The sequence below is a fragment of the Athene noctua genome, chromosome 13 (genome assembly GCF_965140245.1).
Source record: "Athene noctua chromosome 13, bAthNoc1.hap1.1, whole genome shotgun sequence".
Lineage (NCBI taxonomy): Eukaryota > Metazoa > Chordata > Aves > Strigiformes > Strigidae > Athene > Athene noctua.
In genome coordinates, this window is record NC_134049.1 from 15,529,396 (window position 1) to 15,589,054 (window position 59,659).

Here is a 59,659-nt window from a genome sequence, read left to right on the forward strand (position 1 = left end):
GTAGGATTAGTGAGGGAGCAGCAAAAAGAAACAGGACAATGGGAACCAGAGGAACAAAGGGCTGTGGGATCCTCCCACCTTCCACATCACGAGTAAGTCAGAAGAAAAAGTATCAAACTGGCAAGATCTTGTCCACAGGAAAACCTTACTCTCAGCGTAATTATAAAGCAAAGCCTCCAGAATCAGAAACCATCTACTTAACAGGGAAAAAAAGCACAAATATTTAGCAGGAATAGTGTCCCAGTAAAAAAAAAAAAAAAAAAAAAAATTAAAAAAATCTACCTTGTTCTAGTCCAATCCCTTGGTTCTGAATTAATTTCAGCTTTGATGTGATTATCACAACAAAGAAGTTGAATGAACTGTTTCCTTCTCTAAAGAAATTTAAAACTAAGTTTAAAGGAGAAAAAAAAGAGAAAATTTATGAACTCAGAAAGCAGCATTTCAGTACAAGAATCTGTTTTATTTTTACAGTGCAGTGATTGAAACAATGTAGAAATTTAACTTGCAAAACTGAATTCATATCACAATGTCTATCAGAAGGCAATATGTATGTGTTGTTTTGATTTTAATCATAAAATATTTCTCTGGACACCAGAAATTACAAACTCTTAACACTATACACCTCACTTTATTTTAGAGACTAATTAATCATAATTTAAATCTATTTTATAAACAATTTCCTTTAAAAAACATGTGGAAGATAAAAAGAACTCAAGTATTAAACTCAAGGCCTTTATTATTTTTTTTAAACAAAGATATTTTAAGAAATGTATCAAAATGATAACTCTGTGGGTATTATAGCTACTAGTCAGGCTCTGTAACACACTGCTCCACAATTTCACGCAAGTTTGGATTCTCCATCGCAGCTGCTACTCTCTCTTTGTCATTGATTTGCTTGTTGACTGCAAAACATCACATGAAAAGTAAAGTCAGAAGGAGTTTTCAGCGGTACTTCACACATAATGCATCAGTAACAGGACAAATGCAAGTTATCACAGTGCAGCAAAGGTTTTCCAAACTTCACGAATGGCCAGCTCAAAGACTGAGAAAACCTACAGTAACAGCACATTGTGCCAACTTTTCAATTTTCTCTTTAGGTGGAAGACATTATTTGCATAATATCCAAAACTGCCATCCGTACAATAGCTGATAAAGCACTGTACAGGCAGACATTTAGGCTGCATGGCCTGGAATAAGGAGGTTGTGCCAGACACAATAGAAGGATGAGACAAGAAGAATATGAGGGTCCTCCAGAGCCAGCCGTCAAAGGGCAGAGGATTAATAGAAAATTGGGAAGAGAGCAAATGAAAGCTCAGTCATAAAAGCCAACCATCAGAAACCAAACATTTTTGTTACTTTTCTAGTTTAGGAAAATAATGTAAGGTGCTCTAATAACATGTCTTAAAAATCAAGTGTGAGATTTGTGACAAATTTGTAGTCCAAGCTCTCCAGGTTCAACTTCTAGTCATTTAATCAAAAGAACTGATTTTCCCCATACAAAGGAATCTGATGCTTAAGAACAAAAAAGCCTGGGACAGTGCCTGGACAAAGGCTTTAACAACTGTTTAAGAGAGTGACTGGCAGTAGCTCTGAAAGAATTTCCATGTCCTGCAAGTTTTATTTTAAACATTGACTGAGAAACATATATTTTTGTTATGATGATGTTAAGATAGTGAGATCAACCAGTCACAAACATCTTCATGTTAATTATTCAGCAGCACAGTAGCAACTTCTTTTGTTATAAACACAAAACCTCAAGAACCGTGGGGTTTTTTGTTGTTTGAAAAACCAAACCAACAAGCAGCAGCATATTTTCATGGTACCAATTCAGCTTTTGAAAGAGTCTCAACTGCATGTTTCATTTTAAAGTTTGAACGGTGTATTCATTTCTGAAAACGGACAGTAAGGCAGGGGAAGGAAATGACTTCTCAAAAGAACACAAGCACACAGTCGGAAGCAGCACTCGTTCATAAGCTCTACTTACTGTCTTCTTCAGTGGAATGTGTGCCTTCAGATATGTAGATTTCCAGCTAGAGGAGAGATCATTAATGTTAAATGCATACATCATCAGTTGAATATATTCATTACTGGAAATAAAACATTGTACAATTGAAATGCTGGGGTTTCAACCCCAAGCCCCAAATGAAGGTTGACATATGGGTGATTCCCACAGCCCTTCACAAAGGGGGGCGAGTTTGCCTTTAGGCTTCCCCCCAGGGTGGGCCGGCCTTGCAGACAGAGCCATTGGGTAAAGGAGCCCCGGGTGTCTGCATTCAGTAACCCAAGGTCAGGTGTCCCACTGAGGGATAAAGCTGGGACCCCTTGCAGGAGGGGCAGTGTCTGTCTGTGAGGTGGATGCCCTGTGCAGAGTTCCCTGTTGGGGAAGGACCTCCCGCCTCCCTGGGACTGGGCTCCAGTCAGGTCTGGCTTTTGTAAACGTGGGCTGTGTAGATTCACTATGTGGCTTCCTTGGTCTTATGTGTTTGGCTTGTTGACTCGGTTGTCTCCTGTCCCTTCTATGGGAGACTGCATTTCACCATTTATTCCACCCATTGTTGGTTGTGCGGTGTCGTTGTTGGGGTCAGTGAGATTGATGTCAATTACGTATAATCTGACTGACTTGTTTGTACTGCCAGTGCTCACCCATGTACTGACCCTTTTGTATCAAATACAATTTGGTTATTGGTTCACCTTTATGCTGGCTGTGTCCTTTATGCTAGGCCTAGTAACTGGCAAAACAACAGTACACATATGATGTGTGTAATTCATATTTCTACAAATGTTCAGTGACAGGAGCTGATCTTAGACTTCACTGCAACACCATCACAAGACAATCTCCTCCTCCATTTCAGAGAGGACCCAGTAATCTCTCTTCAGAATTGTGGAGGCATTCATTCCCCACAAATATCAACTGCTCTTGTGAAAAACTAATTGCAGTTAGGCTACTGACTGGTACTGGGGAACTGGCACTACTTTCTCAACAAGTTCTCTGCAGGCCACAATTCAGGAACGATTTGTTTAAAAGCCACCAGAATTGCAAGTGTCACTTTCAAAACCTAATCACTCTTGAAAAGACATCCTTAGGAAGAGATTCCTAATAAGATATTCCTAACAAGTTTTGCTCAGTTATGAGAATTACATACATTCTCTTTGAAAATGGTAGTGTAATGCTGTACCTATTTCCTGCATAGGAACAGGAATAGGACTAGAACCTAAACAGACCTAAACCACCTTCATGCATTTAACAGGCCTGGGAAAAACAACAACAAAACCCTCACACCCACGGAACTGCAAGGAGATCTCATAAAACTGATGTACCAAAGGAAAACCAAGTAAACAAATCCTATGCCTTTTACCTTATCTTGCTGAAGCTAAACCTGTATGTTACCATGTGTCCAGCATAACAAATCACTGCCTACCTAATTTTCTAGAAAAACAAGTCTCACTTTACACTGTTTTACTGCAAAGATGAAGCTAGCAACTATAAAAACAAAACAACAAAATCAACACCAGAAATCCAGTTAATTAATTCATACTTTAAATTATTTTGGGCAAGTTTCTACAGGTCTACAAAAGACTGTATTTGTCATTAAAGGTCTACTCTTAGTTCCTGATAAGACCCAAACACCTTACATTCAGGATATATTAACCTCCTGTTTCCTATGTAGTTTCTTACACTCCAGCAGCACAGCCAGGGCTGACCCCTGTCAGGGACAGTATACTGACCAAGGCCAGGCCTGTATGCCATCTGTACCACAGCCCCTTAGGCACAGGTCATAAAGAGATTCCCTCAATGCAGTTCCAGTTTTGGATTCTGCAGTTCTTCTAAACTCTAATGAACTTCTGAAGCTTTTACTTCCTAGATGATGCCTGCATAAAGCAGTGGAACTTCCCTTAATCGGCTTCTAACGGACAGCAGAGAAGTTCTGTTGCTTGCAGGGCTGCTCGCTCACAGAGGGTGACAACTCTCAGATATTCCAAATGGTACAGAGTCAGTAACTATTAGTATTTTCTGTTTATGATGCTTGGATATATTGAAATATTGCAGAAGGCCAAATTCACTTTCCCTGAGGCAAGAGTATGACCTCAATTCTTTGTAACACCAGATTTGAGAACACCCTCTCTTCCACCAAGCCAGAACCCAAATGACAGCTAGTGAGGAAATCCCTTGAAACAGTATTTGGAAGTGTTGCAATATATGGTCTTTTGTAAAGGAAAGGAAGACCCACAGTTATTCACAGATCCCTTCGGGTGCTACGTTGTACTGCAACATTCACTCCCTCCATAGGCAAAGCTTTAAAAAGATTCCATCCTTAATCAGAGCTTGCAAGTTACATGATCCTGCAGCACAGATTCTTAGAGAGAACAGGACATACACTCATGTAGTTTAGAGCAAGTTCCAGAACAGATACTTTACCTTATGTCTAAAAGGCAAACACCTCTGAAGTTTTATTCTTAAACAAAGGCCTGTTTAGAGAAAACAGAGAAGAGATTTCCTTGTAAAATTCAAGGTTTGAGGTGTGTTTTCCAGAGAATCCATATTTAACAAACAAAAACCACCAGTATAACTGACAAGCTTCTCCTTTTGCATTCTGAGCAGCACAAGCCACAGAGGAGACTAAATAATGTGTGGCTTGACCCTTTGGACGTAGCTTCTCACTTAAGCTCATACCTGCCTTATGAGTTTAGGAGGTCTCTGGTCTCTAAACACCTCCTAGAAACATTAAATACAGACAAATTCCTCCATTTCCAACTTTCTTCTATATTTTTTATAGCGCTTCCCAGCTGTCGCTGTGGCTGCATCTGCACTGAGAAGAATCCTTGGTTTGTTTTCTAACATCTGTTAAAAAAACCCAACACAAATTGCTTGAAGAGCACAAGCCTGCAATGACCTGGGGGCAATTCAAGCTCATAACTTCACTATTTAATGCCTAACATACAGCCTGAGTAGCTGAGAGTAGTGGTTGATCTCTGGGAGTGAGATCCAAGTTTGGGGACACCCCCACCACTAGCCCATCATGGTTTCCCCACAAGGCCTGGCTTTGCGATGAGCTACGTGTGGACAAAGCCACAGGTCATCCTCAGGCTGAGCCAGCGGCCGTAGGAAGAGCCAGCAACAGAAAATACTCCCCAGAAGAACTACCAGCTTGGAGTACTCTGTACAGACAACAGAAGTCTGGAAAAAACCGACCTGTTTATTATATTCTTACATATACTACCGAACTACTTAGAACAGTTACCATAACCCTTTCTGTAAGAGCCTGAGGACCTGTGCTTCGGGGTCACAGAATACTGATAACGACCCCACAATCAGAGATCAAAGACCTGGCTGACATTTAAGTGCTGAGAACATGACTAGCAGGAAGTTTAAGATTTGACCTGTAAATCACTGATCCTCAGGTCTGAGCCTTAACCCACTGACGTTCCTAACAGGGTCAAACTACAGATCATTACTGTTTGACATGCTAATGCTTTGCTACCTATACTTTACTTTCTACATAAAGCTGCAATGCATACATGTACTTCTTCATTAAATTCAATTAGAGACTTATTTTCCCTTAAATCTTTAAAACAGACTGAGAAATGTTAGTATGGATACATAAGAGTTGCTAACCTTGGTAGATTTAAACAAATCATTTCAGAGATCTCAGATGTGATTTTTCAGATGGAATCTCACCACAAATAATGAAAAAAAAAAGCAAAATAAGCCAGTGCAGATTCTCATTCAACTTAATTGCTTTCAAACTCCTAACAGTTCAGAACTTTTTTTGGTATTCTTAGATTGCATGTGGGGTTTTTTGAACATGTGTGGGAAAGAAGAACAGCCCATACGGTAAGGGAAAGATAAGGGAAACAATCATAGTTTTAACTTTTTTTTTTTTTAAGACCTGACAAATTTTCAATTTAACATTAGTAAAATAAGATGGAGAGTATAAAGAAGGAATTCTGTATCACTTCCCAGTAGATTTTCCAGAGCTTCTCTTTGAAGAGTTTCCCTATCTTTATAAAAACAGATGTATGTCCCCACATTTCTTCTGGGTTTTGTTTGTTTGCATTGCTAGTAGGGTTCTCAAGATTAAACTCCTGGTCAAACTGCTATTAAAGCCATACTGAATTTTAACTAAGACTGGTGTGACTCAGACAACCTAAACCTAACTTTACACTCATTGTTACAGACAAAATAGAAATCTTACCAATGAGAGTAGCCAAAGAGCAATGAGGTACTGTTGGTGTAAACCTGATGATGACCAGATATTCATCTTCACCTATCTCTTGCACTTCAACACAGCTTTCCGTTACCACTTCCAGTTCTTCTAAAGTATTAGGTTTCTCTGGGTCCCGGATAGTACGGATTATATCTAAAGCAGAAAACAAGTGGTCAACAATAAAGTAGCTTTACTGAATTTAATAAAAGGTACTTTTATTACAATCCATCTTCCCAGTATTGTTTATTTTGCCCCTCTTCAGAAAAGACAGAGCTGTAAATATTAGTGATACATTATCTCATGAGTTGCTTCAGAACTAGGCAAGCTGAGGCATTTGTTGTTCACTGTGCACATATTTTTCACATTCCAGTTCTAAACTTGCTATTATCTTTACAATCTCATCATAATAAATAGAAATCAAAACATGCTTATTAAAGGATATGTATTACCTTCAGAACTACAGGTCATGTAATATTAACCTATCCAAAAGATATACATTGATGTAGTATTTTGGATAGGTTTGCTCGCTTTTCGGGTTTTTCAAAATCTAACTTATTAACAAGACAAGACAGATTTCCTTCTCATCTTCTCTCCACTTCCCAGCCTGGGCCTCACAGATAAGATTCTGAAGCCACCTTAAGGAAAGCCAATACAAAAATAACACACTAGTCCATATTTATCTGTATCAATGGTCACCTCCTTCGCTTGTAAAATGTGGGGACCAACCAGCTTTAATATAGCTGTACAGAAAATGATAAGGAGCATTGCCTTTTATAGCAGCACTGTGTTCTGGATTAGTTTAAGGAGCTTCCATCATACAATGAAACAGAATTAAGTTATCGTTGCTTTTTCATAGAGCAAAAGGTTTTAAAATAGTTTTCAAAAGCTACAATATTTGATTACAGGACACCCAAAAATCATGTAGAAGAGAGTATCTGAATTTGGTAAATTTCTTAAGAGCCTGAAAAAAATAAGTCTTTGCATTTCAGTGTGTTTGCTGAGTAATGCAGCACAGAAGGAAAGGCAATGAGGCAAATGAGGGGGGTGAGGCCCTGGCACAGGTTGCCCAGAGCAGCTGTGGCTGCCCCCTCCCTGGCAGGGTTCAAGGCCAGGTCGGACAGGGCTTTGGGCAACCTGGGCTAGTGGAAGGTGTCCCTGCCTGGGGCAGGGGGGTGGGACTGGATGGGCTTCAAGGTCCCTTCCAATCCAACCCACTCTGTGACTCTCTGCAATGAGATCTCTAGCCCATTCATATTGGTGCCATGTATGCAGCATAACTTAAGGAAACACTAATTTTGACAGCAAAGGTCAAACCTAGGAAGTTCCCAGCTGTCACCTTGCACTCACTTCTGCCTCGTACGCAGTTGTTTGCCCCTTAGAAATGCAAGTACAAGCTTTTCTGGTATAAATGAGGTAACTAAAGGGATACAGGTTAAGATCGGTTTTAAAAAAAAAACAGGTTAAAATAAAGAACAGCTAGGTATTTTTAGCTAGTTTCAGCAATTTTATTTTTAGTGTAGCCCTACCAGTAGCTCTACTACAATAGCTAACTGTATTGCTAAAGCAAATGTGACACCAGCCTTCACCACGGCAAACTACTTCAGTCTATCTTCAGGTACAGACAGACCCACCCAGCTCTTGGGAGCTGCAAAGCCGCTTTCAGGGCATTCCTGCCACTATGTTGATAGGCCCGGCCTCCGCGGGGATCACAGGCATGGCACTACGGGGCGCTCCCATGGCCACATTACTCCAGGCAGGAAGGAAGCAGACAGCCAGTGGGTAGGAACGGCTGTTCGTGTCTGTCTGGACTCCATCCGTCCGAGAAAGGTATGCCTGAAGTCACAGACGTTCCCTAAAGCCTCTGACCCATGAGCAAGGATAAGACTTATATTTGTACAGTTGTATAAGCTTTCACTCCAGGTACTCACCTCACCTTCGCAGAACCTGTCCCCCTCCTGCAAGGGCTACTCACATTGCTCTCAAGACCTAGGTAATCCTTTCGGCAGGGCTGGGAAACGCTTTCCAAAGCAAGTTGTCATCACTCAGACCATAACACAAAACTGGGGATGAATGAGAGAACTGAGCCCCATTCCCTGACTTCCAGGGAAGCAGACAACTGTTTGCATCAGCTTCTCTTTTTCCATCTACATCATAAGGATGTGATGCTGCTGAGTTACAAACCTACAAGACACAGTAGATGTCACAAGGCTGTTTGTTCTGTGTTCCCAAAGAACTGACAACTGTCCCCTCAATTACATTGAAGATCATTATCACAGAATCATGGGTTGGAAAAGACCCTTGGGATTATTGAGTCCAACCATGATGGTAACAAGCAAATTGTCTAGCTTTAATAGACTGTTTACCAGCAAACAGATTGTCTCATCAGACCAGTAAAAACTATTTTCACCTTTTTTCCATTGTTCTGGCTCTAGTATCACTTTTTGCTTAAAGTCTTAGCCACCTGAAGTCTAGCCAAACAAGAAGCTACTTCACATATACATACAACATAAGTATCTTCACATACACATTTTCTTGTAATTTCTGATACATTTCTTCCTCTATTTTTAAATTTTATCCTCTGTGAAAAGGCCCTCAAGGAAATCAATCACTTCACCAAGCAGTGAGAGGAACACTGAAGTTGATTTAGTTCAGCAGTTCTTCATGGATGCCTCTGGTCTTTTAAAATCTAAATTTTACAGAGACAGATGCTTTTGTTCAGCAAAGATCACACATGAGCATAATTTACGAACTGAAATCAGCAAGACTACCAAGACTACTTACATACTTAAGGTTCATAACCTAAATGATTACTTAGAACCACTGATGTTTTGAATTACCTATATTTAAACATCACTCAAGTTTTAAAATTGAGTTTGTTTGACACTGTTTCCTCTTTTATTCTTTTTAGATAAAACGGTGTGCAGTCCTGCATAAAATCCTCACACTACTCCTAACTGCCCACAAAACAACAGTGCCTTGAAGCTTGACAATGTTTTTGGAATCCTCTAAGATGCTACATGCAGCACGTGCAGAGGTGAAACCTCTGCACATCCTACAAAAAACTCATTCAGTAACAGAAATCTCCATTTTGCTGGACTAACTGGCTGGCCTTTCTGGAATTACTTGCCTTTCCAGGTGTCCAGCTTCTCTTCTAAAGTGATGAAACACTAAGGGAACTCCCCCAAGGCAGGGACTGAGCAAGCCCAGCAGCAGCCCAGCCTCTTTCCCACACTTGGGAGCCAGGAAGCAGCAGCATCCCCCAATCAAGGGAGTGTGTTAAGACAGTTATCTCAGCACACTCCTTGCTCAGGATCCTAACAGTGCCCATGGTACATGCCCCATCCCAAGGTCACATCATCCAATCCACCTCCAGACACAGCCTGGGGCTGGCGGTGGGGTCGGGGGAAGCTAGAAGGCACCCAGGACAGGCCCTCACCCTTCCCTCAACATTTCCTCGACTCTCCGGCAGCCCAAGGTAACCCCTCCCCGCCCCATACCCCTGGCAGCGACTGCACTTCTCAGGGAAGCCAAATATATTTCCTTCCTGCCCCACACCGAGAGCAGCCAGCCTCACTGCAGGCCCTCAGGGAGGGATGTTCCACACACTCAACCCCAGGACATGCTCTCACCCCCCACAAGGGCTGGGCAGGGCCTGGCTTCCCCCACCTCACAACCCCCCAAAGGGCACAGCACCAAGGGCCCCCAGGCCCGCTTACAGAGCGCCGCGACCCCGGCCCCACAGCCCCTCTCGTAGGCCCCTCGCCGCCCTCGCCGCCCGGCCCCCCGAGCCCAGGCCTCCCCGAGGGATGACCCTTGAACCCCCAACCAGCCCCAGCCAGTCACCGTAAACCTCGAGCGCCCTGTCCTGCTCCATGGCCTGGCTCCGGGGGGCATGGCAGCCCCTACGCAGCCCGGAGTACCACAGCACCCTGCTCAGCGTGTGCGACAGCAGCCCCAGCACCACCGACATCCTCCCGCTCCGCCATGGGAGAGCGCGGACCAGACCCTCGCGGCCACCGTCCGCCGCCGCCGCCAGCGGGAACTTCCTCGCGGGGCGGGGCCAAGGCCGCCGAGGCTCCGCCCAGAGGCGGGGCAGGCTTCGGGCGGTTTGTGGGCGGGGCCGTGCTGCGGATGCTCCGCCCAGGGGCGGGGCGGGGCGGGGCGTGTGGGTGGTTAATTGATCCCTCAGCCCCGGCGCAATTTCGCTGCTGCCGCGCGGGGTCTGTGCGGAGCTGCCATGGCGCCGGTGGTCCCGGCCGCACACACGCAGACACCCCTGCTCTGCCGGGCTTTGCCCCCCAAACCCCCACATTTTCTAAATAACGGTAGGAACCAAGCGTCTAAAGGAGCGTCAGGGAGGGAGCTATGACGCTTCACTTTCCAAGCTAGAGCTGCAGCGTTTAATAGGCTGAGGCGCGGGTTGGATGATGGGAATGAGGGGCAGGTTTGCTGTAGGTCTTGGTCTTCTTCAAAAGAAGAAGCGTCTCTTGAGCGCAGAACCATGTTCCCGGGGGCTCTGATGAACAGAACAGCACCCCCGAGGCTGCCGCCTACCCCGGTCTCATCGGCCGCGGGGAGCGGAGGTGCCGTGGGCCCGATCCCCGCCCGCCTCCGCCGCTCACGGAGACATCAGTTCCCGGCGTGCATTGCGCCTGGCCGCGGAGCCTGCTGGGAGCTGTAGTTGCGCCACGGCACTGGTCAGCGCTGTCAGCTGACCGGAAGGAAGGGCTGCCCCACCCAAGATGGCGGCGGGCCGGGTTGCGGGCGGCTGCTAGGCCGGGGGTGGTGGCCCTACCTGAGGAGGATGGCGGGGACGAAGCGGGAGCTGCGCGTACTGCTGGCGGCCCTCTCGGGGGAGGCGCAGGGCTCCCTGCGGGACGCAGCCTGGGTCCGGCTGAGCAGGGGCCAGGACGCTCTGGGCAGCCTCCTGGCCCCTGGTGGGATCTACCTGGAGTCCCTGGTGCCAGGCGGAGGCGGCCGGGCCCGGGGCAGCGTCCTCCCGGGAGCCTGGGCTGAGTAAGTGGCGGGGGCGAGCAAGGGAAGGGGAGGCCGGGACGGGACTCCCGGCGTCGCTCTGCTTTGGTGAGAGGCGCCGGGCGGGCCCCAGGGGCTGAGGGCGCTCCCCGAAAGGCAGCAGTCCTGCACAGGTGAGGGCAGACCCTGAAAGCTGCAGGAGACTGAGAGTGACTTTCAAACCCTGAATTGAAATGGGATGCTCTCCACTTAAAATCCCATTGCCGGAGGGAACGTTGATTTATATCTGCTTATTTGTGTAGTTGTGGGTGCATTCAGTACAGTAGATCAAAAAACAAACAAAAAACCCCAGAAAATTTGCCTAGTTTTATCGAGTTGCTGGCTTAAAATCTCATAGTGCTCTGACTGCTTGACTTCCTTGTCTGCTGGTCAGGGGTGAGCCTTTGTACATGATGTTCAGTGATCACAAGACGTTTTTCGTCTCCTTTAGTAACTTTTAATACTGAGTCAAAACCAGTCATGCTGCAGTTCTGAATGTCTGCAGTGTCAAGCAGAACAATGCTGTTATGGTGCTCTGGTCTCATGTTTCACTCTGCACCGTCCCAAGTGGCCTTCTAGCTGTCTCCTCTGTCTGCTCCCCCTCCGTGCCAGAGCATGTGTGGGCACAGACACCTGAAGAGTTTCTCAGCCTGAGCAACAGGGAGGCAAAAATAAAGTGGGCAATATGTTTTGCTTCTCTGTAGCTCACAGTGCGGATGTTCCTCATCTGAAAATAAGTGCTGACGCAGAGGATCACTGACATGACACATGTCACGGATGATTAAAGGGAAGAAACACAAGGCTAGAAAACCCCAGTATTGAGAGGAAGAGAAGTAGGGATTCCTTAAGTGCTGTCTTGTGTTGCAGTCTGTTAGGGATGAAATATGTTCTAATATTAGGGAGGGACAGGGCAGCATCAGAATCTTTACTGCAAAAGATTGAATTATACTATCTGTCATTGGTACACCTCCAGAACTGTTCAGTGTATGAAATGTGGAAAGAGAATAAGGTCAATAAACATACTGATTGTTGTATCTTCAGCTTCATGTGGGAGAACACAGAAGATGGTGATCTGCAAGCAGACAAGACAAAAATACTGGCTCTTAGTAAAAGTCATGAACTGTTTGTCTATGAATTCACTATAGAAGATGGAAAATACAGCCAGATTTCCCTGCACAGTTGTAAGGAAGATACGCTTAAACAGCTTGTTGAAGCTAAAAATATTAGTGAGTAAATTTCAACGTGTATTCCATATTTGAAATTATTATGGGTCTAATTCTGCTTCACCTGGTGAAACAAGTTGAGACAGTGGGATTGAACACTAGGGAAGTGTCAAATACTTTTATGCTGATTTAAAGTGATCAGTAGCACTGTTAATGAACTTGAAAAATAATAGTGACTTTTCTGTATTTGAAGATGATATTGTGAGAGGGGATTAAACTGTTGTAGGGTAAGGTGTTTGGATGACACAAAGTTAAAAGTAAATTTTAATAAAACATACTCATGCAACCCTGCTATCTCAAACTTTCCCTTTAATAGTGGAACTGATGGGAAGAAAATGTGGTAGGGCTCCTCACTAATCCTGCAAGGTCTAATTATGCGTTTAACCTTATGTTCTATAATTAGCAAATGTAGCGTACGTAGAATGCACAGTCTTTGCAGCACCCAGACCTTTGATGTTCTACATGTTCTTAAATAGTCTCCGTTGCTAAAGTATTTTTGTTTCAAAAGATTGTAGCTTATTTTCAGTGCTGACTGAAATACTCTTTTGTGATGATTTTTTGTGTTCTTCATAGTGTTGTCCACTTAAAAAGCCAGCACTGTTTTAGGCAACTGTTCTGACATCAGTGCTCCTGACATAGGCAGATTTAAAACAAAACAAGGCCCCCCCCCCCCCCAATCCCAAATTTTATTAAGATGGTAGCAGAGACAGTGAATTTGAGCTGTAATTTTCTTGAGATATCTTTACACATCAGAAGTACCAGATTGCAATAATCCTAAAGTATCTTTAAATTTACAGGTCTGTCTTCAATTTTCTCTTTGAGGATACTGTCTTTTGGAAACAACAAATGCATACTTCTGCTCAATAAGTTTATTGTTGTGCATCTTACCTTTCCTGGAAAAGATTTGCCCTTAGAGACCTGTGACTGCTTTACCCTTGATTTGCCTCCGCAAGTTTTGGAAAGAATAACGGATACAGACTTCTGCAGGGGGGTCCTGTTTCTGTTAGATAGTTCTGGCTGGATTTGTATCCTTTGCAGTAGAGACAAGCTCTCAGTGTAAATGATCTGGAAGAACAAAGTTGTTTTCTGTCAGGGTTAACCAGAAATTTCTTGAAAGACATCAAGTGTCTGTTCTGGAGATGCTTTCAGTAAAGGGATTGTGTAGCAAAATGCTAATTTATGTCCAGAATGCCATAGTGGTATATCAAATGCAGATTCTCAACATGCCACTGGAAATCTGTTTCACATGGAAGTAATGGTTTTCAGCAGTTTTGATATATGGATCCTTGTATAACAGGCTTAAGTCTACTGTCACTAGTCTTTCTTAATTAGATCCTTTAAAAATCATCTACAGCTGTGCAGGGAATCACAGCTTGGAAACGAGATAGCTGTGGTGTGATGAACAGGAGCTCAGACATGGCAGACTGTTCCTCAAGGGGCTTAACTTTAACCTATTCTCTGTCAGTTTTTTCTGACATGTATGTAAAAAAATGCTATTAAGTCACGTTAACTTTTCCCTCTTAATTATGTATGTGCCAATATATATTTGTCCCAGTTCACTTCTAAGTATAAAGTAACTCTTCTGAGATGGCACAAGCTGTGTGTTGGTACAGCACCTAGCACAGTTCATCCTTGATCCTAGCCAAGCTTAGAATACTCTTGTAAAACAAGCAATTCTAAATGTTTTGTTGTGCAGAGATTGGCTTGGACCACGAAGTTAACAGGAAGTCACCATCTTTCCCTTGTGTGTAATTTCTTGGTGTTTGGACAGTTGGAGGCCTGGTGTTTTCTTTGATGCTGTTTAAAGACATATTTGACACTTTTGATGGTGCAAATCTGGCAAACGTCAGCGTGGCACTCTGCCAGGGAGAGGTGCAGGACGGGGACAGGAGTTCAGCCATCACATCGTCACTCACAGCGGTGAAGGTGTCACGTGATCTCAGTGTTGCTGTGATCATCAGCTCTTCCACCTATGCCATCTCTGTGGATCTGAACATGTACTTCAGGTACATTTGCAGCAGAATTAAAAAAAAAACCCACCACTTCCTTTGGAGCACAACTGACATTAAAAATTGCCTAATCTTGGTTCTGTAATACTTGAGATGCTGTCAGCTTTTTATTTGGAGTTCTGGCTCTGTGGTAGAGCAGAAATTTCATATTTGTTTAAAGATCACCCATTATTATTTGCTCCAATTGATGCTCCGTTACTTTAACAAATAGGAAAACTTTGTATTGAACTTTATTTTTTTTTTCTAGGAAGTGCTGTCAATTAGTCCAGTGGTGGTATCACCTCTTAGAAATACTGTAGGGTATAGGATTGTTAAACTGTTCTGATACAATCTTATTGATTTTGCTTGATAAATTAGGGCTAGGTTGTAATTAGAGGTGTTGTCCACCGCAAAGGAAATAGCGTTGGGTTTTGATGACTTACGTGGATAAGTTTTTGTGAATGCTGTTAATCTGGGAGAAAGCTGCTTCACTGATGGCTCCTGGAGGAGTTAAACATGAAGGAAAAAAAATCTTAAATTATCTGAGGGAGGTGAAATTTAATATTTATTTCTTTGCAGACAGTTCCCTGGGCATTTGCTCTGTAAGAGAGATTCTGAAAATCTTCCGTTGAAGCCTCCTGAAGGACTTGATGAGGATGACCTTGCTAGTTCTGACTATAGCATGGAGCTTTTGTCACTGCCTTTCCGCACAGACAGGTACATAATGCGGATACTTTCTAAAACAGGCTGGCTTTTGCCTCCTTTAGATCATTGATTAATAAACTGCAGTTTGGGGTTTTTAAATTGTAGTTGTGGTAGGTAAAATCAGCTCATTCTGCTTTAAATCTTTTGAATGCTAGGAAATGGGCTGAGACAACTTTACATGTCATTGAACAACTTCCAAATAGTAATTACTGTTTAGGGTGTTACCTTTAGTTTGAAGCAGCACTGACAGATTTTTGTGTTCAAGTACTGTACAGTTTGTTGTGTGTTTAGTGCAGATGAGTGCATTTGGATTTCAAAATATTTTGTGTTAATGTAAAATGTTTTATCTTTGTTGTGACCCTTAGTATTAGAGGTATTAATACTAATTAAATATGCTAATTATAACTTGATGTAAATGTAATACGTAATTCTGGAATTCATTTCATTCTACCTTTTTTTTTAAATTGATGGGGGCATTTTCTGTAAGGAAAAGAAAATTTCCTACTAAAAATGCTCATCTTCATGGGCATTGTCAGCTAGTGCAGCTGTGATCATTCAACTTGGCTACAAACAGTATTAAATAGAAATAAACAGGCCATGTTAAGGTTAAAATGCAAGATTCTGGGTGTAATCTGTAAGCTTAAAATACATATTATTTAACTGAGGATACTTTAACAATATATTTATCTGCATTGTTCCTGGAGTAATACCTCGTATTACAGGTAATGTCTTTCTTCACCCTAGGTCCTGGAAGGCACACTTATCCTCGCTGTGTGATAGAGTAAGGAGAAGACGACCAGGTTCTCCAGATTTGGTGAATGACTTGAATTTACCTTGGTATCAGTTTTTCACTCATCTTGAAAATCATGATCCTGAGATCTATGAAAATTCTGAGAGGATGGTGGCTTTTGTTCCACGGGCTGTTACGTGGCTCCCTTCTAAACCGTCACAAAGCGATGGTACAAACCTCAGCAGTGCGGGACAGCAATGGAAACAAATCGCCTTAGAAGCACCACAGGAAGTGGTGAAACTGGAGTGTAAACTGGTGACTGGCGTTAAAGCCCTGTTTGTGGTAATAACAAATGACAAAGGATTGACTCTTGTTCTCTGGGATTTTGAGTCACAAGATGTGACATATTACCACTTCGGCAAAAACAGTGTTTATGTGGATTGCAGTGAAGAGGTGCCATTGTGTCTACTTTTGACAGGTGAGGGGGGGCTTTATGTAATTGTTCTGATGTAGCTTTCTGAAAAAACTTTTTTTGGGTAGTGTTCTTTCCTGTCTGCCTGGCTGCTGTTGTCTAGTTTCTAATGCATTCTTGCTGAGACGAAATTCAAACGGAGCCAGGGCAGCTTTGCATCTTTATTTTGGATGAGGCAGAGGATGGAAAAGTTGCTGTGTTGCACCTTGCTTATATATTTTTAATTATGGTTTGATTCTTTTGTTTAGAGCATGGTCTCTCCTTAGTTCTGTTTGGTTTAACTCAAGAAGAATTTTTGAATAGATTGATGATCTATGGCAGCGCTGGAGTCGTAGATTCTGTTTGTCATCTCAACGGCTGGGAACGATGCTCAATTCCGATACATGCACTAGAGGTAAAGAAATCTGTTTCATGTCTTACAGATTACAAAAATACTTCCTTAAAGCAATTAATGTTATTGGTGTTCTTAGACACAAGTAAGAGTGTGGCTCAGTAACCTAGGGCAAAAAGTAGTGGTTTAGCTATTAAATAACCAATAAGAAATACAGTGAGTAACCCAAAAGAAGAAATACAGCAACAAAGCTAACACACATTTTAAAAACCAAATAAATAATTTTTAAACTAGGCAGTGCTCAAAGCTCCCTCTTAATTGGACCCAAAAGCATTCTTGCCAATTTCCAAAGCAGTTTTTGTATTCTTGCAAAATGTCAAATATTAAAATAAATCCTTGGAACTAGATTTTTATCTCCCACTCTTGTAGAGCAAAGAGGAGACACTAAAGCTACCAAATGTTGCTTAATAATAGGCGATAAAATATTTTTAAGGTACCATATCACAAAACAAATCTCCTTGTGTTTGCAGTTTTTCAGTGCTGTAGTTCTGCTTTTAGATGGCAGAGATCCTTGTTTAAAAAAAAACCCACAGCTGTTCCAGAAGTGTGGGACTCTGTAACAGTCTGTCCATTCGGTACACTCAGTCTGTGTTTTCAGTTGTGTTTGGAAGGAGGGAGCTTCGTGAAGACATTTATTAGGGTTCTTTTGGTTTTATTTGAAGGGTGTGGTGGAAAGTCAGTTGATGGGAGGGAGGGTTACAGCAATTTTCAGTTGCTGTAAGCTTATTCAAAGCCCTGATTCTCACAGTACTTATGTTATATCCCAAATCAAACTCTAATAAATTGCTGAATTAACATCGGAAGATACAGGGCAGGATTTCTGCAAAGACTGTTAAAGGAGCATGGCAGGTACTGAACAGGTCACCTTGTTATTTCAGGCTACAGGTGTTACACACATAGATTAAATTTCTTCTTTTTTTCTGCACGTGTACTTTGTACTCTTTTCTTGTTCTTCTGCATGTGTACTTTGTCACTGAGTATGAAGTAAAAATACTAGCAGTAAGCATAAGTATCTGTTTTTAGAATACATGCATAATTGTTCTACTGCATGTCTGTCTAGGCAGGCTTGGAAAATCGTCAGCTAGACACAGTAGACTTATTTTTAAAAAGCAAAGAAAGTCTTTTCAATCTGTCTGCACCCTGCTCTGGACCTGGAGAGTCTACTGATAGTGCATCCCAGTCTTACCTGAAAAGTAAGTAAAATACTTTCAGCTATGTGGAGGTTTAAATTTAATTGCCTTTCTGTTGAGGGCTATGTACTTGTAAAAACAGATTGAATTGTCTGTGCTCTTGTATGTTTGGATGATGCTATATTGCATCTTCTCTACTTATGGAAAATAAGAGAGAAACAGTGCATGTGGGGTTTTTTTGCTGTGTTCTGATATTGGCATACCTATTTTAAGCATTTTGATGTGAAGGCAAAGCATGTTATGTATATTGTTTGATACATTTTAGAAGATTTTTGTAGCATACTTTATAACTTTTAATGTAAATTTTAAATTTATGTGATCAGTCATTTGGTAGAATGCAGATAGTAAAAGTTAAACTGTAAATATTGCAGATTTGGAAGAGCTGAGGCCAGCTTTAAACTTGCTTTGCTCAGCAATCAAAGAAAATGATATGGAGCCTCACAGTAAACACTTTTCTGAGCAGCTGCTAAACCTGACGTTGACTTTTCTTAGCAAGCAACTTGAAGAGATTTTTGTACACACAGAGGGTAAGATCACTCATTTTGAATCATAGGTACTAATGTAATGTGTTGTTGTTTAGGTAAGTAACAACTTTTTTTAATTAAAAGCCTAGAATTAACAAAAAAAAGTGCTAGAGTTAACTGAATGAAAGATGTTACTTAAGAGGAAACGTGAGAAATTAATCTGAATATAGTATCTGTGTTAGCTCGGACAGCTATGGTCAGGCTGTCAGATCAGACAGGATCCTGTCGACAGGATCATTCTGGGATGCATAGGAATGGCAGAATGGGACTTGCAGGCTATCGCTGGACACTTGGTGGTCGTGCACTAAAGTGGCTTGAGTTGAGCCCTCAGCTGCTTGTTCTTTTCTCAGTGCTGCCACTTGAAATATTCCGGCACAAATATTTTGTGTGGCTGTGGAATGGAATAGACTAGTTTAAGAAACTGATACAGCTGAAAAAATAGCCTGCCAGATTATTTTTCATCTGGAGCACTTCCCAGTCCGATCTACTGTGTGGTGACACAGTCACCCATCCCGGAGTAACATGAGGGGTGGCACAGAAGCAAGAAGCATGGCTGATGGGGGCTGCAGACTGGGTGTGGGAGTCCCTGAGTGCTTACGCTGGCAAAGGTCCTGAAATGTTGCCTTTTGAACTACAGCCTAAAAGGTACAAGAATAGAGTAAGAGCTGGAATACTAGTGAAGTATTAAAATGACAGAATTCCAGAGGACAATTTTGTTTTGCTAGAGAAAACTGTGGAGAGTGGGGTGACGTGTCCCAACATTCAGTGTGCTGTCCTGCCGTGTGGGTCTGAATTGCTCTCGGTGGTGGTTTTTAGCCTGTGGACCAACAGGCCATACATGTTCTGATGGTAAAAGGTGCAGACCATTAACTGTTATTCTTAGTCTTTTTATTCCATGTGATTTTTGGTAGTCTTTGTTTCTTACTACATGAATGTTATGTTTAAAGGTCCCTGCATTTTAAATGCGACTTACCTGACTAATGATTGGTTGGATTAATAAAAAATTTCAGTTCTCATTTACTTGTTCCTGAAGGGGAAAGCACATCAGTGAGTACAGGGGAACCTCTCTGGAGCACTGGTAGAATTGTGACTGTATCCTGACAGTTTGCTAGCAGTGGTGGACAGTATCAGTACCTGTACACATCAAAGTGCAACACAGAGCTGATGTTCTGTTTATTAGGAGAATGCATTCAACATTAAAATTCAACACTAAAGATGCTGTATTGTTAATTTGTGTTTAACTGATACGTTGTATGCTCTTGACAGAACCTGATGAATTCCTGCAGAAGAGTGCAGATATTTTAACTGATTACATTATTAAACTTAGAAAATTTCTGAGAAGATATCCTCGACCACAAATAAACACGGTACACACAGATAGTGATCTTGATGAAGACCTACCTGCATTAGAAGAAAGCCACATGTGGGAAAAACTGACACCAGAGGTAAAAATGAGTAATCCATTTTGTTCCTATGAAATATATTTGAGGAAATTATTAATATGCAAACGTATTTATTGGGGAAAAAAAAAACAACATAGGGATTATAAAAATATTAGCACTGAAGATTACTGAGATCAGTTTGTTTCATTTTTTACCCCCTTCTAGGAAGTCATTGCTGAGGCCATCTTAAGCAACAAAATGCCAGAGGCTCAGGCTTTCTTTCGAATGCATCAGCATCCTGCTCAAAGTCTTCAAGAGTTTATCCAGACAGGTTTGAATCTGGTCTATGACCGTCTTCTGAAGGACAATACCAGAGAGGCCTCAGAACTTCTACGAAATATGGTGAGAGGTGTTCAGTAAGCATGCTGATAGTTCTTAGCACTTCTTTATGACTAATGCAAGAAATTAATGGTAGGAGTATGGGGAGCATTTAGGTGTCTTACAGATGCGTTGATTCCACCACATAGATATATTACAGTGAAAATTAACTTGTTTTAAGAGCTGCTTTGATTCAGAATGCTGAGGGAGCCTCGTTATGAATGTGTATTTGCTGATGTCATGATCAGCAGAGTGTAATGGTGATTTTGGCAAGTTGGGTATTAAAGAGTGCAGATTATATATGGAGACATCACACAGATCCCTGGGTTGTTATGACATCTGTAGTAGCTGGTGAAGTGAATATGACGAGCATACTTGTAAAAGATTGTGTGCTTTGGGAAGAAAGCAGGTGTATTTGTTCTATCAATGTACAGCTGCATTTGTGCTGTTTGCATACAATGATTTATCTTCTTTTTTGTTAGGGCTTTGATGTGAAGGAGGAATTGCATAAGATATGTTTCTACACAGTTGATAAACATGTACGAGACTTGTTGGTAAGTGTAGAAAAGGCTTTTTTTGTCTAGCTGATCCTCTTAGGTCTGAAGTCTGATGTGTATTTATGCTGAGAGAAAGCATTGTCTTGCACAGACCCTCAGAATGGGACCAAGCAGGCTTTGTCCCTGCATCCTTGCAATGCAGTTGCTGAAACGTGTCATTGACATGCCAATGTTCTTTTGTATTTGCAGTTAAAGTAAAAACGGGTTAAAATGTCATCTCTGAGTGCTGGCTCTGGTCTACCTGCACACAGTATGAACTCCTGGCCCTCTTGTAATTTAAGTGTATTGACCTCAATGCTTCCACCATTTTTCCTGTAGTTGGTTAATTCTTTACACTTGCAGGAGCATTTACAACTTTAATATATTATAAGTAGATAAAAAAATGGAATTGGAGGTAATACTTTAATTTGAATTAAAGGTGAAAGTTTTACGAGAAGAAAATTATTTTTCTGAAAAAGAGAAGAAAATGATAGACTTTGTGCATCAGGTTGAAAGCTTTTACTCGGAACCCTTCCAAGAAAATAAAGAGATTCAATCTCTTTCCAGGTAATGTGGGTTATCAGTTTTAATTCTTAATTCATAACGTTAATAGGATTTAAACTATGCTAGCTTCTACATTCCATGTGATTTACTGCGCTAACAGTCTCCTGTAATTTCATTAACTTCACACTGGTCTTTGATTGCAGAAATAAGAGTCAGTGTGGGAACTGATTACTGTTCTCATTAGTGTAACAATTGCTGTTGTCTTCTTTCCAGACTGTCATTATGTACTATTGTCGGTGTAACAGAGATCTTCTGTTCATGTCATCATCACCATAAATGAAGTCTTTTTAATAACAAATGATCTTACTACATTTATTAATCAGATGAAACATGTTCAGGTGGAATGTTTGTTCTGGTTTTGATCTATGATATCCATAATATAGCAAACTTAAGTAACCTAGAAAAATCATTTTACAGTTAACTAATTGTAAAAATGTTACAGTATTTATTATTTGCTATGTCAGTTTTGGAAAAATGAGGTAATTCTTTGCTCATTGCTCTTCTATGCACTCTCAAGCTTTTAGCTGCAGTAAGTCCCTCTACCACTTTCAGAACTCTTCTTCAAAATGGACTAGCAAAATTTGTTGACCCTTTCATTGTCTTCTGTTTGTTAAATTGTGGACTGTTTTTTAAGAGTACTAGAAAATCTCCTAATGCAATCCTTCATTGCAGCTTCAAGACCTGGAGAAAGGAACAAGACTCTTCCAGACATACAGCTGTTCTAGACTCGCTGCTGAATTGTGATAGACATCGGGTTCACAATAGGAGAGTCAGAGTGATGTTTAACTGGGCTCGGTGGTGGGATGAGCTTACTCAGGAAATGATGCTTCTTCCCAGAAAACCACGCCAAGGCAAGTATTCCAGTGCTAAGGGCTTACGAAAAATTGCGAATTAAAAGTCTGTCTTTGACGTCATATATTGCAATTGTGTTGGAGTGACACTGATATAACTGAAGTTGTGTGCTACCACAGTATGTCCCTTTTTTTTTTTGTCAGTGAAAATGGGTAAACAATGTGTTTTCATCCTGTTGTTCTGACGGGGATCTGTGTTTTTCCTGTAGAGAAAAATTTGGAACTAGCTGAAAGACACTTGTCTAGTGCATGGCCATTTGGTGTAGATGTCATGCTCTGCTGCATTCTGTAACCCTTATTACACTGTAGGATTACATTTAGCTTTTCCAACATAAAGCTCTAACAAGCTGTAGCAGTATGCTTAATCTCAGCATCATATTGCAGCCGTTCATTTAAAATATGTAGATGTATAAAGAAATGTTGCTATTTCCCAAAGCACTGTGTGTTTGTGCTGGTTTCATCAGTTTGCCTTTTTGAACACAGAACTCAAGACGTGTAATCCTGAGGTTCTTTGGATGCACTTGACAGCCCAGCATGATTGGCTTAATATTTGCTCGTGGATTGAAGAATCTGAGCCCAACCAGACTTTGTGTGGACAAGCTAACTGGCCCCCTCTCACTCCAGACATTATTGACCGGAACACGTTATGTAGTAGCTATATGAGAAATGATATATTAAACAAGCTGGCTAGGTATGTGCCCTTAATGCATGATGCTACTTTCTACCTTATGTGAAGCTAAAATCAGATGGTTATAGATGTATATGCTGATAAAATCTTGGGTACATATTAATTTTTATATTGTATTTAGTGCCCTTTTTTTGAAACAGCACAAATCCATTAATAAATTTAATTTTAGTCTTGTACTTGCAGTTTCTGTTGTCTGAAAGCAGTAAGAAACATGAGAGCAATAGAAATCCTCTGTCAGCCCTTTGATCTTTTATAGTGATTATATTTCTGATGCCCTTTTTAATGCAAGGGAGAAAATTCTAAACACATAGTATTTCCCTCATGCCTTGTTCTTTGCAAAGAACTGTAGTAACTACAATATTGTTTGAGCACTATCGGATGTCTTTTGGCATGTTGTGTTTGCCTCAGTAGTGAAGAAATCCCCTAGAAGGAAAGATCTGCTTAATAATTTTGAACTGAAAACACCCTTCAGAACTTGTTAAATGATAACTGTCTAATCAGTGCCTATGCTTTTTCTTTTTTTCTGATAGAAATGGAACTTTTGTCTGTTCTGAGTTGCAAGATTTTGAACTTCTGCTCCGAAGAGTGTCTCAGCTTGGGGGAGTACTGCAAAATCCTCACCCTGTTCCAAAATACAAAGCTGCAGGCGGTTTGGACTTCCATGCTCGTTTTGTCCTTCACTGTTTAGAACATAATTTGCAGTATCTGTTATACACTTACTTAGACTATTACAGGTATGAATGCTTTTCATTCCTCAAATCTCATGCAGATTTAAATGACGAAACACTAGTTTAATAGCTGTCAGCGAGAGTTTTCCTTGACCTGTTTGGTGAGGAAGACTACTTGGGTCACAACACTGTCATTTAATGAAAAACCATGGGGCAGTGTGTTAGGTTTCATGCTGTGTTGTGAAGCTTTATTCAGGTTGTCTTGTCAATGTTAATTTGCGTGTCAGTCATCAAAGGAAACAATTATAGTTGTAATTAGTATAATGTTATAAGAGATAGAGTCTTAAATGAGCCAAGACAACTTGTTCTTCAGAATCTCTCTCACTTGAGCACAAGTATGAGTTCATGCTTGATACTTTCACAAATAAAGAAATTGCTGGTTTCCATCTAAATTAGGATTAGTTGGACCTTGAAGGAGAAAGCAATATTAGGTATTGGAACTATATGAATACTTTCCACTTAATGAATACTTTGCAATTAAAATTTCTTAGCTGTAACTCCAGTCTAACAGTGTAATTATTAATAAGGTAACAGTGGACCAGAAAACCAGCCAACAAATCTTTGTGTGTATAATCAGTTTTAGTTTGCATAAAATATTTAGTCTATGCAGAGTAGTGTTTATGAGTCAAGACTCTTTGCAGAGTGTTGGGGGTTGTCAGGTCTGGAAACTATTGCTTTGATTTATGAAACAAGCAAGCACAGAAACATAATCTTAAAGAAGGGAACTGTCAGAGATGCCCTGTCAGCTAAAGCTGTACATCTTGTAGAGAGGGGTGATGTGATTTGACTCCTTCATGAGAATGGATGAAGTAAGTCCCTGTAACACCGAGTCAGATGCTTTTAATTTTTAGTGCAGTGTTATACTGGGGCAGGGGATGGTTACAAATACTGTATTTTCACTGTGCTGCTACTCATTTCCAGTTTAACTCCTTCAAATTGCCCTATTTTGGATAACAAGGAGTTGCACGAAGCACATCCCTGGTTTGAATTCCTTGTGCAGTGTCGTGGGGTCGCCAGCAATCCACGAGGTAGGAGCCTGGCCTGGCCTTGCTTGGGAGGTGCTGCCACCTTCATGTTACTCACTGGGTATTTGGCACAGCTGGGTTTAATTCTCTGCTCTGCTGCAAACTTTTTTTTGACCCTGTCAGATCATTTACCTCTGCATCAGCTCCTCATCTCTAAAATGTGGATTATATTTCCTACTTAGTGGATTATATTTCCTACTTAAACTGTACATAAAGATTTGGAGGCTGTGGATATGTGAGAATTATTCTGTATATGACCATCCAATTTGATTGTATTCTCAACAGGTTTAACAGAAGGAGAATTCGTAAGAAAATGCATATACTATTAAAATCAAAGTTTCCTCTAGTGCTTCTGGTGCATTTTGATTTCTCTGCTCCTTGGACTATGTGTTTGCTTTTTGTTGTTATTGTCATTGAAAATCAGAGGAATTTGTGCCTTTAACTCACTTGACTTTTTAAAGAACATTTCATAGAGTCACAGGTTAACAAATTATAAAAATAAGATGGGTGTTTAAGAAAGCGTGATCAGTAGAGGATAAAGAATTAAACCAATGCAGTGCTGAATTGTGGGACTCTATCCAAATCAGTCTGTGTAGGTAGAACTGTGGTATGAAATTGGGGAAATCTTGGTAAAATTTGGAACAGCCTATCTGTATTTATAACTAAATTGAGAGAAGTCACTATTAACAACAAAAGATAGGAAATTCAGCATTTTTCATAGTCATAGAAGAGTTTTAATGAAAGATGTAATGATTTAATATTGGTTTTGCATGAAATTAAATCTCACTTTTTAATTTTAAGATCCAAAGATGATTTTCCAGGCTAGTCTAGCAAATGCTCAGATCTTGATTCCTAGTAATCAAGCCAGTGTGAGCAGCATGCTGCTGGAAGGACGTACACTGTTAGCACTCGCGACCACAATGTACGCACCTGGAGGTATTGATCAGGTACTGTGTGCACCACGTTACTGTTCTCACATGGTGTTGATAACTCAAAGCATGACGTTAATAAAATTATGCCATCATATAGTTTCTTCTCAAACAAAACCCTGTTTTCAGTGTTCCGTATTTCAGTGTTAGCTGACCAGATAAAGTGAGTAGAGCAGTTTTGAGGTTCCATGGTTTAGAAAAGACACAGTGACTGTGAACTGGAGTATTTAACTCCTTTGTAACAGTTACAGCCGGGAGTGTTTATAGGCACTTGTGTTCCTCAAATAATTTTAGTTTGGAGAATATTTTTTAAAAAACCTTTTAAATTGGTGTGCCTGTATTTGTTAGGCAACTACCTTCTTTTGCAGTCATTTGTAGTTTTTAAGAAAATGAAGCAATGGGTAACTGGACTGCTCTTCTGCTTGGATTTTTTTGGTATGTGCAGATTTTAAAAAAAAACTTCAGCTGGCTGGTTACATTGTGTTACTAGTTGCATTGTGCTGTAGAGATCAAAAAGCACATCATAAACAATTACACTTTTAAAAGAAAACTTTTCTTTTGCTCAGTGTACCACATGTTGGAATAGAATTTATTAATGCAGATAGCTTTTGATACATAGCACAGTAACCTAGAACATCAGGTAGTGTTGAAGATATGTGTAATATAACTTAAAAGGAATTTACAGGAAAAAACAGACTTTCGGTGTTGTCACCGTATGTCCAGTTCCCATGAGGCAGTTTGGCACATTCAAAGATTGTTTTATTATTACCTCAATGCAGTTTCTTCTTCCTAATGAAATCATTTTGCTTTCTTGCAATGTAGGTTCTTCAGAATGAAGATATGGAAAAACCTCTAAAGAAAGTTGATCCACAGCTCTTAAAAATGGCACTGACTCCTTACCCCAAAATCAAAGCCAGTCTCTTTCCCCCATGTACTTCTCATGGAATTTTGCCACCTGACATCTCTCTTTACCATCTTGTTCAGGTACACAAAATGCTTCTCAGCAGTGCTTTTCGGAAGAACAAAAGTCAACTAAGAGAAGCTTGTTTTCAATTAAAGCCTGGAGGGTGGGCACCATATGTCATTGCCTTGGAATCCTTAATTTGAAGCTAAAGTTTACAGCTTCATTCTGAACGTTTTTTTAAAATGGTATCTAAATCCTGTGAGTCTGGCTTCCCCCCTGCCTCCCCCAGACATGTAAAGACATCTGCAGTGTTTAACTTCTGCAGTCCTGGAATGTCAGAGTATTCTTGCAGTGTTCAGTGGGCAGGTTGGTTAGTATTACAAAAATTAAAATGCTTTTAATTGTCTAAAGGAAATTGAAATTTGGAATTAAAATATAGTGTCTCATGGAATGTCAGGACGCATTTCTGGGCAAATGCCTTTTTGGATCTGTGGTATGAGATAAACTGAAAGGTGGAAGAAATGCTACGAATTACTCATTATCAGGAAAGTGTTAACTTTGCTAAGATCACAGTTTAGCAAAATACTTGAGTATGTTCTTTCCCTGTTTCCTTAGACCAGAGTCTAAGCCTTTCCCTGCACTTGTCTGCATTCAGATCCCATGGAGCAGGTGAATATGTACCTTTGAGAGAGAACTGCATGAGATCCATCACTGATTGATAGCAGCACAGGCCACTCTGATTGTCTGCTGCTGTAGCTCCCTAAAATATTCTGTAGTCTGGTCTGATGTAAAAATCTGCAGCTATCTCAATGTATTTTTTTTCTTTCAGTCTTTAGTGCCCTTTGATCCCACTAAATTATTTGGCTGGCAGTCAACAAATACTCTTGCTGTATCAGGTATGTTATTTTTCATGTTTTATAGGCTTTTCTAGCCTGAGTACCTAGGATAAAGTACCTTCCAGTAGAATGATTGTCAGATAAACTTATTGAAAAGGCCATTTCTTTTACAAAAAAATTAGTATAATTTCCTAAAATTTTGTTTTGAAATTAAATCCTAGATAGATTGCCTTTTTTCATTAAGGTCTTCATAGACAGATTTTTGTCTAAATATATTATGAGATAGAAAAGCAGTATTTTTTAAAAGCAAGTTGAGGGCCTAAGAAGTGATTTAGAGTTCAGATTTTACCACGAGAGTTGTAATTTCAGCGGGATTTGGGTATGCTGAGATTTGAATTAGAACAAGAGGAGAGGTATTGATTGTAATCTCATGTTTTGTAGCTGAAAGCCATTTTCTATGTTTAATTCATCTGTTTATCAGCTCATAATAATGATGATATTCTTTCTAGATGCATCAAGTGACTTCCCCCATTTTTCATCCCCTGACCTGGTGAACAAATATGCTATAATGGAACGGCTGGATTTTTTGTACTATTTGCACCGTGGACGTCCATCATTTGCTTTTGGTACATTTTTGGTCCAGCAGTTAGTAAAGAGCAAATCCCCCAAACAGTTGTAAGTCTTCTTAAAAATGACAGTCAGATAGTTCTTTTGAAGTTACAATCTAGCTCATGGAGTAACACGAATCCTCCCCACCAGCATACAAGTGGTGTGCATTGCATCATTTGAAATTGTCGGTGTCCTGGGAATTTATTCAGTCTAGCATCAAGTAGGGTAGAAATCAGATGTCACCTAAAAGGTGGTGAGCTTTATTTTGAATTATCTAAATAAAATCTGCACAGTGAAAGCAAGGAATGAAATATATTCCAGTCATACCAACCACAGGCAGGCTTTTCTTCTGGGGACCTGAGCCTCTAGATCACTTTGTAGAAAAAAAGATGCCCTTTTTCTTTGACATTTCCTAAGGATGACACTTTAGTTAAATTAATAAGACAAGTAATGTACTGGAGATTGAAGGAATGAAATTTTCTGGCTGAAGCTTCAAAAGGATACAGTCAAATTAGACATCTTGCTTGAATATATTAAATTTACTATTAGGTATATTCAAAATTAGTAGGTGTTACCTCAGAACAAATAATTTTGTTTCTAGAATGTCTTGTTTGTGTATAAGTCACTATGTGTTTATTTTCATAATTTCTACAGATCAGTTTCTCTTGTGTAAACAGCTAAGATTTGGGAAAAAAATATATATGTTAATGCACTAAAACTGCTGACAAGTGTTTTTTATTAATTATGTCATCAAATGCATTGGCTTTAGTTTTTGTTAGTTTATTAAATTATGGCATCTTTGCTTATCACGTCTGAGGCTTTATTCTTCTCCCTGCATTTTTTTATAAATATGAAACTTCTGGTTTGTAAATATCTTTCATGCTAATGAAGTCTGTGAGTTTAGTAAACCTTGTAGGTATTTGTTTACATGGGGAATACACATGTTTGAAAATTGGTTAAAAATCCTGTGTGTTAACTGGTGTTCCTTTTGTTTCAGGATTCAGCAGGCGGGAAATGAAGCCTGTATTTTAGCTCTTTCTTTCTTCACTCTGCCTTCGGTAGGAGCAGCCTGTGTGTGTTTTCTAGAATTGCTCGGTCTCGACAGCCTCAAACTCAGGGTTGATATTAAAGTCGCGAACATAATTTTCAGTTACAGAACTAGAAATGAAGAATCTCAGCACAATCAAATAAGAGAGTCTTTGGGTAAGGGTGTCTTTTATTTGTTTTAAAATAATGTACTATGTATTGGGAAGAGAAGCAGAGAGGGATTGAAAGGGTGCCTAACTTCTCAGGAATGCAGTAAAAACATCCTGTCCTTTGAAGAGCTAAGAATTTTGATCTCTTTTTTTTTTTCCTGCTTCATACTAATTCTGAAGGTGTATTTTGAACCTTGTGTACTAAGCAAGGCAGGAAGACTGTAATATGACATGCAGCCAGAATTGCGGGAGTATCCAAGAGACACTGTTGTAGAGCTGCCTAAGGCTCAGTGTCATATTTAGTCAGGTTCAACCTGATGTTGTAATAAGATAACAAGAGGATTAAACAAAGGGACATTACCAAATCTCTTTTTTCTTTTGTACTTTAAAACTGTCCTATAGGTGCAGTGAAATCAGATGTTCAAAGCTGTAAGGAAATTAAATTTATCCTAGGCATAACTTCAGAAAGTTTAATTTCTAGCTGTAGGTCCACAGGTATCTTTTTGTCTCAACTAGGAGACTACTGGCATTTATGTGTTTTGAAAGTTGAAGTTTCAAAAATCTTGTAGCCACTTTGGTGCCAGACGTGTAGTTACTGAAACATTTACATTAATAGGATTTGTTCTTGTTGATTGTGGTACTTTTGAAAATATTACCCTTAGTCTAAACCCAAATAGCATCTCAGAAATAGTAATACCTTCTTTTAAACAGTTGAAAAATTAAGAAAATTGGCTGATAGTGAAAAAGCAGCAGCAGCAGAAGTTCTTATCTCCTTAGAAGAAGCCTTTTGGGATGCAGTGGAGCGTCAAGGAATAAAGAAGTGAGTAAAACATGATTTAAGGGATTATGCTGGCAGATTGAGATTGAGCACTGATTTTTGGTATTTGTATGTTCAGATAATATTAAAGAGATCTCTGTGTTTTATTGCAGTAAACTGAACAACAAGATTTGAATTTAGAATATAGTCCTGCTGTTTCAAATAGTAGAGGTAACGGGTGTCTGTTGGCAAGAATAAGGAGGTGCAGTCTGTGTGTCAGACTTGGTGCCCCACAGAGCTCTTGCAGCACGCTTAGGAGTGAAGATTGTTGACTTCTTTTCAAAGCCTGCATTGTCAAGACAGGACAATACCTGCCTTGGGGAGTGGGAACATCCACAGGGTGTGGTGTGGAAGTTCCCACAGTGGAATGTGACCTGAGCTGTAGGGAAATTGATGAAGTGCTGGCGTTGGTATTTTCAGGCAGTGGATCTAATGCCACACAAGGAGTTTATACATTGTTAGCATTTGGTATAAATATCAGTTTATTACAGCTGAAACTCTTTAAATCCCACACAGGACATCTAGTGACTCTAGAAGGCAGTGGTCTTTGGTAATGCAGTTCTGTAAACTCCATAATATCGGACTGAGTACATCTTACCTGAAGGAATGTGCCAAATCCAACGACTGGCTGCAGTTCATCATCCAAACCCAGCTGTACAGCTACCTGCCGGATGAGGTGAGCTGTCTGTGTGTGGTTTTAAGTGAAGATAGGTTTATCAAGAATGTTCTATTGTCTGTGGTGTTCAAAAAAAGGAAGGAAAAAATTGATACGAACAAGAGAATATCACATGTGGGTACAACAAAATGGAAGTCTCATCGGTTTCCAGGGAGTTAGTAGCTGTCTCAGGGTGCTCGATATCCTCTGATTATGACAGCTCTTCTCTTACAGCCAGATTTCCCAGCTTTTCTACTTTTATCTCCCTCTTGGTATGTGAAAAGCTAACGCAGGACAAAGGAAAATGGCTCTAGAGGGAGCTGACTGTTCAGCAGATATAATAATACGCTTTTAAGAGCATGAAAGCTAACTATGAAAGGAGAAGATTAGGAAAAAAGTTCCCTGTTGGAAAAATCTTATGTGATGTTATTTATCAGTAGTGGAGAAAACCATTTTCAGAGAGGAGTGATTTGAGTGTCTCTTTGAAGTGAATTGCACACAAAAGTGTTTGCCAAGAAGGGACTTAATTTTCATTTTAAATTTAGTTGAAATTATGAAATACTCATACTGTTCATAGGTTTTCAATTGTTTTTTAAAGTAATCTAGTTACTTTTTTTTTTTACTGGAGAATTAACCATACATTCAGTGTAAGTTTTAATAAAGCCACTCATCTTTCCTTTCAAAACTTGCATGGATTTTTGTGTAAAGATACTTCAGCTTTTGAGAATCTACATCTTCCATTTTTTGTTTTGAATGTAATTTAAAAATGAACAAAATATTACCAGTATGTAATAATTAAAAGAAATTTGGGAAAAGTAATGTGAGGAAGCAAACTGGAAAATTTCAGGTGAGATGATACTTATTAGGCCTAGGATTTTAACTTGGATCTCTTTGTTGTTATCTTGAAAAGAAGGAATATGAAATTACACAACAGACACTTAACCAGACACTTTTCATGATATGCTGTTAGTAGTATGAGAGATAATGCCAAAAAAGTGTCTCTAAGAGAGGCATTTTAGCTTCATGTAAAAGGATGAGCTTCAATATTTTATTAGAATCATTCACGCCTACAGAATACTTTCCAGGTCTCCAAACAATGTTTTAATGTTTTGAAAAATGTTTTATTTGTCTTTTCTGCATATTTAATGCTTCAGTTCTTCTTCCCCTCGTTCTGTTTGGATCTCACTCTGTATAGATGCTTTCATTCTGTTTTCCTAGGTCATTTCTATCCTTCAAGATTTCACTCCCATTTTACAAGATCACTTGATGCTGGCACTGGAGAAGTTACCATTTTTGTGTCCTGATGCCAGGAGTCCTGAAAACGGTGCTGCCAGTGCATTTAAGAGCGAATATGCAGATAGTCTCTTCCAAATCCTTCTTCAGTGCCAGGGGAATTCGAACCCTTCACGTTACCTTTTGACTGAAGGATTGAGAGAGCATGCTCCCATTCTCAGTGTTTTAGCAGCATGTTTCCAAGTGAGTATTGATGAAGTTATTTATCTTTCAGAGAAATAAGTAATAAAGTGATGGTTGGACATAATTATGTTAAATGGCAGATACCAAGTTTTTTTCTCAGTTTTTGTAGTAGTTGTGAATATTATGACATGTTTTGCCAAGTGATATATAATGAGGTGATGTTGGTCTGTTATGACAAAACCATCATTTTTGTCATTTGACAGGATGCAAACATTATTCATTGTCTCTGTGTTTGGATAATTACCACTGGGGATGATACTACCAGAGCTGAAGCAACAAACCACATTCAGAGCTCAGCAGAAAATCACAAATGGGATCTTCATGACCTCTCAGTTATCTGGAAAGTCTTTTTAAGAAAGCAAAAAAGTAAACCACTTCTAAATGGCTTCCAGCTCTTTTTAAAGGTAAGGTAGTGTCTTTTCAATGATATACTTGAGTGTATCTCAGATCATCTTGGTGAGGAAGTGCCCTATAGATTCCCCCTCTTTCTCACTATTTGTGGCCTAGATAACCTGGGTGTAATCCACTGAAAATCCTAGTCAGGTAAGATGTTTAAATGGAAGTTTTTCCAATTATTACACATTTGCAGATCATATATCAACCTTGCATATAATTTTAATAAATGAGAACTTGATTATTCTGGTGCTGAGGAAGACAAATTCTACATTTATTGAGGTACTTTTAGAGAAGAATTATAACCTATTTTTGTGTTTCAAAGGATTCCCCTTTACTGTATATACTGGAGATGTATGAGCTATGTATGAACTGTAAAAAATACAGTGAAGCCAAAACCAAACTGGACAAGTTTCAGGAAAGTCTCACAAAAGTAAGCAAATTCATTTTCTCTAAATGTCATTGCGTAGGTCTTCCCTTATTAGAATGTGATAAGCATCTGATGTCCTATGTGAAAATAATGAAAAAGGATATGTTTAGCGTGATCTAGGAGCCCACTTGTGAAACAGTAGGTTTCCACAAATTCTTTTTATTGCTGGCAGTTGATGGAAAAACGGTTTTGACAATTCAAAATCCACAATGCATTCATTTTGGTTTAAGTTGATATGGGCTAATTGAAATGCAATGTCATCCTCCTTGTGTGAGCAGTTTTACTGTTTGAAGGTTGGCACTGACTCAAGTAGGGCCACTGTTTGTGGTAAGTGTGGAATATTCTCTATTCTCTATTGACCAGGGCAAATCAATACTGAGCTAATAAACCAGTGACTTACAGGGAATATCTGTTTGAGACAGACAACTCTTTTGAATACATTTCAAAGTTTTTGAAAAAGTCTGTGATATTGCTTTCGTTTTGGTAGTTGCATAGACTTTGAAAATGACTCAGTGAACTGAATTACACCCTTTGATTAAAACACTGATTTAGCAGTTGGTTTTAAGAGGACCGAAGTGTTTTCCTGCAGTGTTCCTTCTTTGCCACATACAGATGTTTTCACAAATTATTCCAGTTCTTTCCGTCACAATTTTCTAGTTCCCCGAATATCTTGGTAACTAACATTCCCTGTCATTAGCACTTTTCCTTCCTGCAATTCAAGCTAAGGCTGGATCAGCTTCCTTTCCCTGTGTGCCACGCACATAGCGGATATGCTTATAAAGTATAGAGCAGTTTGACAGGAGCTATTAATCTAGCAATTTATTTTATCTATCCATTTTTGATCCTTCTTGCATCTTTTATCTCTTCTGTGATTATCAGGAGTAATTGGTGCCATAAAATTCACTACTTCCAGATCAAAGTCAAACATACATCAGTAATGGATCAGTGCCCCCTTGGGAGTGGCAGTTCATTGTTTCTTAAAGATGGAGGTAGATCTGGTACACCTTCTCTTGCCAGGGCAATTCCCACCAAAATGCAGACTATGTTTGCAAAAAAACCCCTGCCCAGCACTTAAAAATCTTTATCTGCACAGCTTAAAACTGAAGATGAACCAGCAGCTTCAGAATTACCCGTGCCATGGTTGGAATCACAAGCAGTGTTTCTTCTTGAGTTGATGCTGCAGCAGTGTAGAACGGAATATGAATTAGGAAAGCTCTTACAGCTGTTTGCTGCAGCAGAGAATCTGCTACTCGATGGTAAATACAGCTTCCTCTGTTAGATGGTATTACTGCTTTAATCTAAAGACCCCATACAATGTTTTTGGAGTGACTGAAAACCTTTCCTTTATGTGTATTCATACTGTTTTATTTTTGTATGAGAATTTATATAATCAGACTTGGCCATTATGGTGAATTGCAGTGGTGAAAATGTAACTGTGTGTAAGTCTGTTTGGGAGAATGATTACGTGCAAGTGTTGATGAGGAGTGCACAGATTATCTGCAGAAGTACTTTAGTTATGGATTTAGAGCTTATTTTCAGTCCTGTGAAAGCTTTAGAGTGTAAAATCTGTGCTTCTGTGGCAGGGTTGCATGCTGAAATAAGCAGCAGAATTTCCTCAGGTTTAAAAACCTTTAACGCCTTTAGTTGTTTATGCTCTTTTAAAACAGGCCCTTACGTGAAGAAACTCTGTGCACTCAGTGAGACCCTGAGGGATTCCTCCATATCAATTAATCGCTCCATCCTAACGAGTTACAGTATGGAGACGTTTCAGAGTGAGTGCAGAGCAATTCTGGAGCAGCTACAAGAGAAGGGAATGTTCTCGCTGGCTCGGGAGGTCGCAGCACGAGCTGAGCTGCCCATGGACAACGTAGTGACACAGGAGGTACGGTCTAGTTAAATAATGATATTCACCTCTTGACACTCCTGTTACTGGCAGTATTAAGAATGTTACTTCTCAGCCTTCCCGAAACACAAATTTTTCTTCATATCACTTTTTATTTTAAATACAAGAACACCAAACAAGTTACCTATAAGCACAGAGCTGAAAAGGACGGTATAGCTTTTCTTATTCTCTATTTTTACTTGCTGTGCAGTCAGTTTCATTTGGTGAGAAAAATAGATGGATTTATGGCATACTGAGACACTTGATTTAAATTGAGTTTTTTGGTGTGCTGGCCATCCAGTGTGATTCTTCTTCTTTGGAAAGATGGTTGTTTAAAACCTCTTTGAATTTTGCAGGTTCTAAGAGATCTACATCGTTTAAGAGACATTGGACAGTGGCACCAAAACCAGACAAGAATTGAATTCTGGAAAAAATGTAATGACAACTTCATGAAAAATTCAATCTCCAGCAAAGCTGCATCCGATTTTTTTTTGGATCAGGCAAACACAGTATTTGAATCTTCAGCTCATGAGAAGATAAACAGCATTATGGAGAGACATTTGTTGCTTACCCTAGCTGGCCATTGGCTAGCCAAGGATGACTCAGTGTCACTGCACAAATTAGAAGAAATAGAGAAGCAGATCTGGATTTGTCGCATCACACAACAAACGTTATCCACAGATGAGGGGTTGGGCAAGTTGAGATTTTCCTCCCATGTTGTAGTGAACAGGGATCTTACCTTTGATAACCTGGCTAAGGAGTTTTCTTTTTCAAAGCTACCTGCTCTGAACACACCAAAGTACTTAAAACTAGAGGGTCTTGCATTCAGAGAGTCTCAACAGACCCTGAGTAATGATGAGGAGGAATCACTCAAGTTTCTGATCGGATGCCTTCTTGATGAAGGAAACGTGCATGAAGCCAGCCGTGTCTGTCAGTATTTCCATTTCTACAGCAGAGATGTTTCACTGGTATTGCATTGCAGAGCTCTGGCCTCAGGGGAGACTGATCTGGACAGATTACACACAGATGTTAAGACTCTCCTGGTGGCAAGAGAGAGGACACCTGAGAGTGGTGCATCTCAGCAGGGCAGAGGCCCAGGCGGTAAGGAGCACTAGCCACTTCACTTGACAAGTAATACCATTGCTGGGGTTCCACTGGATTCTTCCTCCTTTGGTACAGTGTTCATTTCCCCAAACATTTCTGCAGGAAAGAAGGTTTTCGTGACAGTGCATTATCTCCTTTTTTCATAAATCCTCTAGTGAAAGGAATTTGAAGCCTTGTAATATACATTGCTTGTATGTGCTCCAGGCAGGGTGTTTCTGTATACAGTTTCTATAGTCTCTTTACTGTTCATTTTTTATAGTTAACAGCTCTGTTCTGGTAAAGTAGCACTGAACTTCACCTATGTTCCTGCTTTTGGGATACACACCCTGGTAAATCTTGAGTGTGTTTCTGGAGCTGAAACAAGGAAATGCTTTAACTAATATTTCTCTGAATTCTTTGTACATTATAAAGGGTTCAGTGTTTCTTATTAATGGCAAGGCTAAGACTGATAGTATTTGTATGTAAAATACTCTGTGCATATTTATGAAGTTTGAACAGCTGGAACATTACTTTCTAATAATACTTTCTAATACTAATATTTATAAAGCTTAATAGAAATAGAATAAATGAAGCCTAAGCCATCAGAAAGACGCTGCTCTCATGCTTAGGAATTCTACATCTTAGTATTGTGGATATTTTGGCTCACGTGTTCTGTCATATTGTTTGCACCCTAAAACGTAACAAAAAGAAAAAAATCACAGGTATTAAGAGGTCAGTTTTCAAAGAGTGAGAAAGTATTATGTATTTGCTACAGATTTCTGGAGTCTTGCTCCAAGTATGAGGCTTGTTGGTCTTGTCTTTATGAGAAAGGAATTTATAGTATTTCTGCTTCCAGCATCAAGCTTAGAAGACTGGACGCACATTGTGGCTCCATCTCTAGATGATCAAGTTGTTTGCAGTCTGAACGCCCTCATAGATGAATGTGTCCATGGGAGAAACTACTGCAGACAGGTTCTCTGTTTATATGAGCTTTCTAAGGTATGTGTCTAGTAACATTATTGAAGAAACAAGTGGTTTGTATCAAGCTGTGCTGTGGAAGGAAAGGACAGAGTGGTGAAAGTACTCATCAGGTGCCTGAAACAAGCTTCAGAGGGTGAAATGACCAAGCCTTTGTGTGGAAAAATGGCCAGATGCTTCCTAGGCATGAAGTGTTGAAATGAACTCAGGTCCCAGATGCCCCAGGCCCCTACCCCTGGCTCCACTAAGCCAGATTTCAGCCTCTTTGATGTGCCTTTTTTATACTCTTTCAAGCATATGTTGTTTATCTAGCACTTTGCTTTAGGCCTGTGTTGTGGGATGCCTTCATAATCAACACCGACTCAGAAGTAGACACACAGATAGCAGCTGCCTTAAAAGTTTTAGCAGAGGGGTGCTCTGCAGTCTCCACACAGTGGCAGCTCTTTGACCAGAGGCCTCTCAGAGGAGTGGCTAATAAGTTCCAAGTGGTTTGACCCGGACAGTGATAGGAGTAGCTGCCAGTTGTTGTTTGCTGCCTTTCTGCTCTTTGACCCTCATGACTGCCAGCAGCCCACCTCTGCTTCTCCAGACGGTGCTGCTGAACACTTCAGGGTACGAAACCACTTTCCATGGTATTTTTGGAAGGTAACATTAGTTTTTTCTGAATAAAAACAGTAGTATGCTGAAAATATTAGTATTGTTTTTATCACAGAGGTTCTTAGATTTTCCTACAGAATTTTTCTTGCCTCAGATATTCAGAGTGAGTGCTTTAGGTTTGAGCTACTAAGAAGTAGTCCTATGACTGGCTTGTTTCCTTTGATACCATCCTTATACTTCTTGCATGAAGCTGGATGTCCATACTCTTGAATTAAGAGTTGATAATTTCTGAGGTACATTTTTTTATTTTTAAATTGGTAAAGGTGTAATATGTTAGGGCAGAGTATTTATCAACTCCTCTTCCAACTGTAGAAAATGTAAAAACTAGTAGATCTTTTTCACTGAGAGTTTGTGGTATGTAGAGAAAAGGAACCTCATAAGTAAAAACTTAAGCAGTAAAACACAGGTCTTCCTTTGGGAGGAAATATTCCTGCCTGCCTTCTAGGTATTTTAAGTGTTAAGGTTTATATTGGGTTCAGGAAAGCATCTCTGCCCATGGCATTGCTCTGTGAGTTAAACTTCAAATACAAAGTACTTACCTGCTGTCCTGGTCTGGAGAACATGAATACTGAAGATATGGAGGTGAAGGCACTGTTAACTGATAAAAGGACAGATTATGTTTTCATTTTTTGAAAATTAGTTTTGTCTGCTTCTCCAGCACTCCCCTCTTGCATCAGCTCATCATTAAGATGTACTGTAGGTCAGTATATGTTTGGGACTGGAATTTTTGCTGTGGAGAATCTTCTAAGTTTTATATGTGTTTCTTAGGAATTGAACTGCTCCTACAGTGAAATGTCAGCCCACGACCCTGAAAAAGTGCTTCGAGCAATCCTGTCGTCCCATCAGCCGGACAGATGCAGGAAAGCTCAGGCATTCATCACCACGCAGGGTCTCCAGCCTGAAACAGTGGCAGAGCTGGTGGCTGAAGAAATCGTGCAGGAATTATTGGCATCTTCAGAAGGGAAAGGTAGTAAAGAGGCTTGATCTTGTATTTTAGCCAGTTTTTAAGTGTGGTATTTGTGTATCCTAAAAACAGTCCTTGCTCTGGAGATATCAGAGTGCTAATTATAGACAGTAATGTTTGGGCAGCTCTTGTGTAAGGTTTGCAAACCTCGTCTACCTTATATAAAGTTTTATACAAATGTTTATTTTTAGTTATTTTTGTGTCCAGTGTGGTGTTGCAGTAGTTTTATTTCCTATGGAAGTAAATCTGATGTGGGGTTTTTTTTAAAAAAAAAGGGTTGTTTGGGTTTTTTAGTCGCTATCTTTTCAGCCCCACATCATCTGACTTGGAAAGACTCATGTTCATGTCTTTCTGGCATGGCTAGAAGTTTCCTTTTTTTTTTTTTCACTTTGTGAAATGAAGGATGTTTCTCAAAACAGCAGGAGTTTACTGGGGGTACTTTTCTGTTTGAGTCACTTCCACTTTGCCACAACATTAACAACAGAGTTCCATGCAAAACAGTGAGCCATCAGACAGAGATTCGTGAACCCAGGCGTGCTCTCCTCTGCTCCTCCTGTCTTCCACTCTGCCATCCCTCACGCTTGCGGCTCCCTTGTACCAGTTCTCTTGGTTAGCTCAGAGGATCGGGTGCCCCTCCTTTGGAGGAGTCAACTCACCCAGCAGAAAACAAGTCCAGGAGAGTTTTCTGTGGACTTGAGTTCAGCTGGTTCGTGGAAGAGTGTGAATCAGAGCCACTGCAAGGGATGGGTTAGAACCGTGTTGTGTAAGGAAGAGGAAAATGTTCTTTTTTTCAGCAGCAGCAGCCTACTGGATTTGTCAAATTATAGGTGTAGTTAGAGTAGCAGTATGGTTGTTCAGTAGGATTTTGTTGGATTGAACTGGCAAAGAATTCTTAAATTTAAGGAGGAAGATCAAAAGTATCTGTAGAATTGTAGTTCCAAGTCAGTCTGGATGAAATTATATTGGTTTGTTTGGAGTTTTTCTATTAATGTAGCTGATCTCTCCTGAACAATTAGCACTGCTGACCTAACTCTCTTTTTTTCTGTGGGCACAGGACAGAAACAGGTTTGGAACCCTGCAGCTGAGGGTCAGGCATTCCTGCAGCTTGCGAAGCTCTGCCAGGATCATACACTGGTTGGCATGAAGTTGTTGGATAAAATTTCCTCTGTGCCGCATGGGGAACTGTCATGCAGTAAGTAAATGGCAAATAATCCTTGATGTAACTAGGGCATTGCTAAACATGGCACTGCCTGCTTCATCACATCACAAAGAGTTAAAGCAACGTGGATGGAAGCATCTACTACCCATCTCAAATTTGATATTAAATTAATAGATCTGGTATATGCACAGTAAATAAGCATGTTGCTTAAGTGTTGCATCAGTTTACTTTCCAAACAAAATACAGGGGGGGGTTTTTTTGTGCCAATAGCTGGGAAATGCAGTCAATGAGTTACCTGAACTTTTGTAGTTATATGTTGCAGGAGGTATTGTGACTTTCTTCATATTAATCACAACTAGAAATTGCTTTCTTTATCCCTTTGTTAAACGGACTTTCTAGATCTTTTGTGACTAAAGTCCATTCTGCACTTTGCAGCTTTATGTACCATGGCGATGTTGTCACTGACTTTAGAAACCATCAGTATTGTTTTGCCACTGCTAACCAGCAGTGGTAAACTGCTAGTTCAGACTGTTCTTAAAAAAGATTTACTGTGGACAGTTCATCTCTGGGGAAAACGAATGAGAGTAAGATTTTGGTGTGAGTTGTCTTGAGAGTATTAACATGGGCAGAACTTCCAGTGCTGTTTTGCCCAGAGGTGAGGAATGAGCATCAGCAAAGGCATGGCCAAAGTTAAGGATGAAACTGTTCCATTAGAATCCAGCTGTAATACTGGAAATTCAGAAAACCTTTGTGAGAAAATAAAGATTACATGGAACACGATATTTTTAATTACTTATGTCCCTAACACATTTGTCCCGCTGTCAGATCTTAGCTTACCCCTTATTTTGTCAAGTTAAGTAATATAAGGATGACTATTAGTATTTTCATGTATGGCTGACTAAAGTAAGGACAGGAGTCTGAGGAAACAACATTGGGAATTATCAAATTGTGCTGGAGGACTCTACCTCTCTTTGAATGGAGTCTCTGCTACAGCACCTCTTTACAGGTAGAGGTATAATTGGTTTGTTTCAAAATATGTTGTATAGATTTATGACATTAACTGTGTTCTTTTAAAAATCTGCATTTTAAAACATGATGTGTACCAGTTCATATACTGCTACTGTTGTGAAGTTAATTGCATGTTGTTGAGAGTAAGTTCCAGGACTTGACTGTGTCATGATTGCTTTACAGGATCAGGTCAGGCCTTCCACAGAAAATGGGGTATGCTAAGATGTGCTGGTTTAACTCATTTATTTAGTGTATGGAATTTATGAATGATTTTTCAAAGCCAGGTGCAAAACTCGTGGCCTGCCTTTTTCAGATGCAGAGCTGGCTGGTAATAGTGGAGTGCTGATGTGTTATTATACATTTGTCAATCAGCTTTTGGTGGAGGAGGTTGGAAGTTTTGTGTGTGGAATGAAATAATGTCTCAGAAAATGTTCCAGAAAACCCAGACTTCCCCACAGATTGAGCAGCCAGACTGAATGCGTGCTGTTATAGCAACTGCTACTTCTTAAAACTGCGTAGGACAGAACTGTAATAGCTCGACTTTCTAATCCAGTTCTGCTGTTTGTAACTGGAAGGGTTGTGTGTCCTCTGCAGAGATGTCTTTGCTTCTGGAGAGAGGCATAATAAATTAGCTTCCTCAGCTGACTAACTGAAATACCTGAACTCTTCTGTTCTTCAGTTACAGAATTGCTGATTTTGGCTCATAATTGCTTTAGTTTGACTTGCCACATGGAAGGGATCACCAGAGTCCTCCAAGCAGCCCGGCTTCTCACAGATGAACATTTGGCACCTAATGAAGAGTATGGGCTTGTGGTACGTGTTCTCGGTGCCGTCTGTGTTCATCCCGATGCTGCACAAAGGGCTCCACATGCACTGGGGGAGCATGGGGTACAGCCTCTCCCCTCTTGTCCTGTCAGCTTTGAAGCTCAAAGTGGGAGCTTGGTCTGGTGTGTGCAGGTGATGATTTTTTTATCTCACAGAAATAGAGGGGGAAATTGTGGAACGGTGAGGTGGCAACAGTGTGGTCAGTCAGAATGGTGACGTCCAAGTTACTCAGCTCCAGGTGAAATGGGATGGTTTGTCTTAGCTGCCAACATGTCTCTGCATCCTGGAGTCTGGGACATGCCCAGTGTAATGGTGACATATCTACATATCTATATACATACACCATGTAATGGTGACAAAGATATCACTGCGGTTTTTTGTTTGGTAAAATGATGTCCTTTTACCTTGCAGTAAAAAAGATGCAGTAGATTGGTTTAAAAATAAACCCTATGTGGCTCTGAGGGAATTCACCTCTGTGCCGTGTAGCGGTGTCGGTGAGCAGCCTTCTCCCCACTGCAGCACCGATACCATCAGGGAGGGGTTTCTCTGCTCTGCTTTGAGCTTTGTACTTATAGTGTTGTTTCCACAGGTTCGTCTTCTTACTGGAATTGGCAGATACAATGAAATGACCTACATATTTGAACTGCTGCATGAGAAACACTATTTTGAAGTGCTCATGAGAAAGAAATTGGACCCAGTAAGTGGAGGGGGATAAAGGGTAGAAAACTTTCAGAGAACTGTGTGACTACATCAGAAACCAATGTTTACACAAGGTGGAATTATCTGGGGATTTTAATTACTGGAGTGTAGGAGGTGTTAAGTTTCATAGTAATAAATAAATTCTAGGCTTTATTCTGTTTTTAGTTTAGCCGATTTGTCTAATGAATTCAGTGCTGCAGGGAGAGCAGTTTTGACATATGTATATAAATAAATGTGCTGGATTTTCTTACCTGACATAATGTAGTTAAGCACAATATTGCCATTATGTTTTAAAGTACCGTGGAGAAACCTCAGAGTGTAATGATCACTTTTTGGAAAATTGTACCACAACAGATTTGCTTGTGGGTACCAAAATGTGAATTAAGAAAAGGCTCTTCAGATCTTAATCTGGTACTCCTTCATCTGCCCAGAGCGGGACACTGAAGACAGCTCTGCTGGATTACATCAAGCGTTGTCGTCCCGGGGACAGTGAGAAGCACAACATGATAGCCCTCTGCTTCAGCATGTGCCGAGAAATTGGGGAGAATCACGAGGCTGCTGCCTGCATCCAGCTTAAACTCATTGACTCTCAGCCATGGGGTGAGTGGAAGCTGCAGAAACAAGCAGGTTTAAGAAGGAAGACACGAAGGCTAAATGTAGTTTTGATTGCCTGAGTTGTCCTGGTAACATCCATTAAACTTCCACTGTCTGGAAGGAAGGTCCTGTTTGCCTTGGGGTATTCTTGTACTTAACAGCTTATCTGGCTGCTCTGGTATTCTTCAAAGAGTTGAGATTTTTGGCTCTTACCATAATGTATGTTCCTGTGGCGCTGTGCATGGGGGGAGGTAAGGACACACATGTGCTGTCCTCGCTTAATAGGATCTGACACGGTGTTTTTTTTAGAGAGAGCGTTTCTATGAAGTGTTGGGGTTTTATGTCTGTTAACATGTAAACTTGTTGAGTTCTGTGCAGCTGAAAGAATGCGGGGAGCACACCGAGAGCTTGCTGCGGAGCAGTTAGCCAGGACCATCACGGCAGCTAAAACAGCAGCTGTGCCAGATGGTTTCTGAATTTATCTGGTGATAGTCAGTGCTTGTATCTACCACAAATGTAGGATCAGGATTTCCTTTCAGTTCTTCTGTCACTCAATTAGGTTCCAGCAATGGCTTTGGTCCGTTAACTGAATAGGCATTACTCTTTCTTTGCACTTTTTTAATACAAGATTTTTTTAGTCTTTTGTTGCTTTCTGAAACACCAATAGGGACAGATTTGGTACCAGGAGCTATTTTTGTAAATTGCTTTGTCACCCTTACAAATAATTGTTTGGTTTTTTTTTTCTTCCCCATTTCAGAGGAGTCTCTTCAGGATATTGCAAATTTAAAGAAACTGCTGATGAAAGCTCTGACTCTCTTTATTGATGCAGCAGAAAGTTATTCCAAGGTAAAAAGAGATGGAATTGTATGACTGCAATACAGCATTGGGAGCATCCAAGGAGTGAGCAAAGCTACTCTCAGGAGGGTGTGCAGGATCCAGCCCCAGCAGAGGAGGAGCAGAGGAATCCCCTGCTCTCTCAGCTTGGCAGCATCTAAAACCGGTTCCCCAGTTTTAGAGGGGTGACCGTGAACTTAACTAGCAAGAACAGAGTGATACAGAGAGTGTTTAAAAACTGCCATGATTATGATGACATTTGTATTTGTGGTGAGTGAAGCTTCATTTCAAATGGAACGTGATCAATGATAAAACTGGAGTGATCTAAAAGATGAAATACCAGACAGCTCTGAACTCATTGTTGCTCTCAGGAATACTTATTCCTTTCCTCTAGAAACAAGCTTCAGAAGCTTGCATTTGTCTTTGATTTATTAAACAGGACTCCTGTGTCCGCCAGTCCTTGCGCTGCAGCCGGCTAACGAAGCTGATAACGCTCCAGCTGCACTTCCTCAACACTGGGCAGAGCACGATGCTGATCAACCTGAGCAGACAGAACCTGATGGACTCCATCCTGTCCTTGCCTAGATTCTACCAGGTAAGCCTGGCTTCATCACCGGTTATTTTTCCTGAAAATGATTGTAACAGCAGGTACCTGCGCACTCTGCTCCTGGGAGCGGAAGGCTCAGCTCTTCCACTGTTGTCCCATGGTATTGCGGGAGTGAGCTCAGAAACGTCAGCGCAGGCCTCGCTCTCCTCCAAATCCACACTAGACCTCAAATCTAACAGACAGTGGTATTTGTGAATTTGGAAATAAGTGAGAAATGGGCTCTTTTTGAAGAGAACAAATGACTGCCCTCTGACATCTTGTTCAGGGGTTAAGGAAAATTATTTGCAGCATTTTGTTACCCTCACATTTCTCTGTAATACAGCTGCTTTCAAAAACAGCATCAATCAGAAGACCTAGAATATTTGAAGTATTCTAAATACAGGAATGTTTCTGTGCAAGAATAGACTCCTGCTCAGTAATTCCAGCATCTGTTCTCCCTGCAGGCAGCTATTGTGGCTGAGGCTTATGAGTTTGTTCCAGACTGGGCTGAAGTTCTGTATCAACAAGTGATCACCAAGGGAGACTTCACTTACTTAGAAGAATTTAAACAACAAAGACCACTGAAGCCCAGCCTATTTGAGGAGATTGCCAAAAAGTGAGTAGTTCCATGGTCAAATGGGAACTTTCTTTTCCACAGGCTGCTTTCAGAGGAGCAGCTGTGTGTTTAACAGCATGTGGGTCTTAGTACTGTTAAAACCTTTTATGTGATAGTCATATACAGACTTGAGACCTGTGTTCAGTTTCTAAGCATATTGTGGAAATAGGCCTGGATCTACCTGTTTTATTGAGCTGGACAAACAGGGTGTGCCTTAGGGCTGGTCTGATCAAATATCTTTAAAAATGAATTGAATGTACATGTTGAGCACAACTTCTTTTTGCCAAAGAAAGTTCTTAGAGTTCTACAGCAAGACAGTTTTAGAACTGGTTTCTGTGTGGCCTTTCTATTTCAATTACCTGTACAATTATTTTCAGAGTTAAACAGCACCCACCTGCTGACACTGCTCTGAAAAACCTGAAGAAATTGCTCACTTACTGTGAGGACATCTATACATACTACAGGCTGGCTTACGATAACAAGTTCTACGATGTGGTAAACGCGCTCCTGAAGGATGCACAGACGGGCTGCTGCCTTAACGATCTGTTGTCCAACTAGACCCCAGCCCCCAGGAAGCAGAGCCTGGCTCTGACGAGCCCCAGCACCACAGCTTCTTGCAGGGTTAGTACTGATCCTTTAGCAGATATTTTTATCAATTTTCTGCTTACAGTGATACTCCAGAAAACTGGTGGTGGTTGTAAATATTTAAAATTCTGAGACTGTGTTAACCTAAAATTGTGTTTTGTATAATAAATCTTACTGTTTACAAAATACTCAACTAACCAGCACATGCAGCCAGGCACAGCTGATGAGGAACCACAGAGATCCAGCAGCCCTTTAAATTAGGGGTGTGGATGAGGGATCACCACATGAATTGCATCTAAACTGACAAAAGGCTGAAATGGAAGGTGCAGAATATCCAGTACACTGACAATGGAATAAGCAGAATTAGTAAACTCCTTGGGAAGTTTCAGCTATGCACTATAATCATCTGTTCTGTGATTCCAGTCTGGTTAGGCTGGGCTTGTTTTCTAGCTTAGTGATACTGTACAACTCTAAACAGCATTAATTGGCTACTGTCCTGGAGTAAAAGAATTAATCAAGTATAAACATATTAAATTTTAAGTCTTTTCCATGCTTAGAGTCCTGCAGAGCTAGTTATGGAGACCCTGTCAGGAGTGTGCAGCCAGCACATTCTGCTGCTTTCACCTCTTGACAAGTTCACAAAATCAGGTCTGATTTAACTGGGGAGGGGGACAGGACTTGGACACGGCTTCAGGCAGAAATGCAGTTTCAGCTTGGAGTCTGTACGCTCCCAAAATAAACGCAGAGCTTCCAACTAATCCCAAGACCTTCCCTCCTGCCAAAAAAAGAGGGGTGGGGGGGCTGACAGCTACAGGCTGCTTTGAAGTAAAATTAAGCAATGACATCCTATCTAAACATTATCCTTGCAAAAATACACTTCCCACAGCAACCCTGGTAATCAGCAGAGAGATGCTGACTTGGATTTACAGCTTAAGAGTCCTGCTGGTTGCTGAACATTTTCACACCAGCAGCCACTGCACGTGAGCAGTTATTTACACACAGAGCATTCGTCTCCAGCCTGCCAGGGCAGCACCAGAACTTGGACAGAGGTGTAGTACAACTCACAGCTCCTTCGGTAAAAAAAAACATTAATTTATGTAGTGAGGCTTGTGCCTGAATGGAACCTGATTTAGAATTCCTGTTCTAGTCAGTCTAAGACCAAATGAGTGTGCGCTGGCAGTGATCAGTCTAAGGTAAATGATGGCAAGCAAGCTTTTAGCTTGAAGTTCCTGGCATCAAAGTAGAAGCTCAAGCTCTCCCAAGAGCTACCAGCACTGAGCCGGGGAGGGTCTGAATGAGGCTGTCCTGGCAAGAGCACCCACATATCCCACCCAACCTCAGCAACACCACCTGCCCGGTTGAGTAAAACGACGACTTCCACTGCCAAGGGACCCTGAAATGGTCCCAAGGCAAGTAAGTACAAGCACTGAGCTCAGCAGGCCTGGCAACAGGAAAGATTGAAGTTGGCCATGGAAGTACCTGGATTGCAGCAGTCCTGGAAGACCTTTGTTGACCATCAGCATCTGTAAGAGTCTTATACATAAACAGCCATTTTAGAAATAAAGGAAATCCTGCCCCTCTAACACCAGTTAAGCTGCAAGTCAAAGCAAAGACAAGACTGAGCAACACATGACTCAGTTTTGCAACTCCACCACTTGATGTATTTTTATGGTAAGATACTAAAAGAAGTCGTTCAAAGGCAGATGCAGTGAAGTCCTCAATAGTGATTTTTATTAAATTAGTCGCTTTATAAAACATTGCAGATGTTGTAATTGTTAACATAACAATTTGCCCAACTGTAGTAACTGTTGCAGTTTGCTAAGCAAGTTTTTTTTTTTTTAAATGAAAGAAAATGGCTGAGTTGTGAAAAATCTACCACAACCCATGAGAGACCAAAAGGAATTCTTGGTTTTTTACACTTAAACCAGGCAATTAACTGTTAAAGAATACCCAACCCATATAGCTGCATTAGTAGAAATTTAGATGAATGGAAACTAAACTTCATACTTCAGATTCAAGTTGTTTTTTTCAAAGAAGCAACTCTCACCTTGTTCTGACCCACTCCGTGAGTATCCCGAGCAGTGTGTTCCCCGGTGCAGTATCCTCACCCTGAAGTTAGCAGTTCCCCTTCACAATACACTGAAAACCTCAAGCTCTAACTTAAGACAAAGCAACTGTAATACTAAGTGCACACCATGCCCTTGCTGCAAACTGCTTCCGTTCATCAACCAGGTCCCCCGCAGGGGTACAGTTAAGGCCGTGTCTCTGAACTGTGCTGGTAATAACTTTGCCTCATTGAAATTCCTTTCCAATTTAGCAGCTGTTACTATAAAATCAAATAGCAACAGTGACCATTATCAGAATTTTGTTTTTTTTAAACTGCAATTTACATAGCTTTTAAATGTCTTCATTCTGACCACAGACCAGGAAAGGTCAGTGCTTCAGCACAGCCTGTCAAGAGTTAAACCACCAGCACAGAGATACTGCAATTTTGATTGTAGCATTTGGCAGAATTTAAAGGAAGAAAAGTTGTGCTACATGTTTAAGGGATTATGGGCAACAGAAAGACAACAGAAGGGGAGATAAACGTCACATGAAGTCTTCAAAGTCTTGTACGTATTCTCCATCATATCCTCCGTAATCAGCCAGATCATCTTTCATAGTAGCCTTTAAACCACCTCCAGGCACAACACCTTTTTTCTTCTTTTTGGCTTTATTCTGCTTAAATAGGAAGAGCATGTTTACTTTAAAACCCACAGCAATTTGTTCTACTCAGATTTAGAGTAACACCACACGTCTCTGGGTATGAGCACTCTCATATGCACTTGCCTATGCACTTATTGCTCCTTCAGTTTGCATGACAGTCTATAAATCCTAGTTATCTGCTGTTCAAAATCTCCAGCTTTGGCAAAGATTTAAGTCACATCCATAGACTGGTTTTCTATTGACATTTAACTCTAAATGAGCTTCCATCTTCAGGATATCCTCTGAGCTGTTTTAACTCCACGACAGCACAGAATCGAACCAGGTTACATATAGGAAACACTTCTATAAATTAGTCAAGGTTTTGCCTGCGATCTCTAGATTCAATCAACTCCTGATTCCCTCATACAGTAAAGAAGATTTAACACTAAACCAGTCCCCAACGTTATAATTTAATCTCCTGCTACTACAAAATCAGCAGTTCAAGTCAATGTTAAACCTATAGCCATTTTCCAGCCTGGCCCCCTTAGCAAGTACCATTATTGCTGCAGAAACACACAGAAATCTTACCTTTTCCTGTTTTTGTTTTTCACTGCATAGTACTGTCAAAGTATTTGTGATCTTTTTCAAATCATCAATTTCCACTACATCAGGGGGGGAAAAAAAAAAAATCCTCATCAATATTGTTCTTAGAAGGCAGTTAATTAACATCAACATTATCTAAAACCAAGAAATAAACGTGTAATAAGTAGAGGTGATTACTTGATTTAAATCAGCAAAATAGACAGGGTACTTCTGATCAGTTATTATTTCAGCCAGCCTGAGTTCAGCACAAGGTAAAACTTGCAAATTAAAGTGAACACAACAGTTTTAATGAGAAGGCACCTGAACAGTAAAACATATCAAAAGGAGCAGTGGCTTAACAATAATATTAACAATAAATGGTTGGAGTGGTTGTGAGTCCCTCCCTCTGGAAGGCCTGGAGTCCATCTGAAGTGCAAGCTGCCAGATCCCGTCAGCCTGTGATCCACGTATTTATACAGCACTGAAGAGCATCAAGTTACCCCTTCAGTGAAGGGCAACATGTGTACGGGACAGGAAAGGTCTCAAGCAATGTGCTCGCTGAGTGCTTGAGCCCACCAGAGCAGTGGAACAAGACAAGGTTTGGATAGTTTTATCTCTATAGCTCCCTGCCGAATTCCAGAACAATTATTTTGTGATACCAGAATGACATAAACTCGATTTTATAACAGCTTCCTTACAAATGAGTTATCTGGCTCAGAGAATTTTTTACTATTATTATTATTTTAGAAATGGTTTTAAAAAACCCAAGATTTAGATGAACATAATTCACACTCTAAAGTGACCATCTTTAACTGACATGCAGAAAGAGTAACTCATATAAGCACACAATCCGTAAAAATGCTTGTGGGAATGGAATCGGATCCTAGTCAGCAAAACAAACGAGTACTTCATTTAGTATAAACTGCATCGATCAATCTGGATTTAATATTTACTATAATAGCATGTTTCAACTCCCTCACAGTTTTGGGCACAATGTATTCTAGGATGTCTTTCACTTAACTTACATGAAATACATACGTCTCGAACTAATGCTTCCAAAAAACTGGCATAATGTAATGATTTTTCATACTGTGTAATTTTCTCTTTTAGTAATTTGCCAAATTCCGTAAAGTCATCTTTTGAAGAGGGATTCATGGCATCTATTCCACAAGTGTTATTTACACCTGCACAAAAAGACAGAGGTATTACAGAAAACGTTAGCTGTGATCCCTCAAAGATGGCCCTAGAGGAACAAGTAACATTCACATTCAGTTCCTTCACCTCCACCCAAGCTTTACAAATCCAAAGCCCAGGTTTACTCACTCACCAAAGCCAACAGCCTCAGTTACTGGCCTGTACAGGGAGGTATTTTGCTGCAGAACTTAGTAATTTGAACCAGCTATTTCTAGAGCAACATGCACTACAGGAAACCCTTTTCCCCTTAAATAAAGAATTCCTGTCTGGAGCTCTTAAGTGCAAAATGCAGTTGGTTCTTTGCAGCCGTGTTCAATGCACCCACCCTCCCCAAGGCACTGTACTCTCTCAGAAGACTCAGAGCAGAATTTTCACTGAGTAATACGCTGGGTAAGTCACTACCATCAAGGAAACATACTTTCATGTTTGAAGGATGCTGCTGAGAATCAAGATCTTTGCTAGTTCCATCAAAGCACAAAACCAGAATGATCTGCTCAAGCCTGCTTCGTCCAGGTCAGGGAATGAGCTCACCCCACTGACCTCACTGGCCTTCTCGACACTGGCCTCACTGCACCAATCGCCTGAAGTGGCACTCACACGAGTCATGCTGCGCCACACTTGTCTATTGCCTCATTAAACCCGTGTCATGAAACACCCCAGAACATTAAGAGACAGCACTTCTTTCTTTTTACACACTCATCTTTTTACCAGAAGTACTGGTATGTTGGGAAATTTAGTCAGCCATCTTTTTCCTATAACCACAACATATTAAGAAAAAGCACCTTCTATTCTGAAGATGTTTTTGTGGTTCCTGCAATTAGTCCTTAGTGCCAGCACACGCCTCCAGCAGTTTGAGTTTAAACCCCTCTCTCCTCTCAGTAGCACAACCTGCACTTGCCCTGACAGACAAATCCTGCGGGGTCCCCCCACACCACACAGTTTTCTTTAGAGGATACAGCACTTGCATGCCTTGCTTGGCTTGGGCACAACACTTACCAAAGGTTTCTTTTGCTAACTCAAGGTCTGACTCCTCTTGTAATTTCTTTAGTCGTAGTTTGTCTGCTAACTGTTCTTCTGGTGTAAGTTCTTTATGTTCCTCTGGTGCCTCTAACTGAATTTAAAAGCGTATATAGGGAAAACGTTATATTTCTTCCCCTTGAGCAGAGATCAAGGATATCACAAGAAATGGCGTTTTTTTGCAGTGCCACCCCAACAGCTCACTTCTGCCTGAACTGAGCACACCTTAAGCGTGTACAAACCTGAAACCCATCCCACTGAAGTGTAACAATGCCACATTGTTTAAGAAATTGTTCATTTTACAAGAAGTGGGAAGAAACACCTTAGTTCTGAGTTTCACAACTGCATGTTTTATCATGTGGTGCATTACAAAGGAAACAGAGATAAGCATTATTTCAGTAACTGATTAAATTACAGAGAAATTAAAACTAACATCCCCCTGATGCTATTAAGTACAAGACTTGTTGTTTTATCAGACTAGTCAAGATCTTTACAGGTCGTCTTCAACCTCAAAAAAAAAAAATCAAACCTGCCCTCTAAATTTTATGATAACCAGAAGAAATAGTTACCCTTTTTTTAAGCTCCTCTTGCTTTTTCTTCTGTAGCTTTTCTTTTTCTTTTATTTTTTCTGCTATTTTCTTTTTTTCTGAAACTTTTGGTTCTGCAAAACATTGAACAATACAGCTCTCAAGAGGTCATGATTTTTTTCCCCAGCAACTATACAGAAACACTAATCAAAGAGAAAGCCACAATGCTCAATTACTGGAACCTGAACACAGAGTGAAGAGACAGGCTTTGTCAAAAACAAACCCAGGCCTATTAAGTGGGTTTGATTCTTCAGATACACTCAAGACAAAACAGAATGATGTCTGTTCTCTGCAGAGCCACATACAACTTTTAAGTCTCACCTTGTTTTACCTCCGTCTCCTTTACTTCCTCCTCTTCCTCCTCATCATCCCAGTTATCCTACAAAATAAGTTTTAATTACAATTCTTTTACAGATACTTTCTACTCATGTATGTTACAAATACAAAGAACAGCAGCTTACATATAACCTCTTTAAACACTCACATACCCATTAATCTTACGTAAGTGAGGTGAGGAAGTGGGGAGAGCTGTACACAAGGGCACGGCTTCTGGGAGGTGACCAAGATGTTTCAGGACCCATTCTTACCATGAAAAAGGCAGCTTTTATTCAAATGTCAATGTACTTACAAAAGGAAGATTACTAACAGTCAAATTACCCACAGTAAAACATAGGTTTATTGTCATTTCTTGTATTACACACTACAAGATACTGGAACGTCACGGGGTGCACACACATAGCTCAGCTGACACCATTTTACACCAGAACACACTGTCACCACCACCCGAAGACACCAGTGTGCCCCGGACCTGCTGCCGATAACGTGCAGTGGACACGGAAAGTGGCGGTGAGCAGGGGAACACAGGGAGCCCAGCTTCAGGCAGGAACACCAACCTGGAACAGCCACAAGACCACTTTTTTGACCAACAACCTCTGCTTTTTCTCTAAGCAAAGGAGCTACGGAAGGACTCTTCCCACAAACAAATCCCTCAAATGTTCTCCAACAGCTACCACGTTCTCCAGCCCAGCTGCGGTGTTTGCATTAACTGCCTCCAGTTTTCACCCTCAGCACGTTCAAGATCCATGGTGGTCCTCAGCCAGCACTCACAGCCCTCCTGCCCTGCAGAGCTGCTGTCTCCCCAGCCTCACCACCACCGGCCTGCACCCAAGGGGATGATCCGCTGACCAAAGCGCTGCACGGTTCAACCCAGCACTGAGGAAGTTCCCCTTTCTGCAGAACCGACCCTGCCAGCAGGAATTCTGCAGTTTCTTCCTGACAGCTCCCTGGGTAAGGGTTATGTTCCCATATTCTGTCCCATGTTCTCCAAATTCTAGCAGATGGCCTCTGCGTGGAAGTCAATGCCCTAAAACTGACCTGAAGCTCCATGCCAAGTACCACACAACATACACACCAGAAGTTACACCCAAGAGATCTCACAGGAATCTAATTTTAGTTACCTGATTTAACTTAACTCGTAACCTCAGGAGATTCCATTTGCCAAGACCTAGTTTACACAAAACTCACACCTACTCTCAGTACATCATTAGAGCTAAGCTTAAAAACCATAAATCCTGAATTTTGTGATTTCCACCTCACAACAGTCACGTGAGTGGTCTTGCAAACTATTTATTAATTTCTAAGGGTTGCTACTGACGTGGCAAAATAGAAGACATCGGTGGAAGAACTCGGTATTTCACTGCAATGTGTTGACCCAAGCAAGGAAGACACCCAAGTTCATCTACCAGCTCACGCAAGTTAATTGGCGCTTGTAAGGGCTTCAGCTTCCCTTCCACATTCCAAGAAGCTGACTTGAATTCAGAGCAGCATTATTTTAGCTCCTATCTAATTAAGAGTTTTGTTACACCCACTTCTTAAATAGCTCTTTTCATTACTGCTGTATATAGCTTGCTGCCTTATCCCTTGCCCTGTCCCTCACAGATTTTAAAATCAAGTATTTTACAGTGCACAACCCCAGAGGAAGGGTGCCCTGCCTGCACTCTCGAGGGATTCAGGACTGAAGGGAACTCCGCACGTTGTTAGTGCGTTTGGGAGGCTGAAGAGAAGGTACGTGGGCAAGGACTTCCACGTGAGGACACACGCTCCTTGCCCACAGCAGATGCTGTGCCTGCACGGGGACAGTGTGCGACGGCGGGAGCGCTCTGGGCAGGGCAGCCCACGGACATCCCGACCCAGCCAAGGTGCACAGCTCTCCCAGCTACGCCCAATAGTGTCTCACTCTTCAAGCTTTTTTTTTTTCCCCTTTTAACCAGCAGTAGAACATGAGTAATGTATTAGGCAGGCTTTTTTTAAAAAATTTTTTTCTGTGTTTTATAAATTCCCGTGAACTTTCTCAGAGGAAAAGAAAATTGTTTTAGTGCTGTATCTTTCCAGTGATACTAAGTAATTCAAAGAAGACATCTTTATTCCAGAATATATCCACTAGAGTAGCTTAAAACTTTGAAGTATTTCAACAATACTCATTTACACATACTTATCTAAAATAAGGTTACTGAAAGCATCTTCGATTTCATGTAAATAAACTCCTAATGAGAGCAGCTCTCTCAGATTTCATATGCTCCATCACAGGTACCTTAAACACAGGATAATGCACATTATTCCCCCCAAAAAACAGAAGACATGATCACAAAGTGACAGGTACTGCAGATTTAGACTCCCAGCTAAAGCAGAACGCTCTGTGTCAGAGGGCAGTGGCAGTACCATGCCGAAGGCTGTCTCCTGGGGGATAAGAGGCACATTTCCCAGTTTTGGCTTTGCTAAGCATGGAATTGCCCAAGAGTAAATAGATGAAAATGCCTTGGCAGGAGGCCTGTCTTCTGGGAAACTTGTGTTCAGGGTAACACTGGAGAGGAGTTTTGTTACTGATGAAGGTGATAATTTTAACCTGGGGAAGTTCCCTAAACAGTTACTTTAAGTTCACTCTAAAAAATCTTTCAAAATAAACACAAAATCTGAATATATAAAACACATCCCAAAATGTGAAATATCAACCTTAAAGCAAATAATTGTCAGAAAACACTTTGTGCTTCTATTTTAGACCATGTCATTCTTCTTACGCAGGTACTTCCCCAGGGTAGACCCCTGCAAACAAGGAATCCAGAGCTGAAGCAACCACCTCCCAGCCTCAGTTCTGGGATCTTTAGTGTTTCTACAGGGAGAGCAAATCAAAGTAAAATAAAACAGCTTGTTTTGTTGGACTGGTCCTTCTCTCTAGATGCAGCTCCAGTACTAAAACCATACCCTTCAGAAAGAGTTAAGTATTTACATTCTTACTACATGTGAGGAAACTGTTCCTTTATTAAAAGAGCCCCAGAAAGCACAGGTGTCCTCAAGAGAATAACACCAAGAGTCCAGTTCTCTGGACATTCCATCTTAGCTGAAAAGTTTCTCACTTTCAAAGGAAGAAGGAAAAGCAAAAAGCCAGCCTCATGGAGACAATGAGCCTAAGATACAGGTGTATATATACACATACACATATATAAATTATATGTATGGTTACCTGCTAACCACACTCCTTACAAATGGCTGTAGCTGCTGTATACAGAGATACCTTCACTTATTTCGCCTGCTGTAATGTGACAGCTGTGATAACTACAGGGTGTGGGTGTTATTACATTCAAGAAGGAAAATGGACAGTCTGTAACTCACAAAAATTTGTTTGTTTTTTTGTTGTTTGGGTGTTTTTTTTAAAGAGACTATGAACTACTTTTTTCATACTATCTATAAAAAGAATACCATCCTAAACTCCAAGGACAACTGTGTCAGTGTTTTTCAAAGATTCTGGTAATGCAGTAAGCAGCCTCAATAACCAACCCAACAAGTCCTCACCCTGCAAGCAGCAACAGAAAAAAGAGCTTCATACCTCTGACCCTACAACGACCAAGCCACCTCAGAGTCTTACAGTAACTGAGCAGCCTGATTTGAAACAAAAACGCCTTTTGCAGTTGACCTATTTCCATTCCTTACACTCATCAAGCACTTCCCTTGTACGTTCCCTGGTATCATTTTGTTGACTGCCCATAGGAACGCGGAGCAAACCGAGCTTTCTGCGGCATCTGCCACTCAGTCCCCCCGGCTTGCTAAGGGGCAGCTGGAATTAAGTAGGAGAAAACCAGCTTTTAAGGAATATCTGCTTTCATCTGCTTCATGTAAATAAACATCAGCACATTTTATTACCGATTCCATTCAGACATCACTCTGAAACAGTAAAAATCCATTTTGAAATAGTGCGTTAAGTAAGCATATTTTAAGTGATCTGGGCGCTACCAAATCTGAAACTGCAGTGAGGCTGCTGGACTTCCCAACTGTAGTGATGGGGCCTGGAAAAGGGGGGTGGAGCGTGAAGAAATAGAAAAAAAAAAAGAGTGGAAAAGACATGCTGCCACAACACCCAAGTTTCTGGTCAACGGCAGAAGCAGGAATACAGCACGTTTCCATTCAATCCCATCCTCATGTCTCACCCAGCATGCCACACTCAAAACTACGAATCTGAAAGGTTACAGAAAGCAAGGGGCCACTAGCCGGCCACAGGAAAGCGCCCACAAGCCTGGGCAAACACCTGGGAAGCAGCAGGTGGATCCCCCAAGGAGCAGGAGACGCCTCTTCAGGCTTGAGAAACGTCTGTCTGTCTTCGTCTCCCCTGGCAGACCCAACGCAGCAGGAACGAACCTCGGGCAGAAATGCCCGCTCTGAGCGGGGATTAAGGGGCGCCGGGCAGACACAGACTCGTTTTCCACTTGGCATTTTGACTCGTCATCTGTAACCGACCGCTGCCCTTTCGCGGCGCCGACACCCGGGAGTCGTTTTCCCGTAGGCCGAGACCCGCCCGGGCCGCCCCGGGAGACCCCCGCCGCCTCCCCGAGGGCCCGGCCCAGCCGCGGGTGCTCCCCCTCGCCCTGGGCCAGCGCGTCACTACCGCGGACGCGTGAATCCAGCCGGCCCGACGAGTCCGACCCACCCGGCCGGAGATTTCCTCCCCCGCCGCTCCTGCCCCGGGCTGGGCCGCGCCGCCGCGGGCCCGCGTCCCCCACACACGCGGCACCATATGGCAGCGGCCCGCGGCGGGCCCGGCCCGCCCCCCGCCGGCCCCGCGCCCCGGCCGGCTGCTGAGGACCGGCCCGGTGGCCGCGCCACGCCGCGAGGACCCGGCGAGGGCCCGCCCGGCCGCACCTTCACGTCGTCCTCCTCATCCTCGCCGGCCCAGCGGTCCCCGGCCACTCCCGGCACCAGCCGCTTGGCCACCGGCTCCACCACCTCGAAACTGTCGGCGTCTGCGGGGGGAGAGAACGGGTGAGCGCGGGGGAGCAGGCGGGCGGGGGACGCGGCCGGGGCGCGGCGGCCGCCACTCACCCCAGGAATCGGCCGCCTCCATCTCCGCCGCCGCCATCTTCCCCCGCCGAGCCGGCGCTCGCAGCAGGCACGGTGAGGCGGCCGCGCCAGAGCGGCCTCAGCCAGCGTCGCGCGCGGGGCACGCCGGGATAGCGGCGGACTTGCCGGCACCGCGCCCCGCCCATCCCTCCTAGCCCCGCCCACCGCGGGCCGGGCCGGGCCCCGAGGGCGCGGCGGGGCCGCCATGACGGGCGGGGCCGCGGGAGCGCCTCCCCGCGGCCGTCGGGCCCGCTGCTCGCCCGGGGAGAGCCCCGTCCCTCCCCGCGGGCTCTGCCGGAGCGGCAGCTGCGGCGTGAGGGGAGCCGCCCCCCGCGCTGCCCCGGCGGGTCGGAGCCGCCTGCTGAGCGCTCCCGCCAGAAGCGACGGGTCTGGCCAAGCGCCCGCTCGGAGCCTGGGTTCCTTTCTGCGGCTGAACGTGCCCACGCAAGGGGCTGAAGCGGGGAGTGTGCTGAACTACAGCGCTCGTTTCCGGGGACCGGCGTTTATTCCACCGTGTTACGGTCAGAATTGTTACTGACAATAGCCATGCCCATACTCGGCACGTGCCGACTGCTTCACATCATAGGTGAGGTTATCCAGCGACATTCCGTACTGCCTAACTGCTCTGCACAAGGAAGCTGGTGATTTTCACACACTCTTCTGGCACCACTGTTGTACAAAGCCTTGGGGAGTCAGCCCCAAAGTGGAAAACTTTCCTCACTAAAGACAAAGCTTGGGGCAGTCTGGGCTGATCGCTCGCACCCTCTGCAGGGATTTAATAGTCTTCACGCCACAAAGAATAGTCTTAAATAGTCTTCACATCACAAAAAAATAGTCTTAAATAGTTAAACAGTCTTAACACCACAAAAAAAAAAAGCATCTGCTTTGAGAAACTAGCCTCAGACTGCCAGTTGACACTTCAGTGACTGTCCCCATTCTGTTCTTGGTTGCTTAGGCTTCATCTTCTGATGCTGCAGACAGGCTGATCTACAACGGTAAAAGAAACATCAAGTCTTATTCAGAAACTTGGTTTCTAGGTATCGATTCCTAAAAATATGCAAGAAAAGGACATGAAAATGGAATATAAAGTAATAGGAAAAGGGAAAATAAAGGGTTTTTTAAAAGGAGAAAATCCCACTAAAGTGTCTATCAGGCAATTCTTCTAGAAGTTACCCCTGTATCTGGTCTGAATATATTCCCTTATCTTTCCTGCCACGTCTCCATTTTTTCCTTAGGGAAGAAAAAGCAAGAAGCACACTCTTTTGAAGATCCTTTACCCATTAAAAATAGTAATGCATAAATCAAACAGACCAAATGGCAAAGGCTAGGAAAACACCCCAACTGTTGACCATTCAGCTTCCCTAGCTGACTTTCCTTCAGCTGACTCAGATTCTTCTTTTCCTTTCTTAAAATGTCAGCAGTACTGATGAGTTAAGTGCTTGTTGCTTTTCAGTCAGTCCAGAACTGCTTGATTCTATGAACATGGCTATTTTAAAGTATTCTGGGATCTGTGTTATTTAATAATGTTTAGCAGTAATAACATGAAGATTAGTATCATCCCACTAAGATACCTTGACAGCATCTCTCTTAACTTGTGGAGGGACTTGCAAGTGCTGTCTCAAGAGCACGATTGTGTCATCCTGGATTTCTTCTTCCTAGAAGCATCGTGCTTCTGTTGCAACACAGATAGTTTCTAATTGATGGATACATTGAAGACTGGACAAGAAGCAAGAGCCATAAATCCAGAAGTTTAACCTAGCAAGGCCTGTGTCCACCTGGACGCTGGTCTGCCTTCAGCTGTTTCCACTTCAGGAGACTTCGGGAGTGGGATGGGGAAGGGTTCATCCTCCAATAATGTTGTCTGAATATCGTTCACACTGACTGGACCTGTCAACGAATAATCTAAATCATCGAATCGTGGAATGGTTTGGGTTGGAAGGGACCTTAAAGATCATCTAGTTCCATGCCCCCCTGTCATGGGCAGGGACACCTTCCACTAGATCAGATCGTAATAATATTAGGCACAGCCTAACGTTAGACGAGAAAAGAACTGATTATGGTTGAGTAAAGAGGTGTGTGGTGGCACGACAGTACATCTCTCCAGGGGTTCAGCAGGAGCGATGAAGGAAGTTGGTCAGACCTGCCAGGGCAGATGAGGGTTGTGCTGCTGCTGCAGTAACCCCCAGAGCGGGGGGAGGCTGTTGGGCGGCTGCATTCCCTCGCCTCTTGCAGTCCTGGAAACGCCTCACGTGAGTAATTTGATGGGATGATTATATGGGTGAGTGGGAGAGAGGAGAAAAGGGAGTTGAAGTCTGATGCCTGAATGTTGCAATGAGGTGTCTCCTAATCCCCTAAATAATAAGCTTATAGTAAAGGTAGGCTCTGACGAGTCATTCCTAGCTTTCAGGTTTCAGACATGGTTGCAGCAGAGCAACTAGCGATAGTCTAGCAGCCAGAATACACAATTTATCCCCGGGATGCTGTTCAGGGTGTGATTTTTTTAGCTCAGATCCCTGAGGGGTCGTGGCCTTGTGACCACCAGAGTATAGGCAAGGCCTTTACTAATGACTTGAAATGCAGCAGCTGACCAAAGGGAGCAGAAGTGTAAAGATCACCTATAGGAGTCGTGTCCACAAACACAGCACTCGCTCCTCAGGCTGCAGACAGTCTCAGGTTTAAAACAGGGAAGTATTATTCCTGTTGTATGGATGAGGAAACTGAGGCACAACCAACCCTCAGCACAGCTCTGAGTCAGAGGAACTACTGCCTTCTAGGAAACCACACAGCTCATCTTAGAGATGCCCAAAGGTTTCTGCTTTGAAGGAGAATCTAATAAAAATGAAATAGATTGGGCCCTGTGGTCATTTTACAAAAGGTACCCACTGGAATATGTATCACAT

General features: G+C 41.6%; 3 protein-coding genes across 7 annotated transcripts; 1 reads left to right on the forward strand and 2 right to left on the reverse strand.

The window, feature by feature from the left end:
- Positions 1-439: 439 nt before the first annotated feature.
- Positions 440-10,265, reverse strand: CIAO2A (cytosolic iron-sulfur assembly component 2A). 2 transcript variants are annotated; one of them, XR_012634484.1, is made up of 6 exons: positions 10,050-10,265; positions 6,195-6,359; positions 5,615-5,672; positions 4,418-4,467; positions 1,985-2,030; positions 864-902 (listed from the first exon to the last, which is right to left on the reverse strand). XR_012634484.1 is itself a non-coding variant. In XM_074917435.1 (5 exons), exons 1-5 carry the CDS (start codon positions 10,174-10,176, stop codon positions 805-807), a joined length of 486 nt encoding a protein of 161 aa, XP_074773536.1. In that variant the 5' UTR covers positions 10,177-10,265; the 3' UTR covers positions 440-804. The 2 variants fall into 2 exon arrangements, 1 of the variants encoding a protein (XP_074773536.1); XM_074917435.1 differs by lacking the exon at positions 5,615-5,672 and having other exon boundaries at positions 440-902.
- Positions 10,266-10,957: 692 nt separating this feature from the next.
- On the forward strand, positions 10,958-52,916 carry SPG11 (SPG11 vesicle trafficking associated, spatacsin). 2 transcript variants are annotated; one of them, XR_012634448.1, is made up of 41 exons: positions 10,958-11,222; positions 12,261-12,445; positions 13,240-13,467; positions 14,250-14,448; positions 15,010-15,147; positions 15,880-16,343; positions 16,586-16,731; positions 17,789-17,921; positions 18,290-18,445; positions 19,709-19,887; positions 20,050-20,226; positions 20,685-20,756; positions 21,178-21,305; positions 21,975-22,153; positions 22,637-22,844; positions 23,372-23,575; positions 24,491-24,597; positions 25,396-25,541; positions 26,346-26,507; positions 27,257-27,323; positions 27,773-27,938; positions 28,870-29,075; positions 29,780-29,888; positions 30,402-30,561; positions 31,759-32,016; positions 32,220-32,420; positions 32,735-32,842; positions 33,933-34,095; positions 34,507-34,721; positions 35,078-35,822; positions 36,661-36,803; positions 38,208-38,406; positions 39,458-39,595; positions 41,250-41,383; positions 41,985-42,092; positions 42,526-42,694; positions 43,446-43,534; positions 43,962-44,117; positions 44,573-44,724; positions 45,102-45,345; positions 52,328-52,916. XR_012634448.1 is itself a non-coding variant. In XM_074916611.1 (40 exons), the coding sequence occupies exons 1-40, from the start codon at positions 11,011-11,013 to the stop codon at positions 45,280-45,282; spliced, it is 7,290 nt and encodes a 2,429-aa protein (XP_074772712.1). In that variant the 5' UTR covers positions 10,958-11,010; the 3' UTR covers positions 45,283-45,459. The 2 variants fall into 2 exon arrangements, 1 of the variants encoding a protein (XP_074772712.1); XM_074916611.1 differs by lacking the exon at positions 52,328-52,916 and having other exon boundaries at positions 45,102-45,459.
- Positions 47,014-56,870, reverse strand: EIF3J (eukaryotic translation initiation factor 3 subunit J). Of its 3 annotated transcripts, none has more exons than XM_074916613.1 (8): positions 56,742-56,870; positions 56,562-56,662; positions 51,696-51,753; positions 51,357-51,448; positions 50,767-50,881; positions 49,602-49,760; positions 48,583-48,656; positions 47,014-48,027 (listed from the first exon to the last, which is right to left on the reverse strand). In XM_074916613.1, the coding sequence occupies exons 1-8, from the start codon at positions 56,776-56,778 to the stop codon at positions 47,899-47,901; spliced, it is 765 nt and encodes a 254-aa protein (XP_074772714.1). In that variant the 5' UTR covers positions 56,779-56,870; the 3' UTR covers positions 47,014-47,898. The 3 variants fall into 3 exon arrangements, with proteins under 3 accessions (XP_074772714.1, XP_074772713.1, XP_074772716.1); XM_074916612.1 differs by having other exon boundaries at positions 47,014-48,030; XM_074916615.1 differs by lacking the exons at positions 51,357-51,448; positions 51,696-51,753 and having other exon boundaries at positions 47,014-48,030.
- Between the last annotated feature and the right edge of the window lie 2,789 nt (positions 56,871-59,659).

What these genes read in the sequence shown, in the direction of transcription:
- SPG11 (XM_074916611.1), top strand. Translation starts at nt 11,011, where the DNA reads ATGGCGGGGACGAAGCGGGAGCTGCGCGTACTGCTGGCGGCCCTCTCG. An exon ending in CTCCCGGGAGCCTGGGCTGA is followed by an intron (nt 11,223 to 12,260) that starts GTAAGTGGCGGG and finishes TTGTATCTTCAG; the next exon opens with CTTCATGTGGGAGAACACAG. An exon ending in GCAGGGCAGAGGCCCAGGCG is followed by an intron (nt 35,823 to 36,660) that starts GTAAGGAGCACT and finishes TTCTGCTTCCAG; the next exon opens with CATCAAGCTTAGAAGACTGG.
- EIF3J (XM_074916612.1), bottom strand. Translation starts at nt 56,778, where the DNA reads ATGGCGGCGGCGGAGATGGAGGCGGCCGATTCCTGGG. An exon ending in ATGAGGAGGACGACGTGAAG is followed by an intron (nt 51,754 to 56,561) that starts GTGCGGCCGGGC and finishes CTTATTTTGTAG; the next exon opens with GATAACTGGGATGATGAGGA. An exon ending in AAGAGGAGCTTAAAAAAAGG is followed by an intron (nt 50,882 to 51,356) that starts GTAACTATTTCT and finishes TTTTAAATTCAG; the next exon opens with TTAGAGGCACCAGAGGAACA.
- CIAO2A (XM_074917435.1), bottom strand. Translation starts at nt 10,176, where the DNA reads ATGTCGGTGGTGCTGGGGCTGCTGTCGCACACGCTGAGCAGGGTGCTG. An exon ending in CTCTTTGGCTACTCTCATTG is followed by an intron (nt 4,468 to 6,194) that starts GTAAGATTTCTA and finishes TTCTCTAAACAG; the next exon opens with GCCTTTGTTTAAGAATAAAA. An exon ending in ACATTCCACTGAAGAAGACA is followed by an intron (nt 903 to 1,984) that starts GTAAGTAGAGCT and finishes GATGTTTTGCAG; the next exon opens with TCAACAAGCAAATCAATGAC.